This window comes from Phaseolus vulgaris, chromosome 4, assembly GCF_000499845.2.
Source record: "Phaseolus vulgaris cultivar G19833 chromosome 4, P. vulgaris v2.0, whole genome shotgun sequence".
NCBI classification, from domain to species: Eukaryota; Viridiplantae; Streptophyta; class Magnoliopsida; order Fabales; family Fabaceae; genus Phaseolus; species Phaseolus vulgaris.
Genome location: NC_023756.2, coordinates 46,368,563 through 46,440,651, shown reverse-complemented (window position 1 = coordinate 46,440,651; position 72,089 = coordinate 46,368,563). Strand labels below are relative to the sequence as shown.

Here is a 72,089-nt window from a genome sequence, read left to right as displayed (position 1 = left end):
CACAAAAAAAATTGTACACGAGAGTTTAATTTGACTGTAGGTAGTTGGTATCATTAATAATTCATTCATTATACTATAATTTTTAATAATAATTATCTTTATCATCCTGCCTAATAAACAATTGATTGTTTTCAGGGATAAATTTTGATTTTATCCTTCAAATTTTAAATTATTTTCACGTCTCTCTAATTAAAAATAACACTTACTTTAATATTTCTATTAATTTTTTTTATGTAAATTTTTGGTTTAATTACTTTTTTCGTCTCTATATTTATAGTCAATAGTCAATTTGGTACAGTGGTTTTTAAAAAATTCAATTTGGTCCCTAAATTTTTTAAAATGTATTCAAAATGGTCATTTCTGTTAAATATAACCAAACGGCGTTAAGTGGTGCTTATGTGACAGACACGTGTAAGTTACGTGGACGGTGTTTACATTACTTTATTGTATACTGAATTAGGGTTTAGGTTATTCAAATTGGGGATTTTGAATTTCTGATTTAGGATTTCTAATACGAGGATTGCTCCCCTGGTTGGATTTTGTGGTGCGCTTCCCTGCTTCGATTCCATTCGGAGGTGTGCTCCCCTCATTCAATTCTGTGGTGCGATCGTGAGTTACGATGGTTAGTTGCGTTCCCATGGTCGATTTGGAGGAGCGATTATGTGGTGTGGTCCAGAGGTGGTGAAGGGGCGGCGATTGCGATCCAAACCGTGGTGTCGTTTTGTGGTTGCTCCTTTATAAGGTTAGTAATTTTTGACTTAGTTTCAGAGTGGTTCTGTTTTTTATTACTTTTAGAGAACATATACAGAGTTGTTTATGACGTAGGGGATCACAGAATCGAATGAGGGGAGCACACCTCCGAATGGAATCAAAGCAGGGAAGCGCATCATAGAATCCAACCAGGGGAGCAATCCTCGTATCAGAAACCCTAAATCAGAAATTCGAAATCCCCAATTTGAATAACCTAAACCCTAATTCAGTATTCACCAAAGTAATGTAAGCACAATCCACATAACTTACACGTGTCTGCCACATAAGCACCATTTAACGCCGTTTGATGATATTTACCAGAAAAGACCATTTTGATTACATTTTAAAAAACTTAGGGATCAAATTGAATTTTTTAAAAACTACTGTACCAAATTGACTATTGACTATAAATATAGGGACGAAAAAGGTAATTAAACCTAAATTTTTTTCATAACAGATATTTTCAAAGAGAAACAAATATCTGTTCTACAATTTAAGAATAAAATGTAAAATTAAAATAAATTATAATTTATTAATCGAACAAGCAAAATTTCTAATATATTTTAAGCAAAGAGATTAAGACGTTTTTTTTTCAAACCCAAAAATATCATTTTTAAAATATAGAGGTGAAAAAAAAAATTACAAATCCAAAAACATGTTTAAGTAAAAATAAATAAATTTCAACTTTAAAAAAAAAAATATGAGAAGCAACCTTGAATTTTTTTTTTATTACTATAAATGACCTTAATATTCACCGCATTTAAATATTATCTATTTTAAAATTTAATATTTCTATCATTGTGTTTTTAAAAAAAAAATATTTTATCCTGACTTAGTCAAAATGTGGGAGAGACATGACTATTTATATGTGTTGAAAAAATCCATATAAAAATAAAACTCAAATTTAACTCATTATTCTAATAGGATAGAGACGGGAAGATTGATCTTTTGGAGACTTAATGGCTCGGTCACAGGAAGACTTAATACGGAGAGACTCAATAACTATTTTAGGAAATCCAACCGTTTGACCACTAGAAGATCCGACGACTTGATCACAGAAAGATTCGACGGATTGGTCACGGGAGACCCCACCCAATCTCAGCTATATTTGTGGAATAACAACCTACTTGTAGAAAAATTATAACAAAAAAAATCCACAACTAATCTCCAAATTATAACTAATCTATTTTATTTTTACATAAATTTTCAAATTTCATGGCATAAATAATCTATAATAGAAACATCAATAAAAGAAAAGAGGGATAGAAAAATTATTTTGACTAGTTCAAGAGAAAAAGAAATCACTCTAATAACCCAAAAAAAATTACTTTAAGCCAGAACAATAAATAATCTAAGTGTTAAAAGAGAAGAATTTAGAGGAGCATAAATGTTTTGGCATAGTGGAAGAAGACTCTTGATGACTAAAGTTGGAATCTTTTAGACTAAGTTAATATTTCAATCTTTAAATGTGCTAAAATAATATCATTATGCTTAAAATCTGATATTTTCCTAATTTTATTCTTAAAATAAGTTTTTGGTAGATTAAAAATGTATCATATCTATTTAAAAAAGTTTTTTTTTTCTAGTATACAATCAAGAATCACATCTCTAATAACATTAAAGAACCCAATTTTACGTTTTTTTTAATTTGTTCTTTTAATGTTGAAAAATGATAGTTCATGATTGATTGAAGTATTAGTCCAAAATTATTCTTATGATAAAGTGGTATTTAGGGTTTAAAAGTGAATTTTAAATTTAATTCAAATTGAAGGGACAATAAAATTGAATGAACTCAATAATAATAAAAAAGAAATATTAAATGCCTAAAATTTAACTCATTTTTCTAATTGGGTAGAGACGGGGATATTGACTCTGTGGAGACTCGACGACTCGGTCACAGGAAGACCCGATGGCTTGGCCACAGAGAGACTCAATAACTCGCCTTTTAAGAAATCCAACAGTTCGACCACTAGGAGTTCCGACCGATCACAGGGAGACTCCACTCAATCTCAACTATATTTGTGGAATAACAACCTAGTAGTACCAAAATTTAAAATTTAGAATTAAAATTTAAAACATTAAATTAAAAATAAAAATAAGTTGAAAAAAAATTAAAATATTAATTTTCCTTAGTAGGAAAAATGTTCCATCATGTGACGAACACTGAACAACTTTAATTAATTCCTACCCACAATCACAATCTTAAAGTTTAGTTCTATCAAACTCAGCCTCGTCTAATGTTAGATAAATTGAGATTTTGGATTGCGATTTTGCATCTAATCATAATTTATTTTCTGTAACTTTAAGCTTATTTTTATTATTTTATAGTCAAGCTTCTTAATAAATTTATTTTGCGTGTAAGATCATTTTTTTTAATTTAATTATCTTATATAAGTTAATACAACATTTTCAACATATTCTTTTTATCATAAGGACAAAATGTTATAGTATGAAAGAAAATGTTTTTAAAGAAGCAATTTACCTTATTATTTACGTATTAATTATTTTTATATAGATTTTTTAAATAAAAGATTAACCTTATCAATACTTTCTTTAAGATGTGAAAGAGAAAATGTTCAACTTGATTGATCAATATTGATAATTTATCATAGGAAAGTTTTGCCTACCTAAGTAATTGATTTTTATGGCAATACAAAGGATGTTTTATTTTTTTTTTTAAATAAAAATTTGTAGGTTAGATATCAATATACAACCTGACACCTCAAGTAACAATAATTATTTGTTATCGCATGAATGAAAAAAAATATGAATAATCTTAAATTTTATTTTTCCGAAATGCTTTATTAATAGTCTCACAACCCAACTTCTCCAAACCTGAGTAAATTCTTCAGCCATACAATTCAAGCTAACTTCAGCATTTTAGTTTGTGGCTTTAAGCAGTTTCGAACCTTTATTATCAACAACCTCAAAAATTGTCATCTACACGTGTCACACTATTAACGTGTAAAACCAAATTCAGTGTGCACCTTACAAAATTCTCTTTAGCAATTTTCTCTCTGCATCTCTTTCACCCACCCAAAAAAATCAGTGAGGTAACGACAAAGACAACAATGGATTAATTCTCTTGCATTATTGTTGCTACCCTGCATTGTTACAGGAGCTGTCTGCTAAGTGTCAACTACCACAACAAAGAGACTCAAACAGCAGCAATGGAAGCTGCATTAAGCACTGCACTTGCTCTTTCACCCAACCAAGTTTTCAATGCAGTAAATCCTGGTACTGTACCATGTCCACTTTCTAACTATGTTCTTCCCTTTTTTTCATTAGCATATTTTACTAATTGTTTATACTTGTGTTGTGACATATTTATATTTTCCTATATATTTCAATTCCATTACTTTATGTTGCTACTAGATAGTTTTCATTTAATATACACACCCTTAGAAAACAGAAGGGTTCTTGCTTTAATTGCTGTTACTTTTTGTTGCAGGAGATAAAAATTTTGGTTTGAAATATTGCAAAGATAGGACTGTTGTAGTGACAATGGCAGCCACTGGAATATTGGGAAAAGGTGGGGGATTGGCTGAGAGGCCAACCATAGAGAAAACAACACCTGGTCGGGAATCTGAATTTGACTTAAGGTAATACCAACATCAGGAACAGTAAGCACAATTGAGAGGTTCTTAACACTATGAATTGAAGAAAAGTCTTGAAAATCCATGTGTGTGTCAAGATAAATTTCTTAAAAACCAAAAGGGTGTCAGCTGAAAGTGTAAAATTCTTGCCTTTAGGTGAGTTTGGTTGGTTGCTCAACTTTGATAGTTGTGTTGTTATGTTGAAGTAGCTGTTATGATGCATTCAAATATATAATAAGAATAGAAAAAGAATTTTGGAGTAATCTAACATTAGGAAACTGTAACCCCTAGTTCAAAGGTTAGAAATTTCCCTTGTCAACAATCAACACAAATTAAAAACTATACTTTGGAATCAGTTCATCTAACTAGATGCCACAGAGAAAATGTGTCTTTTCCTCTGTTTGGGTTCAAGTCTTTTATATCAGTTCATCTAACCTTTTTCATTTGTAGTCTATCTTCATACCGATATAGTGTTTTCATTTTGATTTTGTTTCTTGAGTTTATATCACTTTCTAATAATATTTAAACTATTTGAAAAACTATAGTTGCTGCCTCTGAAGTAAGACTTGGACCCTTAAAGTCACACTGTCAATTTAAGATGTGTAGAGAGTAGATGCTTCTATTATTACTAAGATCATGGACTAGTTTTTAAATTCCACAATTATCTTTCAGTTGAACTAAACTGCTACTGCAAGAATTGAAAACCACTGATGAAATGAAAGCAACACGACATATCACATCAATACTACAATTGGAATTTTGGAACTGATCTTGGTGAAAGATGAAAAGCCAAAGTAGTGTCAATAGCAAATGTCCAAATTATGTTGTCATGTTTGTTCAAGGTTTCTTTAGTTGTCTGCCATATTAGTTATGTTATTTCAACTGATAACAATTCAACTTTCAATGGGTGGTTCAAATTAAACTGCTAGTGACAGCAAAACTGATTGAACTGTTTTCCTTCACTGGTTAATGGAAAAGAATTGTTGTAACTACGAAGCAGACAAGTCCATTTGTGGAAACATGATCCATCTTTCTGCTTGTGCTTACTCTTATCTTTGTTGTTTGTTCCTGTCTCATTTCATCACATGTTTGAAACCAAAGGGGAATGATCAAATCTTTGATCACATGTTTTGTACCAGGAAATCGAGGAAAACATCTCCACCATTCCGAGTTTTGCTGCACAATGACAACTTCAACAAGAGAGAATATGTTGTGCAAGTGTTGATGAAGGTGATACCTGGAATGACAATTGATAATGCAGTTAACATCATGCAGGAGGCACATCATAATGGACTAGCAGTGGTGATCATATGTGCTCAAGTGGATGCTGAAGACCACTGCATGCAGTTGAGAGGAAGTGGCCTTTTAAGTTCAATTGAACCAGCTGATGGTGGTGGTTGTTGATAGACAAATACACCATTGGCATGAGCTTGTTTTGGCCTAGTAGTTTCTTAGTTGGGTGACAAATCATATATATCACATCTTGCAAATTACACAGTTCCATAATGTGCTTCTTTCCAGTTCCAACCATTAAAGATGGTTGTATAGAAAAATAATGACTAGTTAAGGAAAGGGGTGGTGGCAGTGTCCTTTATAGCTTGGATTAAGATGGCTGGTTGATATACTGATGCAAAAATTCAAGCACCAATTGGTCATGTAGAATGCTTCATACCTAAAAGAATAAATATCACAGAGAATGACCTTTAACTAGCAGTGTTGGTGTCTTGAAAAGCATTTTAAATATTATAGTTTGCAGCATTAAAAACAAACAGATATGTAATATATGCATCAGTACAACATTAGTTGTTATTAAAAAACGGACTTTAAATCTAACTCAACATCATAAAACCGGTTTATAAAGTGAGTCTTGTATTCATTTATATAGTATGAAATATCTTAATCTCTAGTTGATGTGAATCTCCAACCCACACTCCTCACGTCGAGACTATCCACTCGTGCGTGGGATTATATATTATGAATGATCGTGAGTAGTCTGATAAACTTAACAAACAATAGTTAGGATAGATTCGAAATTAGTTTTAATACCATATTAAGAAGTGGACTTTAAGCGTAACTCAACTTCATAAAATCGGCTTAAAGTCTATTCTTAATGCTTATTACTACCAAAGTTAAATTCAGGTTGGTTGCAATCTATGCTCCAGTAAGCAATGAAAAGTGAAAAAATGAAAAGTGAAAATATGAAAAGTGAAAATATAATGAAAGCTAGATAAAAAGAAAATCTAGGAAACAAGAATGGCAATGACATTGACATGCTTTTATGGCCAATACAACAACCTCAACAACAAAGGTAAATTTGAGGAATACACAAATCTGATGTGTTCGATTCGAGATACTACAAGTTTTCTTTTCTTGGTGCATTGACATGACAACTTTACTTGGACCAAAGCTCTATTTACTGTTCAAGAACTAGTCTTAGAAATTTTGTATCTATGCAGTTTGACTTTGATCAACCTTGTTTGATTCATAAATTCATAATATAACTTGGGCTGGTAAGCTCTTTGGGCCAAAGTAACCCATTCAAGCATAGGCAACTTCTTCTGCACCATATTTATTAATTTTGACCCACACCCTATCATTTTTTAAAATTTCTAAAATTATTCTTGTTCTGGATTTAAAAATCCGGAATTTAAAAAAGTATAATTAAAAGTCAAAAAATACATTATGTAAAAAAAAATCCAGAACACAAAATTAAAAGTGCATTTGGATAAGAATTTATAGAATTTGTAAATGTGTTTTGGAAATTCAAATCTCAAATATTTCCAAAAAAAAAGTTTCGAAAGTAATTTTTTATCCACACTCTCTTTTTATTCAAGGTTATTTTCGTCATTTCATGAGGATATTTTCGTCATTTTAATAGTAAATTGGGTGCATATTGAAATTGATATGGTGCAGAAAATTTTTGCCTCAAGCATATTGGGCCTGAAACAATCTGAAACAAAATCAACAAGGGTGTTTCTTCCTGCACCTACCTGTCAAGAATTTTTCTGCAACCCACCAATTAGGTGAAATGACCAAAATATGCCATTTAATTCTCCATCACTCCTGAAAGCTCTTTCTAGTCTCAAGAATTTATTCTGAAAAACACGTTCCAAAACATATATAATAGTTCAAACAAAGTAAATTATGAAAATTCTATTCCAATTTTTTTTCTAGAAATATATTTTATGAATTCCACAGAGTATGTTCAGAAAACATTATGAAAAAAGTAATTTAAAAACCATTTTTAAAAGGGGTAAAACAGTCATTTCGATAATTAATGGAGTGTATGAAGAAATTTGTTGGGATGCTAGAAGAAACCCATGAAACAATCTCTCTTTTCTAAATTGCTTAGCCCAAATAGCTTTCCCAGGTTGTTGCTATGTGAACATTAAGGTGTTATGCAAGAAAACTCAGTATAGCCTACTATACTCTAAACAATTAAAAGCCTCTTCAATCGATTACCTAAGACATATATATCATGTAATCGATTATGTAAATACATAATTGATATATATATATATATATTATTATATTTACATATAATTGCTATATTAAATATATATTACATTTTTATATAATTATTTTTTACTATTAATTCCTTAATATTTATATTTATATTGTAATAGAATAAATTTGACTAATTGTATAATAAAACATAATAAATAAAATAAAATACAAAATAATAATATTATTAAAAATAAAAATACTAATAAATTTATAAAATAATAATAAAATAAAATATTAATAATAAATTTGTAAAATGATAATAATAGAATAATAAAATTAATTAATTAATTAAACCATAGTAAAAATAATAAAATTAAAGTTATTAATAGTAGAATTATAATATTTTTATTTAGTTAGAATTAATTATAGTAATAAGAATAAATTAAGTAATATATATTATTTTATATTTTTAAAATTTATTATATTTATCAAATTATACAACTTTCTCTACACTCTTCACTTTCTTTCTCTTAATCATGATAGTCTCGTTTTTCACTCATTTTTCTTTGTTTTCCATTTCCTCAAATTCATTTGAGTACAAATAAAACACAGTCACTCAAACCAAAACATAAATATTTTTATTTTGTGTTAGTTTAGAAGTTAACGTAAATGATAATTTAAATACACTTTTCTTTTTAATATTATGATGTATTTTTTAAAGACAAAATTATGATAAAACTTTGAGTTTCAAAATAAACAATACCTCATATACAATGATTGATTCTAATAATATTATTTCAGTAAATTTGAGGTCAAAATATCAACATAATTTATAATAAAAAATGAACCTCACTACCTTAATCCTCAATTGAAATTAAAGGAGTGATTTCTCTTAAACCATAATTAAGAGGTTTATTTTCTTAAATTTAATACTCACACATCATTTAAAAACACTAAAAAGAAATCTAAATACACATCTCACTATCTTTTCTTATGCATCCTTTAAAATTAAAAAGAAAGCCGGAATGAAGTTCCAAGTTTGAAGATTGACATTACCTTACATACAATTTATTAACTCCAAATTTGAAAAGTGAGAATACCTTAAATACAAGTATTAACTCCAACTACACTAATAACACATAATTAACTTGTTGACTTCACACTAATCAATCCTAATTAAGTGTTCCTTCATAATCTCTGATAAGTTACCCAGTACGGTTTAATTATTGATTGGAGCATGCATATATCCAAAATAACGAACATGCACATAAAAACAAAATCAGAGATTAGCCATCTATCTGTCTATTTACAATTTATAATAAATAATAATAATGCAGAAGATGCATTACCAAACTCTTTTCCCCAACTTTAATTTCTCCATCCACCAACCAACAAATCAATTAATCAATCAATGAAAAATGCAAGGACCTCTTTCTCTGTGCCTTCTCCTTCTCTCAATCCAATAAAGCCAATCCAATCACCCTCTCTTCTTCCTCACTCACTCACTCACTCTCACACCTTTTTTTCTTTGAACAACACACACAAAAATGGCACATTTCTCTCTTTCACTTTGCATCTTCTTCACAGTTCTATCCCTCACCTCCTCTTTCACCATCACCACTCCTTCACACACCACCATTCTCAACATCTCCTCTTCCCTTCACCAAGCCCGCCAAATCCTCTCCTTCAAACCCCAACAAGCTTTTCAACAAACTTTAACTCAAAAACAAACACCCACTTCACGTTCTTCCTCTTTCTTCTCCCTTCAACTCCACACAAGGGAAACCCTCTTCAATGCACAACACCCGGATTACAAAACCCTAGTTTTGTCCCGACTCGCTCGCGACTCGGCCCGGGTCAACTCGCTCGAGACTAAGCTACAGTTGGCACTGAATAGCGTCAAAAGATCGGAACTTTACCCGACCCAGACGGAGATCCGACCCGAAGACCTCTCCACGCCTGTCTCCTCCGGCACCTCCCAGGGAAGCGGTGAGTACTTCTCGCGCGTCGGCGTGGGCCAGCCCGCAAAGCCTTTCTTCATGGTCCTCGACACAGGCTCCGACGTGAACTGGCTCCAATGCAAACCCTGCTCTGATTGTTACCAGCAAACCGATCCGGTTTTCGACCCGACATCATCTTCCTCGTACTACCCGTTAACCTGCGACGCGCAGCAGTGTCAGGACCTTGAAATGTCGGCGTGCAGAAACGGGAGGTGCCTCTACCAAGTTGCATACGGTGACGGTTCGTTCACGGTGGGGGAGTACGTCACCGAAACGGTGTCGTTTGGCGGGTCTGGATCAGTTAATCGGGTCGCGATGGGGTGCGGGCACGATAATGAGGGGCTTTTCATTGGGGCCGCGGGGCTTCTTGGGCTTGGTGGTGGGCCCTTGTCGTTAACCTCGCAAATCAAAGCGGCGTCGTTTTCGTATTGTTTGGTGGACCGTGACTCGGGGAAATCGTCCACGCTCGAGTTCAACTCACCTCGACCAGGTGACTCGGTCACCGCGCCGTTGCTGAAGAACCAGAAGGTGAACACGTTCTACTACGTGGAGCTCACCGGATTCAGCGTCGGCGGTGACATTGTCTCCATCCCGCCGGAGACTTTCGCCGTCGACCAGTCCGGCGTCGGCGGGGTGATCGTCGATTCCGGCACCGCGATAACTCGGCTAAGGACTCAGGCCTACAACGCGGTGCGCGACGCGTTCAAGAGGATGACTCAGAACCTGCGTCCAGCGGACGGCGTTGCGCTGTTCGACACGTGCTACGACCTGTCGTCTCTGCAATCGGTGCGCGTTCCGACGGTGTCGTTTCACTTCGCCGGCGATAAGACGTGGGCGCTTCCGGCGAAGAATTATCTGATTCCGGTGGACAGCGCCGGAACTTACTGTTTCGCGTTCGCGCCAACGACGTCGTCTTTGTCGATCATAGGAAACGTGCAGCAACAGGGCACACGTGTGAGCTTCGATCTAGCGAACTCTGTAGTGGGATTCTCTCCCAACAAGTGCTAGGGCTTGTAATTTACCTCTTTACCCTTATTGTTATTAATGCTGTGAAAAAAAAATAACATGAATAATAGTAATTTATAATTATATATATATATATAGTTGGTAGGTTTGTATTATTAATTAATGTTGCCTTGGATTGTGATCCAAAATGAGCTCTTTTTAATTTAATGAAAAAAATGAATACTCCATTCCTTGGCATGGGTTGTGAAATTTGATTAAGGTCAATGCCCTTGCATGTAGGGCACATGGCACACAGTGTGAGAATTTATGAATTTCTTTTATTTGGATAATGAAGGAGATTTGAGGATGTTTGTCTCTTGATCCATTTTTTATTCTTTTAGTTGTGATTTGAGTAATTTCTGAATGAGGAGTAGAAATAAGGACAAGGGTCCTACAGCAAGAGAGGTGAAGGGTAGCATATGAATTTGCAAATGGTGAACATTAAAGAGTGGGGTAGAGTGTCCGTGATTGTAGGGCAAATAATGCATGGATTCGTGGATGGTAGCAGTAAATAGGTTTGGTTTGGTTCTGTCTACTTTGCTTCCTTTAATGTTGTCATGTTTTCAATAGCTGTAATCCACTTTCAATTTCTCTATTTTCTTTTTCTATCAAACTTTTTACCAATTTTACTCTTTCCTATTTTTTATTAATAAATTTCACAAAAATATTACATTCACTACTTTATAGTTAAAATCACGAGTTTATAATGGCTTATAAATACAATTCATTTAATTTCATAATTATTCTATCTCACTAAAAAATTATTTATTTTCTAATATATTCTGCTGTAAACTTCTCAGATTCCTTTTAAAATTGATCTATTTCAGAAAAAAAAAATATTTTTCTTTTCAATTTTATAACATTTTACACTTATACAAACAATTTTTTATGATGGTTTAACAGATTTTTTTATGACAGTTTTACTTATGACATAAATACAGATACAGATGACAAAATATGTATAAAAAAAATAAATTCCTTTTAGATTATAATTAAATTTATAAGAATTTTTTATTTTCAATTATAATTTTCTGATACGTTAAGTTTAATTCATTGTTTTTTTTAAAATAAAATCTCTCTTCTCATTATTATTAGTTAAAAGATGTCACCATTTTTATTTAAAACAATCTCTTGCAATCACACAAATTTATTTGATCCTTCTTTTATTTTATAGGATAATGAGACCAAGCTGGGAGTACTTTTAAGATTTTTTTTTAAGTTATAGGTTATTTACGTATGATATAAGGTTGTTGTCTTTTGTATTAAATTTAAATTTATTTTTAAAATGCAGATACATTATGCATTTTCTTTAAATTAGTATTTTTTTAAATCTTAAATTTGATTAAAGTAACATAAGTTTTTTTAACTATAGTTTTTCTTACGTGTTTTTAAGTTTAAAGTATTGTTTATTTTAACTAAGTTTTACTTTTAACAAATTAAAGTACCAATTAAACTAATATTTTACTTATTTTAATGTATTTTATATATGTTGAATTTCATTAAAAATATGATAAATGTATTATGTACGAAATCTTTATAAGTATTTATTGATATAGTGTTCCTCCTAAAAGTAGATGAAATAAATTAAGGCCTATAAAATAAAACCTCGAGTATCATTAAAGGGTCCCAGTTAACCATTATTAAGTAACTGTATAAATTAAAAAATCATAGTATTTTACATATTAATAAAATTCAAGATTGTTAATTAAAAAAATCAGTAATGATGATATGATTTTAACTTTTCAGTAGAAAATTATGGCATTAAACTATATATAAAGAACATCCACTGTTTCATTAGATGAACTTTTGATATGTTTTTTTTTTATTCATTCAAGTTTTATAATGTTAACTTAAGAAAATAAGAAATTAACATGTCTAACATAGAATCAAAAAATTATTTTTATATAAGAAAGCCTATTTCACGAAAAATACAATGGATGAGTTAACTTTTAAAAAGTATTATATCATTAATAATTTTATATTAAAATAATATTAATTCAAATTTTAAATCATAATTTCATATCATTATAATTATTTGTATTAAATATTTTTAAAATTATATAATAATAACGTGATCGTTATTCATATTTAACTATATTTTAAAGATGAAACATTAAGTTGATTTTAATTTATAAAAATTGGACATTATTTATAAAAATTGAAAGTGGTGGTTGGGATGTTGAAGCAGAGTGGAAGAAAAGAAGGAGTTTATGAAATGATGCATTGAAAAAATGGTTGAATGCAGGTTGGTCAACTACAAATGCTGCATAAAGTAAGTGCAATGCAAGTTCCAAAATCTCTTGGTTCACAGGTAAATATCTTGCACGTGTTGTGCCACTAATTAATTAATAAATAACCCTCAAATCATGCACCTTTTTCCTCATCCATTCTTTCCTCTACCATGCCTCCTGCTTTAAGGATTATGGTTGGAGACAAAATATCAAACAAAACTAAGAAAAAATTGTGTAAAGTTTTGTTTTAAAAAGTAGTGTTTTTGTCACGATTTTGTTATTAAAAAGCATTTTTATGAATAGAAGGAGAAACGAGTTTATAAGATGTCATTAATAATGCATACCAGAACAATGGTAAACATTTCATAAATTGAAACATAAAATGTTTGAGTTCAATTGAATTTAATTTAATCATTACTATGAATAGAGAACACTCTAAAATTATTATTAGATAATTTAATTTTGATTATGAACTATTTTACATGAATCAAATTGACTTAGAGTATAATTGAATGTATTTCTATAACAAGATTAGAAATTCGAACAGAATAAAGACCAAAAAAATCATAAACTCAAAAAAACTAAAGATTCGAAAAAGACCAAAGACCAAAAAAATCAAAGATCTCATATCTCGAATTTTGATCAAACTAAGGAAAAATTTAACCTGCAAGAATAATTGCTATTTGTTTAAAATTGTATTATTAATATAAAGCTTTTACACATTTCGTTGATAACAAACACAACTTTAAATGACTATTTTTAATGGAATCTTTTTTTTTTAATTATATTTTTCACCCACAAAACCATTCAAGACCTTACTGTTTGATACCATTTTTCAATTAATGATTTATAGTTCACTTTACGGTTTTATGATGCAAAAATCTATAAAGTGTTTAAGGCAGGAAAACTTTTGTATGTTGACCACTTGTTACACATTGGGATCATCCAAAGAGGTATGATGAAAAGAGTGTGAAAAAGGAGAGTAAGTCAAAGAGGAAAAAGTGGGGTTGATTAAAACTTGATTTCAAAATCAAGCACTTTATAAAGATAATTTGATTAATTTCCAACTACTATGAGACTATTGTTGAATAGTATATTACTTTCTGTGAACATAGTTGTTCTGTTCTGTTCCCCAAACTATTTTGGAGGTGACTTGATATGGCAACTGATTCAAGTCTAGATAAAGATAAAAGATTGAACCCTTTTACCCATCAACAAGTTTAAGAATGCATTTGGCAATTTTTTGCAAAAGAAATTAACCTAATGTATCAAACGTGCTTCTGAAGGAAGTTGACAATTTCCATTTTCAGACTGAAGGTGGGGTGTGCACATTATGAACATGACAACAAACCTTGCAAATATTTCTTTATTTTCTCTGATATGGTCAAAAAAGGAATTGTATAATCTCAATTGAAGAGTAGAACTGTCCAAAAATTCAATAGAACAGTTACCATGTCGCAGACTTTTTCATCAAATAACACAACAAACTTTCTTTGAAGTGTGGTGGCTTCCAGAGCTAACAATCAAAGATGGTTTATTTTATTCAAAACAAGAACAAAGAAGTTATTTGATCTTACCATAAAAAGAGGAAATGAAGTTTAGTTCTGAGGTAATTTTAGAAGACAACCTTGTTTGTTTCTGATTCAACAACTCTCCACTCATGCTATATATTTTTGGCAATCATAACAATACTTGTATTTGTCAAATCCCTGCAGAAAAATACTTGTATTTGTCAAATCCCTGTAAGAACACAACCTATTTTAATTCTTTTAGAATCAAAATCCATGTGTTTTGGGTCCTTTTGTCAAATCAGATATTTGAACAACAGGAAGAACAAAGATAATCATGCTTTAGTTCTTCATTTAACATGAAGACTAGTCAATAAAAGTGTATTATAATAGTATAAGATCAACACAAGAATCATGACACGCCTTAAGAAGAGAAACACTGCAAAATATGCATTATCAATTCAACCATTAAGTAACATTATTGCAATAAAAATGTATTAGAATTTTAAGCAACTTAGATATTCTCCAACACATAATTTTATGATACTAATAATATAAATGTTTTAATAGCATCATACAATACAACATGAATTAGTTTTAAAATTTAATTTATTTAATGATTTTTTAACAATTTAGTTGCTAAAATTTGTTTGTATAAGTCAATAAAAACAAAATTTTATCGAATTTATTAACTGATCCAATTAATCATATCCCATAAGAATAGTCTATAATTAGAGTACTCCAGAGGTATTTAGAATTAAACAAGGTTGTATAACAATGTTTTCAGCATGAGTTAATTGTTTCTATGAATAACAAAATACTATTTTTCACATACAAAATTTAAGGACTTAAGCAAACATAATTAAAGCGAGCTTTTATAGAAATTTCTTAAATCTATATACCAATTTAAGACACAAATTTAAGATAAGGAACTAATTCAAATGCATGTTCAAGTAACAAGACTGTGAGTTAAAATTTGTTAATTTTCAGTCCACACTTCTTTCATGGGCCCGTGAACAAGGACTTTATAGTGGTTTGCTATTGTCGTGTACAAGAAAAAAAAAATCCTCTATATTTCATTGCAACAGTGTATAGAGTAAAACAACAGCCATATGTACAATACATTTGATATTTGAATATTGACAATATGTAATCGTTTTGTCTGCAACAAAAAGACCACTGAAAAGAGGTTGCATTCCGACCACATGCACCATTCAATTTGAGAAATCGATCACTGGAAAAGGAAACTGAGATGCAGATCCACTACAGTCCACGTGGAAGATCCACGTTTTTATCTCCAACAAGGAATTCCTCTGGGCCATTGCTGCAGGAAAAGGGAAGGGTAAGAGTGGCTGAAATCCATCTATGATAGTTATAACAGTGAAATTAGTCATAAGATATTTTTACCTAAGATAACTGAGAGCAGACATTCGGTAGAGACAGGTGAAGACCAAGATATGCAATCCAATTGTATAAAAGAATGCGAAAGTTCGGGCATACCTGCAAGTGCATTCTTTATCAATTAACTTAAAGGACAACCAAGCCAAAGACTGGTAAAATAAACAACATTAAATCATTACAATTTTTCATTAATATTTTAATATAAAAAGTATAGGTATATACGTGGTTCTGAAAAGCTTGGGGGAGCCATGGCTCCTCTCTATCCACTCATAGCTTCACCCGTTTAGGGCAGTAGAAAGAGACATTGTTTTCGGCAGACAGAAGCAGCAAGAAATTGGAGATTCGAAAGCATGAAAGCTAACCTTTTTCAAAATTAATGGTTGGCGAAAAAATTAAGACTTAAATATGCTTCAAGTCCCCGTATATGACCGATTTTTATTTTGGGTACCCGATAAATTTTTCCTTTAAATTGGATTCTTAATAAATTAAGAATGTTTAAGTCTCTTAGATGAAATATTTATTTTGGTTCAATTCCTTGAAATATTTCTATTTTTTTAATTCCTCGGTATTTTATTTATCATAACAATTGATATATTTTTCATTATATGATGACGGAAAATGTTAATACAAGTAACAAAAGAAACTTAGTATACAAATCATTACTCAACACAACATATCTTGTGACATGTTTGACAACTTAACGGTCACGTGGACCATAGAACTGATGAAAGAAACGAAAGGGACTGAACCAAAAAATTTGATTAAGTATTCAATTTGAAAGAAAATTGTATTGGATATACTCAACACAAATCCTTTATATATTGAAGAGCTGAGACATATTTAAGCCAACAATTAATGATGAGTTATGAGCTTGCAAGTCAATGCATTAGAAGAATTGAGAATTTTTTTTCCCATTAATTTGATATCAAACGGGTTAACAAATAATTTAAGTAAAAGAACAGGAGCATTGGAGAATGTCAAAAATATTGTAGAAGCATTCAAACATACTTGTTACCAAGGAGAAAACGCCCACTGCTGAGTGTAATTCTGTCCCTGAATCCCAACTCCTTGTATCTTTGATCCCTTTCCTAATTAAATGAAAATAGATGAAACGTTCTTAATTAAAATTAAATAACATTGATAAGAGAACACAATAAAGATAACTTTTACATATTTCCAACTAAATCACTTCTTTCATCCAGTCCCAATCTGCCCTCCCTTTTCTAGGTGAGGTGCTAAATAGGAGACGGAAATCTATGCATAAAGAGAATCCAGTGTTTAATAGCAGCTCCAATAAGCAACAACAACTATTTAAATGCATGTTTAACCAACAAAATTTAGATTCTCAATCAAGGACATAACAGGTATCTTCCCTGTACCAAAGACTAGTCAGTCACGTACAATTTTTTAATACCAGTAATAGTACACCTGAAAACTCAAGTTATTTCACAAACACAAACATTTATAAGAAGTCAATTTTGACGGCAGCATCAACCTTAGATAGAATTCATTCAAAGATTGTATTGTATGGTTTTAGGCTTTTAGTTATCTTGGACAGAAAAACACCACAGCATAAAAATGTGTATTTCATTAAGGCAGTGACACCAATACAAATTATAATGTAAGAGCCATCTTTTAAAATGCCTGGTTTCATTACATTAGCAAGCTGGATCACCTTTTTCGAGAATGCAGCAAAAGGATTTATATCATCCTCATATATCTTCTTGTATTTAGATTCAACATCCGACGAGAAACCACTTTCAATATCTTCAGCATACTAAACAAAAATCACAAACAAATCTCAAGTTCAGGGTAAAAGGTAAAAAATGATCTTGTTGAAGAAAGAAACATAATGATGCAAGCACAATTTAAAAAACCTTTTTCGAACCCCTTGAAACCACTTTCTCAATATTATAATCTTGTACATAACGAATCTTCCCATATAGTTTGACATTATCAGCTTTACTCTTTTCCACTTCCACTGTTAATACCCCGATCTTCTCCTTCAACTGCCTTATTTCCTATTAAAAGCAAAAATTTCACCCAGGTCAACACTTGTTACACTGCCATATCCATAATCTAAAATTTGGTTTAAATAATATTAGATAGAAAGAAATAAAATAAATGAGGTAATGTTGATTATACATATACCTCTTCTGTCTCTCGCAAGCGGTTCCTAAATCGATCTCTTTGATTACAAATCACTTTAAGCATTGAGCTCTGATCTTGGTCCAAGGATACTTGCCTTTGGTCTGTATTCTGATGAAAAAGAGCCAATTTAAGAGTTCTTCAAATCTAATTTTAAAGAACTGCTACATACAGAAGAATATTTGGGTGTGTGCACTACTTAATTACCCAGTAAAATAATTTTTTCATTTTTCCCAAAATCTTAATCTTCTAATTGCAAAAATCAACTTTTGTACCTAAAGGCATCATTAAAAAAAATCAAAGAAAGTAGATTGTATCATTAAACCATCTGATCTAACTCAAATCTCAAGCTGTAAAGAAAAAGTTGAATAATGGTGTACATCTCTTCAAAGCATGTTAACTTGAAGCACGTCTAATGTTCATCTCAGTTTGAATGTGAGAATGCGAATCATAAGAACCAATCTATCAATTGTTTGGTCAAAGAAGCTTTCAACCACCCCATGAACTAGCTATCCCAAAAGCATAAGTTGGAACAGGCTTGTGATGAATTTTGCTTATATCTCTAAGAGATGCATCTGAAATTAGAATTATATTTCTCCATTGTTATGCACACTCAATTCAACTCCACCCAACAAATCACTGATTAAGTTCTTTTGTTAACCTAAAAGAAAACAACACTTGAGGCAGCATCTATTTCCAATTTCTGAATGCATGACATTAGTTTCTTTCAAGATTATTCTTTGAAAGAAATAAAATCCAGAAAGAATGGAAGCACGAGAGAGGAATCTACCTCAGAAGCTTCACCCCCTCCTGCTTCTGAAAGATCCCAATCATCAAGGAAGTTCCCTTTACGATCTTTTGAATTGGAACTATATCCCTGTATCAAAAGGATTTAAGTGCATTAAAATAATAATAAGCACAAAATTTCATCATAATTCACAAATACATAAACAGACTAACAGAGATTAGCAAAAGAGAGCAATTCATATTCTACTCAAAGTGGGGAAAATGAATGTAAAAGTGATGCCAGAGACAATTATTCAAAACCTTCAATATGTCATCTTCCAACTTCTGTATCAATTTTTGTTGTTCATTAACCTTTGTCGTAAGTTCTGCTATCTTTTCTTCAGCTGTTTCCAGTAAAGATGTTTTCTCAGAAAGTGTGACCTGAAAATGTAGAACTTCATCTGAATAATAAAAGTAAAGGTCTTTTGAAATGCACAGCAACAACACTTGTTATCATCTTAAAGAGCATCCTTCTACATGATATTGTCATTGAATCCACAACAGGAACAATGCTCAAATAAAGGAAGTACAGAGGATGCTTTTGAAATTGGTCTTGTTTTCTTCAAAAGAAGGCCGGTGCTATGTTTGTTGATAATTTATTTCAACCTATTTTTTTCAAATTTTTCTTTATTTATAGGGGCAGGAGGACTGGATGTCCCATTGCTTAATAAATCACATTCATACCTTCAACTGTGTTAGTTCATGTTCCATTTTACGGTTCTTATCAAGAAGAAGAAACTCCATCTTGCTCATCTCTTCCCCACTTGTAGCCACTTCCCAGTCTTCAGCCTCAATTGAATTATAACCCACTGCCTGTATGTATAGCTCACAAGGAGTTACATAAATAGTGAAATTACAAGAGGTGGCCAAAATAATAAATAAGAGAACGCAAAGAACAATAACAACACCTGCAAAATTTTCACTTTCTTTCGCAAATCATCTACTGTTTTTTCTGTAGGTCTTGCTTGAAGTTCTTTCTTCATCTCCTCAAGGGCAGCTTCCTACATCAAGAGAAGGCAATAAGATGTGTGTTAGCTCCCAAAATAATTTAGAGACTCAAATCAGCAGACATGTTCATACTATTAGCTTTTGATAGACAGAACAAATGCTTGTAAATCAGGGCATCATGCACAAAGTTTCACAAAGGAAAAGCACTATCAAGTTGCATTTTTATATCTCAAGTAATGGAAAAGAAATTTCCATCATTAAAGTAAAAGTTCACAGACCCACATGCCAAACCACAATTTGAATTGAGAATTTTGTGACGGGAATAGTTAAAAAATAGTTTCAAAGTTTCATGAACATGAAAGAACAAAATTATGTGCCATGTAATGATGCAGATGGAATATCAACTGAAATGCATCATTTACTGTGGGGCCTGTCCAGTTTGAAACCAAATATATTGGATCAAAATAAGTGCATATTCATAAATCACAAAAACTTGTAATGCATTAAAGTATCATTAAGGAGGTTGGCTGTAGACTTTGGCAAACCAAAATATTACCTTTTCATTGAGCATTGCAGTAAGTTTCTTGACATCATTAATGTGTTCATCTCTTTCATTTGATAAGGTTGTTTCAATATTGTGTAGTTCCAAGTTCAATTCAGAGATTTGCTTTTCTTTGGCATTTAAAGAATTCTCAAGTGCACTAGTTGAGTCTAAACTATCACTGCAAAAATAAAAACAAACAATAATCCGAAGACTGTGATCCAGTGTAAAAGATAGGAAATTAGAAGGATTTGAGCAGTATCAATGAGTAAGTATGCATATCCTATAGGATCAGATAGACAGAAAGCACAAACAAGTCAAGTTGCTCTCCCCACTGAAAAACTTTTTGGAAGACTAATAGGTTGAGAGGTCCAAAAATCACTTCTGTTAACAGAAAGAGATAAAACCAAAGGTGAAATGGATTTTGCTTCACAAACCATGCTCTGAATTTTATCAAGAGAGTTTTTTTACAAGCTTTTAAAGCTGAATAAAATAATTAAAATAGTAACACATAAAGCTAAAATTACCAAATTAGAATGATAAGACTAGCAGAAACAATGCTATATATCCAACAACTTCTGGTGTGTTGCTTAGCATATTCAGAGAATTGTTATAATTTCTTCAATAAGCACCTTACTCATTTTGGAACAAGAAGCTGCAACTTTCACTTTCTTCCAAGAAATAGCAAATTGATCATAAGAATAAAACTGGATTTCTTGATGAAAACATGAATTTGAACTGGGATCGTCTTTAATTATCATGATTGGAAGAAAGAAGACCAAAAGATCTTTAAAGGAAATGCAGAGCAGAAATACTACTCAACTTAAAAGGGATGCTAAAGATGGATAGTGTACTTACAACAAATTGCTCTGGTTTAAGGTAAAACTTACATACGGTTCAATAACTGCTGTTCTTCAATTAGAATAGGAGTTTCACCTTGTTAATATGTGGAGAAAGCTTTACATTAAAGAATTATACATATTACCAAGGTGAAACTCCAATTCTAATTAGAGATCAGTACAAATCACATCCATAGAAGCGTAAGTAAGTACTGCTTAGTTCAACTACCAATAAAAAATGTTTTTGTGGAATTTGGAAGTTAGAAACTTGAAATGCAGATAATATTGATTTTAGAAAAAAGAAGTTGACTAATGCTTTGTATGTCTCAGTAACAGAATAAGAATAATAACAATAACAATAATAGAAAACAAAGAGGACTGACATACCTATTCTTTGTTTCAGTATCTTCATTTGCTGTTTGTAACTGCGATCGGAGAACCCCCTGCATAGACACAGAAGTATCACAAGCATAAACAGTAAGTCTGATTGAATATGAAAAAGCATCAGCACTCAGCAGCTTGAGACAATGAGACTCATAAAATTCTCTTCCTCTCTACCCTTAATTGATACTAAACAACCAATCCTTTTGTTCCCCTGTTCCTTCCCCTCTAACCCAAAGTTTGCATACCAAACAGGGCCTTAGTTGTTTTAAGATTTGATCATGAGCTAGTAATAACTATCCCTACATTAAAGACCCAAGAAAGTCCAAACAGTTCCTTCAGCATAACAATTATAAAATATATTTAGCTTACAGTCAATGATAACCTTTGCATATAATAGCATATAATATAATCTAGTAATTCAATTCTTTATGCCTGGTGGGGAGAACACTGTTAGTGAGACCAGAACAGTAAAGAATATTGAGGGGTAGATTGTAAATAAAACTTTAAAGTTGATTATAACGGATATTAAATGAAATTTAAAAGAAAGGAATTTTCTTTTGAACTCCCAACAATTTAATAACTAACAAACCTTATAAGAGTTGGATCTGCCGTGAATGAAGAAGCCCAATCCAACAGGCCTAAAAGGATCGTCTAGCAGAAACGTGACTCTGAATGAGTTTATAATAGATAAAAGAGCAATAGTGGTTCTAGAATATAGTTCTGATATTACGCAGCTAGCTGACAATTTGTTAGGACAAATTCTGTTAGAATGAGGCATGGACTACTAAAAGATTCGGACCCGGGACATTCGCAGGTAAAATCTGTAATGGATACTCGTGGGTGGTGGATACGGATATTTTAATTACTTGCTTGTTAATGGGGTGGGTACGGTATTATTTTATTGGAATTGTACTTTTAAATTTTTTTTATCTGAGTGACTTGTTTTTAAATAATTTTATTTAGAACTAAAAAAATAAAAATAGAAAATATCTGCGGGTATAAAAAATATCCATGGGTATTTTCTCATGGATACCAAATGGGTAGCGGAACAGGTAATGGGGCAATTTTTTTTAGACGGGTGGGTAGCTAGCGGGTACCGTACCCGCCCTCTTGCCATCCCTGTATATAACCATGTACTCTAATATTATGAGATATGCTGAATATAATCTGAGAATTCCTTCAAATTCAGAGACCTTATTCCCATCAAGTTCACTACAAGAATCAATTAATAGTTGAATACTCAAACCCATGGAATAGTTAAAGAAGGATTTAATGTTAAAAAGCCTTCTCCCTTGGTTACCAACATATTTTTTCTTTTCCCACTTTTGAGTATAGAAGGAATCTGATGGGAATGGGATTCAGAGCAAAGTAGTCACAGCAGTCATCGAATTAGTTAGAGTTGTTAATAGTAGGATGGGAATGAAAGGAGAAAGCATTGAGAAGTGTTGGTATTGGAAAACAGAGAAGTAGCTCAGATGTGAAAGCATAAAAAGGGAACCCCTTTGTCAATGGGAAACCCTTAGAAGGAGATTTCTATCTTTCATTCTATTCTTAAATTCTAGATTGTAGGTTTGTAAAAGACTCCCAGCTATGTAATTAAGATGCATATGGAACATGAATTTATTGCAGCAGTGACAATTTTTTTAAATGATAAAAGCAACAAACAGTTACAACACAACAGAGCACCTAATATAGAACAAAAAAGAATACAAAAAAACTCAAGCCTTATCTCACTAGAAAATGTTCGCACCATGGATCCAACTCTGCCACTAGGCTCTATAAAATCTATTTTTTCAAAAGAGCAATTAGAGCAAAGTTTGTCTTAATAGTTTCTCCAGAAGTTTCCTCTTGGGTTAACCATCCTAACTCTTTTAAATCAATTTGAATTCTATCTGATTTCAATTTTAGAAACTGTTAATCAACTCATATCACCAAACCACCTTAGTTGAGGTTCTGTTCTGTCATCATCTCAAAATAGGTGCTATTCTAATTTATTTAAAATCATATTTCTGATCTGGTATGTTCATTCAACCACCTCAACATCAATCATCTTCACTACACTTAAATAGATCTAAAGACAGTGCACTATACTATTTCATAACTTCTAAAACAAATAGAGAGAAAACCGAAAAAATTGAAGAATTTGATCAAACAGGTAAACACAAATACAAACAATCACACTTCACAATCAAACTATTCAGATAAAAGTTTGTAAATTGCACCTTCTCTCTTTCTAAACTAAGAAGCATTGTTTGTGCACGTTCCACTTCATCCATCAGAAGTGTAACCTCAGATTGCTTAGATGCCCTCTCTTCCTCTGAAGTTTTCAAGAACACAGGAGAATCATGGTCTTAATTCTAGATAAAATCAGGAGAATCACGGTCTTAACTCTAAATATGCAGATTATAAAGTAATGAAAGAACCAATGTTACAGATTCAAGTGAAGTGTACAACTATAATTGCAATCAAAACTATTAGATTACCAGATTGGGCACGGAGTTCAAACAACTGGTTTTGTGCAATTTCGTGCAATTTCTGCATATTAGAAACACTGCCCTTGGCATGCTGCAACTGGTCTTGCAGTGCTTGTTCCCTGCATACATAAAGAGATCATCATACTAGGTAAGCAATGCCAAAGCAGAGGACAGTTCTGATGCAGTAATAGTCAGTCTGTATGTACAGAACAAGAGGGACAAACTAATGGGAACCTGGGTATTTCATATTTGAATGTAGAAAAAGAGGGATAATTCCAAATAGCATAAACAGAACTCACAAACATGGACTCTCCGTCACTCACGGCAAACAGAAAGCAAACGGAAAAACTTACACACAAAGGAATAAAAAAAAAAAGTCAAGGTCATTCAAGAGACCTTAACATCCATCCAATCTCACACTAGGTCCTTGTTTGCCCCTCCTTTCCCTGTCAGACCTTCTTATACTTCACATCATAAACAAATTTTGTTTCTTCCTCCCACCACCTTGCCATGTGTGCAGGTAATACTTGGAGCCAGTGTTTATTTGGCTCACACAGGATGCCGAAGCCATACTTCCCCTCCCTTCTTTCAATGGTTCACATTGGCAACAGTAAGAATACTACAAACATATACCTAATGCAGCTTTTGCATGTACTAAACTGAATAAACAAACATTAAAGGAAAAGAAAGAATAGGGTAAATCCCTTGTGTATATTGAACACATAGGGTTATGTTTATATAGGAAAAAGAAACATATGGGCTAAGCCCATTACATAAATATGAGATATCTAACAATATCTATAATATCTCATAATATCAAATAATATCTAATTATATCTAATAATATCTAACACTCCCCCTCAAGCTGGTGCATATAGATCATATGTACCCAGCTTGTTACAAATGTAATCAATCCTAGGTCCTCGTAAGGGTTTAGTAAAAATATCTGCTAATTGATTATTTGAATTAACAAACTCAGTCTTGATATCTCCTGATATAATCTTTTCTCGAATGAAATGACAATCAATCTCAATATGTTTTGTCCTTTCATGAAAAACTGGATTTGAGCTAATATGAAGAGCAGCCTGATTATCACATATCAGTGTCATTTGAGTAACCTCTCCAAATTGCAATTCTTTAAGTAACTGTTTAAGCCAAATAAGCTCACAAGTAGCCGAGGCCATAGCTCTATATTCTGCTTCTGCACTAGATCTTGCCACAACACTTTGTTTCTTGCTCTTCCAAGAGATCAAGTTATCACCAATGGAGACACAATAACCAGAAGTTGACCTTCTATCAGATGGAGATCCTGCCCAATCAGCATCTGAATAACAAACGACTTTAGTATGGTTATTATGACCATATAACAAACCTTTTCCAGGAGAGCCTTTAATGTACTTCACTATACGAATGACTGCATTCCAATGATCTTCACATGGAGAATTAAGAAATTGACTCACCACACTGACTGCAAAGGAAATATCAGGACGAGTAACAGTGAGATAGTTCAATCTTCCAACTAATCTCCTGTACTTCTCAGGATCTGAAAGAGGTTCCCCCTGATTGGGTAGAAGCTTGACGTTGGGATCCATGGGAGTATCAACAGATTTCGAATTCATCAACCCAATTTCCTCCAAAATATCTAATGCGTATTTTCTTTGAGAGATAACAATACCAGTATTGGATTGTGCTACCTCAATCCCCAAGAAATATCTGAGTTTGCCAAGATCTTTGGTCTGAAAGTGTTGACAAAGGTGTTGTTTTACTTGTGAGATGCCATGGTGATCACTGCCTGTAAGAACAATGTCATCAACATATACTACAAGATAGATACACCCAGCACTCGAGTGACGATAAAAAACTGAATGATCGCCTTCACTGCGAGTCATACCAAATTGTTGAACAACATTGCTAAATTTTCCAAACCAAGCCCTAGGAGACTGCTTGAGGCCATATAAGGATTTGCGAAGACGACATACCAATCCAGAAGACTCCCCCTGAGCAACAAAACCGGGAGGTTGCTCCATATAAATTTCTTCCTGCAAATCCCCATTAAGAAAAGCATTTTTAACATCCAGTTGATAAAGAGGCCATTGTTGAAGAGCAGCCATAGCTATGAATAAGCGAACAGAGGCCATCTTTGCTACTGGAGAAAAAGTATCACCATAGTCTAAACCAAAAATTTGGGTATAACCCTTAGCCACAAGACGAGCTTTGAGACGATCAATAGTACCATCAGGACCAACTTTGATAGCAAAAATCCACCTGCAACCAACAACAGATTTCCTAGATGGTAAAGGAACAAGTTCCCAAGTTCCATTATTCTGAAGCGCATTCATTTCATCAAGCATGGCCTGACGCCAACCAGGATGGGCTAAGGCATCACCTACAGATTTTGGAATTGATACAGAAGAAATAGACGAAAGGCAGGTATAAAAGGGGGAGTACGATCATTATGCTGAGATACTAAAGCAGAAGAGTCATCAACATGAGACGTTATATCAGCGGTGTGTTTACCTGGCACGCGCAAAAGGGTAGAACAAGTGGAAGTAAAATTGGGCACAATAGGAGATCCCAAAATTTGATCACGAACGTGAGAATAATCATCAGGAAGACCATGTAAACCCAATAACATGAAGAACTTGGATCTTTGTTCTAGTTCTTGAGAAGGAGTAGAAGCAGGAGGTAATAACTCATTAAAATCATGAAGAAGAGCATGAATTTTACCTAGATATTCTGCCATTGTACCATCAAGACGTTTGGGAGCAACAATTGTGAGAAGATTTTGACACACACCATAAAGACGTTGAGTATCATTGGTGTATAATAATTTTGCTTGTTCCCAAACTTCTGAACATGTTTCATAGGTACGAAAAATTTGTTTTAAAGATGAGTGAATGGTCGATTTGATAACAATGCATAATTGAGCATCAATTTTCGACCAACGAACAACCTCATTTTCAGCAAGAGTAGGATGAGTAAGATGATCAACATAACCTTGACTCTTAAGCCATAATTTAATATCTGATGCCCAAGTGTCATAATTGGTTCCATCCAATTTGTCAATGGAAAGATGAACATTGACGTAATTAGTATAAATAGATGAATCCGGCATAATGACTAAAGAAGAAGCCATAGTGGCAGCGGAAGCGGAAGAAGCCATAAAAGATAAGGACAAATCCAGTCACCGGTTAATTGGCGGGAGCAACAAAGATGAAGGCTCCGACAGCGATTCCGGCGAGATTCCGGCGAAGGTCCGGCGAAGGTCCGGCGAAGGTCCGGCGAGACAGTGGGGGTGGTGGCTGGAAAATTCCAGTGAATAGTGGATTCACCAATAAAAATTGAACCCTAAACCCTAAACTCTAACCTTATGCTCTGATACCACATTAAAGGAAAAGAAAGAATAGGGTAAATCCCTTGTGTATATTGAACACATAGGGTTATGTTTATATAGGAAAAAGAAACATATGGGCTAAGCCCATTACATAAATATGAGATATCTAACAATATCTATAATATCTCATAATATCAAATAATATCTAATTATATCTAATAATATCTAACAATTCTCCATAGCAGACAACATTGCAGGATACCTTTCTTTCAGAACTTCCAATGTTTTCTGGTTCTCTTCTGCCAGACTGCGTTGTTTAATCTCCACAATTTCTTTCACTTTCTCTTCCATCTAATTCACATAAATTCAAGTGAAAAATTAAAAATCATGAAAGAAAACTAGGTCTAATTTGTAATTGAATTTAAAGATATTGGGGATCTAGAGCACTCGAATAACTGCAAATGTCATAAAATAACAAAATATCAACATACAGATTGCAAGGAACTTTATCAATTTGACAGTAGGGAGTTGAATTCAGTTATGCTAAGATAATAAACCGGCATAAAACATGGAAATGCATCCCATATTCACCCGCCTGCACCATATATGCATAAAACAGGCATGAAACATGGAAATGCAACTCAAATTGACAAATTAGCAATTCATGAGAATTTTTTTTACTTAAAAATAGGGTACAAAATGAGCAACTTGGTAAGTCCTACTTTGCCCCTTTTTGAATAGATTTGGGAAAGTTGTAGGATACAGTATTAGATAAAACACATGTAAAGCAACCTTTAGTCAATAATACTATACTTGTAGTTACAGTACTCCTAAGTTTATTCATCCTTAAATTATTAAGAAATTAAATTAGAGAAGAAACATGATAAAGGATTAGGATTTAGAGATTTAATATATTAAAAACCATTGTTGTGCTTTCACCTAAAAGCTTAAGCTTTTGGGAAAGTGGTTTCAAAACAGAAATGAAAAACAGGTGGTCAAAATAGGATCCCGATCCCGACAATAGACCAGTGCATATAAGATTGAAAACAGGAAGCAACATATAAAGACATCAACGGGTATTGTCCTCAAGAAATGAAAGAAATCGTGACATTATGTAACTATATACAACAATATCAGAAGCATTAATAACCTGTTGCTCTAATTGCCTATTTCTTTCCTCAAGCCTTCGTATTGTAGCCTGCTGATTTTTCAAGTGAGTAGCCTCTGTTCTGAACTCCTCAAGCTCAACTTTCATTTTCCGGTTTTCAGATTCAAGCTCAGATAACTTGAGATCTTGCTCCTGTACAACGAAAACATATCAGAAATATGAACAAGCATCTGTAAACATGCACATGGTTTTCCCATCGTACATAAAACATATGTGCCAATGCACAAAAGCATTGTACGTACAAATTAGCAAGCAACAAAAATGGAACTGTTTAGTTGCATAATAAATTAATGATGGAGGCCTAAGTTGATAATCTTTAAATATACAAACTAAGAAAGTATGGTTGTCAAACTCTCTGAAAGTCAAGATGAAAAGGCGTTAATTAAAGCAATAATGGGCAGAACACAAAAGAGATAATAGAAACAGAATATTGTCTCAACATAGATTTGATGGCTCGGAAACACATTAAAGTTGCATGTATTTCAAGATGGAAGGACTGCCCAGTGCTCATTACTAAAAAAAAGCATTATTACATCGGTATATCTAGATCAGAGAATCATGCATTCATTATACATAACCAACTCGTGCATGTATATGTAATTCATCCAAAAACATTGCATGAGTTCTTTCACGTACGAACAAAAAACTGAAAATAAAAAGAACAGGGAACGTAAGCTAAATCCTAGAACTCACAGCAATCGATGCAAGAGCTGGATAAGGGTCGGGAGCTTCATAGAGCTTTTGATAGATGTTGAGAAAAGCATTTTCTCCAAACTTGGCTCTCTTAGTAAGATTATCAACCTCTTCCTGGTAGCCCTTAAGCAAGGAACTGAACAAACTTAACTTATCCTCCGGGGAAGCCTTTCTGAAATCTGTAAGAAGCATAATGTGTAATTTCTCAGATACGTCCATTTAAAACACCAAACAATAAATAAACACTAACTACGCATACCTCTAGTGTTCTCTGCAAGCTTGCGTCGATTTTTCTGACTGTTCTCCTGATTCTCAGCAATTCGAAGCCCTTGCTCATCCAATACAGATTTCTCCTTCTCCAACTCAAAATCTGAAAATACAAAAGAAAAAAAATAAAGTCCCGAAACAATCGTAATTGAAGCAATGCGGCAACGCATCATGGATTAGAGATAACAAAGTCAATTGCCGCACACAGAAACACAAACTAAGAAGAAAGCTGCGAATAATATTAATGGAAAATTGGAAAGGGCGAAATGGAAGAATTAGCGAGACGTGGAAGTGAAGTTTCGATGATACCTTTCCAGAAGGCGGAGACGACGGAGATCGGAGAAGAGGATGGAGGAGCGGTGGATTTGTCCCTCTCGGGTCCGGATCCGGATCCACCTAACTGAGCCTCCATTTTGTTGTGCAGTGTCTGAATTGGTTGAAGAAATTGTATTGTATTTTGTTCTTCTCTTTTTTTTTTTGTCTCGGTTTCGGGTTTTGTATTCACCTAACCGGAAAACTCTTCAATGTGGGATCAGAAAAACGGATCTGAATGTGTTGCAGAGTTAATTAAATTAAGTAGTATTGGTTTAGCTGGGTTGATAACTTATCTATCTCATTATTATCAATTTTTTTCATTATCCATGAGTAATTTTTACATTTACAGGTGAGGTTTTGAAGGAGACAGGTTCTTGCTTGTAATAATTGGGCAGAGTTGGTCCTCTGGGCTTTGGGCTTTGGGCCCACGCACTTTGAGCAATGTTGGCCCATTACCTTCAATCTTATCGGGCTTTTTCACTGCACCCCATAATTTCTAGGCTGATTCTCCCTGCACCATATCAATTCAGATCTCCACTCAACGCACTCACGTGAAATGTCAATTTTATCTTTAATGATTTTAAATTTTTGTCTTTCGGATATTCATATCCATAAGTTCAATTACAAAGTTTTGGATATACAAATCCGGAACTAATATGTCACTTCTGGATTTCACCATCTGGAAGCTTATTTGGACAGCATAAATTACCTTATGGATGTCAAAATCCGTAAGCAAATAAAAATAAGTTTCGGATCTCAATCTTCAGTACCATTTACAACACACCATTCCGGATATGAAAATCCAGAACTCATAATTCACTTCCGGATATAACCATCCAAAAGCTTAAATGAAATATGAAAATGACCTTCCAGATTTTGAAATCCAGAATGTATAAAAATGACTTCCAGATATTGAAATTCGTAAGCAAATGTGTGAAAATGACAGAATGGATTTTTAAAATTTTTGTTGGATGCGAATCAAAATTGATTGGGTGCAGGAACAATTACCCTAAACCCTAAACCCTAAACAATTACCTAATTTCTAACTGAATCGCCATAACTTTTAACTTCCATAATGTTTAAAATGACCATTTTACCTTTTTTAGTGACTTCCGAAATATCTCTTCTAGAAATCTCCTAGAACAAGTTTTTCCAAAAAAATTGAAATATGATTTTCTCAATAAAATTTTAGACACATATGAAATGCAATCTAAAATGAGCTTTTCAAAACAAGATTTTCATGATAAACTTTCCAAAATATGAGATATTTTTCAAAAACAAAATTTTCAGTAGAAGTGCGCTTAGTAATTATAGGATGGAGAAAGCAAAAGCATCTTGACACCTTGAAAGTCATGGGTATTTGTTAATTTTGTCCTTTTATTTATCTTAGAACAAACTTTTATAACTTAAGAATTAAATTTTTAATTCCTAATATTTGAGGTGAACTTAAAAAAAATTAAAATACATTTTAGTTACAAGTACAATATTTGAGATTAGAATAAATTTTTCAAAATTGTTTCATTTTTTAAAAATGCATTTGAGATATTAATTTTTTTTAAATTTGAAAATTTGGGAACCAAGCTAAAATATATTTGTAGTTTTGAAGAGTAAACTATTATTACTTTTATTGATTGTATTGGGAAATAAAAATAATAATTTCCAAGAGAATTTTACACAAAATTATATTAATATTTAATTGATAATTTAATTATATGTTATAAACCTATTTAAATAAATACAAAAAACATTTTAATAATATTGTTGTTGTTAATTTTATTAATTTCTTAATTATATACATTTTAAACAAACAAACAGATTTTTACACTCTAAAAGAAATTGAAACCACAAAAAGTACATATTTAGATTGAAGTCCAAAACACTTAAAAAGTACTTTTACATGAAAAGTAACCACTTTTGACTTTTCAATTCATTTTCTTTTCTTTGTAGTAGTGCATGTCAAGAGACAAAACATTGTTGGAACAAAAATGGACTGAAGTGAAAAAAACAAGGTTTTCTTCTACCTATCAGAAACTTAAAAGGGTATCTCAAAGCTCAGATGCATATATGTGATTTCTCAAAGGATATAGCTTGCTAGGTTTCTGTTGGATGTGCAATCTTATTAAATGTTTTCTATATGAACAGTAGACTGAAAGGTCGAATGACTTTTAGAACAACCTTAAAAACAAAACTGATTTAAGGTTAGGAGAATTTCTACAGATACCTCAACCCTCTTATATCGAAAAGTGGACAATCTATTCAGTGTTGCAGAGAAGGTAGATCAGAACTAAAGAAAGTTACTAAACTGAAGAACAAGTTACTAGGAGGAGATCCAATAATCAAAGATACTCTTCCCTACATTTTGTGCAAGAACACTGTACTTTTTAATGTTAAGAAAAAAAAGTTTCACTCTTATTTAATCTAAATATCTAGATGTGCCAATAAATAAATAAACACAATACCCAGCTTTAAACAATCAAACTTTCTGTTTTCTAAATAAAAATTACACCAATGTATATATGCTGCCATGTAGCACATAACATTCCACATCAATGTTTCAGAAATACTTGTTCAAAACATAAAACATCACCTCCTCAAATTACAGTGGCTTTTTCTTTTTCTTTTCTCCTTGACAAGTGTAGTTCAAGAGAATCAATTCACATAAATCTTACAACAATCCTATCCCAAACACCCCTAAGAGTCAAATGTCTGTCTCAATGAACTTTAGGCCTTTTTGTCTGGCCTCCTTGAAGCCGAAATGCTGTACAGATCTTCTTCCAAGAGCGGATGGCAATGATAGAGGGTATTACAATCCAAGAGGCATTGGCTCCAATGAAGTATGAATAATAGTAGAATGTGTTACTAGAAAAATTATCACCTTCCAAAATTGCTGTGATAAAATAAACAGCAGTTCCATATAGTTGACCCAAAGAAATGGAAAACTGAAGTATGTGGCTATATGACTTTCCAGTAGCAATTGCATATCTGTCATCCACAAGGGCAACACAAACAGTAAGGAGTAATGAAAAACAAGACAACATAAACCATAGAATTTTATGTAAAATTACTGCAACAACAAGAGTCTTGTCTTATGAGATTGGAAAACATAAATCAGTCACATTACTAAAGCAGTGTCACACTATAGTTATCTTAGTCATGTCTTTTGTTCTTTAAGTTCAACTTACACTGCTAAAAGGCTAGCTGGACCCTCCAAAACAGCTGTTATTCCTTCAACAGTGACCACCCCTGCATCCCTTCCTGCATACCTTGAGTCCCCTTTGCTATATTCCTTCCCTGTTCATTAAAAACTTCCATCAACTAAAACAATGCAAATACCTTAAAGGGAAATCCAAATTTCAATTTCTATACATTTCTGCTAAATGCTAAAGAAACTTACAAACTTCAGCCAGGTAGAAGCCACTCTTATCCTTGAAAAACTCAGGTGAGAAAACAAAATAGCCCTCAAGAATCATGTGTGTAAGGCCTGTGAAGGCCCACCAGCACATCAGCAGTCTGTCAACTTTGCTTTTCTTAAGACCTCCTGAGAAAATACAAAATCATCTAAACACAATCAGAAAAGAAAACCTACCATCATTCCCACTAATCAGCTCACAGAAATTCAAATAACAATCATAGTGAAAAGCCATAACGGATAACCTAAACCTTGAACTTCACAACAAATGATATAGCATATTAGCATATAGAGTAAATGATACAGGATACCACTCATTGGACTTCCACTCTCCAATACATTATACGTTGGTCAACTGATGAAATGTGGACAAAACTTAGATGCAAAAGTGCATTTCGTACTGTTCTCCAATTATAGGACAAATCTTTATTATTTAGATTACCAAGATAAAACTTCTACAGCAAATCTTCATTGAAAGCACATATTGTATATAATTCTGTTCTATTACACAATTAGTCACTATGCAGGTGGGTTTGACAGTCACTGTGCAGGACTAAATCATAGTTAAACAGTAAATCACATGCATAGCAAATGCAATTCAAGACTAGATGACAAAAAGATGACAAAAAAAGAAAACAGATCTATTCAAATGTTTGACAGATGCAAATCAAAAAGAGGATAAAAAAGCCGTCTTTTCATTTCAATCACCCAAATGGTCGCACCTGAAAATGCTCTCTCAGTAACATTAAAAATCAAATTTTGAAAGTAACCCATCACTCAATACTCCAGCTTTAGCTGAAAAATGAAACGTTTCAAACAAAGGGTTTTTAATTGTGACCAATCATGGTCACAAAAAACCTCCCCAAACACACACCCAATACGCAGCTTTATAATCTGTTACGGAAAACAATTGAAATGAGAAGGGTTTGGATTAAGGTTGGGAAGAAAGTGCTGGAACCTGAGAAAAACCAGATGAGTGAGACTATGAGCAATGAGGAGAAGGCGAAGACGAAGAGAATGTTGGACATGGAAAGTGAGCAGGGAGAGTAATCGGGTAGGTGCAAATCCAGTGGGACATAAGGGTGACCCTGCGAGACTTGGGATGGAGCCATCGTCGTCGTCTTCTTCTTCTTCTTTTCGGCGTCCGCAATGGCTATAGAGAGTGCCCACTGTTGACTGATGAGTTTGAGAGAGAGAGAGAGAGAGAGAGAGTGTGAAAGGAGATTTGCTATTTGATTGGTTAATGTATGACAGAATCATTCATTCATGTTACCTTCGTTGTTTCTGTTTTTTTAATTAATTAATTAATTATGGTGAATAGATATTTTATTAACAATATTTTTATAAATATTTAGAGTTTAAGGTATTGGTGTTTCTCTCTATTCACATGGACCAACTACTTCCTTTTATTAGGGAGTTTTTTCCTCCACCACAACATTACCCTTTCACAATTTTCACAATTTTGGTGATTTCGAAATAGAAGTTTTATAAGAAAGAAGTGTTTTTAAATAGGGATTCTATAAATAAGGGGTATTTTTGGAATAAGAAATATCGAAAACAAAAAATTATTTTGAAATATCTTTTATCGAACATAATTTTTTATTATTTCTAAATTGATAAATTAATAAAATATGTTTCAGAAAATATGTTTTGAAAATATTTTGGAAAGAACAATACATAAGTCGTTTTTAAAAGAGGTAAAACAATTCAAGTGTATTTTAGGGTTTTAAAAATATAAGAGGGATATTTTGGTCTTTGCATAATATTTTGGGGTGCAGGAAGAAAAATGTAGGGGTGCAGGAAAAGAAAATCCAAAAAATATGGGATGCAAGGAAGAAACAACCCTCTTATTATTAGGTCAATATTAAGGAAATTACTTCATGCACCCCAAAAATGTTGAACCTCACCCTATGCTAAAAATGCCCTGCGCTAATGTGAAATGATAAAACTACCCTTAAATAAGAGAGGGTGTTAGTGCTCATGCATTTCAAATTTCATTTTTTTCTTGAATACGATTCTTATAACACTTTTCTGATTTTTCAGAATTTGTTTTTCATAATATATTTTTGAATTTGTTTTTCAAAATTTATTTTTTTATTGGGTTTTTTTAATGAGATTTTGATTTTTTAATTTGATTCTAAAATTTCATTTTCATAATATAAAAATCTATTCTAGATTTGTTTTTCAAATATATATTTTTTAATTTTAGATTTTCAATCCTCAAATAAAAGACAATTTTGGAAATTTTAAAGTGAATCGGTTGAAGGCCACATTTTATAAGTTGCATTAAGAAGCAACCGAATCACTCAAACTATAAAATAAAATAAAATCAAACAGATCTACAAGATAATTTAATTAATTTGAAAATTGATTAAAATTGATCTTTTATATTTTTTTAATATACTTTTCTTTTTCATTAATTTGATACGGATTTTGGTTTAAAAATCAATAATTAAATCAAACTCTTAATTTAATTTCAACATAATGCATATATATTTAAAGTTAATTAACAACTAATAAATGTTTTAAAAGTTATTTTACGGTTTATTATATTTCACTCACAATATATTTATCAAAATATAATAGTATTTTTTTGTATAATTTATAACAATAAAATTATGTCATTTGTTTATCAATTGATCAAATTAAAATCATGAATATAATAATATTGAGAAAAAATATCGCAACATATATTTTTATTTAACAATATTTTTTGTCAAAAAATGTTTCATAATTTTATAACTAATCCGAATTGAATGGAATATTACAAGACCTAAATTTTATTTAAGATAATTTTTAAAGAATAATAATTTAATGTTTACTAACAGAAAAACAAGCGTTTCTTGCATATATCTGTGTTTTATATTTTATATTTTTATTATAAACTTATGTATATTTATATTTTTAAATATTATTATAAATTTATATTATAATATTTTAATTTACTAAAAATTTATGTATTTTTATTTTTTTAATATATTATTATAAACTTATAATATAATATTCTAATTAATTATAAACTTATGTATTGTATTTTTTAATTTTTTTAAAATATTATTATAAACTTTATGTTTGTTATAAAACTTATATTGATCAAAAACATAGCTAATACAGTAATAATAGTTATAGATGGTAAATCTTATAAGTTTTTATTCTTCTACATAGTTCATTTATTTTTTTTAATGATCATTATTCGTCCTTTTATTTACAGTATTTAGTCTCTATGTTTGTTTTAGTGTTTATCTTTTATCAGTTATATTTTTTATTTTGTTATGAAATCTATTAAACTGTAAAAAAATATAAACATTAGAAATAAGATATAATTACCTTTTTAATCCTTACATTTGTGGTCAATATCTAATTTAATATAGTTTTAAAAAAAATCATTTTGGTCTCAAGATTTTTTAAAAAGGTTGTTAAGTTTCCACCAACGATGTTAACGATTGATGATGTGTCATGATCATAGTACACATGGACATTGGAATTGAAATTTTAAGGTTTAAAAATTGAAAAAATAAAATTCCACGGAAAAAAATTGAAGTGGGTATGTTTTGACTTTTTTGAGGAGGAGTGATACTTTCACCATAAAGTAAACTACATCTACTACTCAACTCGAAATGTTAATATTTTATTTTTAATTTAAAATACTATTTTTTGTTATATTATTAAAATAATTGTCAAGTGAATCAAAGCAATCAAATATTAAAAACATGAAGAAGAAAAAAAACTAGAAGTTTTAATTGTTTAAACTTTCTCCACAAGGAAATATTTGTAAATAAATTCTGGATTATATAATTACTATTATACTAAAAAATCATTAATTAAAAATTAATTTTAAAAAAATATTAGTTTTTATATTAAATAAATTAAATATTTTTTTATAGATTAAAAAAATTAGTGATTATTAAATTAATTTCTATTATTGATAAATATTTTTTAAATTAATATTTAATTAATTACTTAAGTTTCAATTATTAGTTATTTAGATTTTAAAATTAACATTTAAAACTTTGGTATTTAATTATATATTGATTTAAAAATTGTTTATCAATAATATAAATTAATTTAAATACTAAGAATTTTTTTTAAATATAGTAGTTCATTATATTTTATTTTTAAGATTAATTTTTATTTAATAATTTTTTTTTGAAATGAATGAAATGTAAGTGAGTTTTAAAAGAATTTTTTGTGTAAGAAAGATGAGAATGGATTTGTGTAAGAAATTTTTCAACATTGCATACACAAGCATAATTGAAAGAAATGGATTTGTGAAACCAATTCACCACATACAACACACATAAATTATGATTTAATATCACAAACATGAAATAGAAACCAATTTTAATGACAAAAAAAATAGTTGCTATAGTAATTAAATTAGAGACCATTTTAGAAACTAAAAAAAAATGGTTTTAAATTAATATCTAATTAGAAACCAAGGTTTTAACTACCAACTATTTAGTTTCTAAATTTGGTAGCAAAAACCTTGGTTGCTAATTAAATACCATTTTTAGAAACCATTCAACAATAATAGAAACTAAATTAGAAACCAAAATTTTTTTAGTCTCTAAAATAGTCTAATTTAGTTACTATAACAACTAATTATTTTTTCTCACTAAAAATTAGATTCTATTTCATTATTTTCAAGTAGTGTATATATAATATTTAGGATTTGTTTATTAATTTTTAATATTTTTCTATTATAAGAAAACGAATAATTAAAATAATGTAATTTAAATTTTGATATTTTATAAAAAAAAATTATTTTATTATTTTAAATATAATTTTTATTAGTATTTTTTAATTATTTTTAATTATTTTATTTTATCACATCAATAAAAAACACTCACTTTTCATACATGTTAAATAATTTAAAAAATTATTATTTTTCTCTATTTTTTCTTGCCTTCGTGTTCTCCTTCTCATCCTCACAAACCTCAAAGACAAAGATAAGATAGTAAAAAAAAAGCTTACCTAGTGGTTGCCAGCTGTTATCCTTATTCCAATCTATAATAAAGGTATACCGAAGTTATTGTATCTTACGAAACAAACAGAAACTTATGTCAGAAAACAAAATAACCATTTTACCTTATCTATGTGAAACTATGTATCTAGTCTATGAAACTGAACCAAACACAAAACATGTGAAATATTAACAATAGTACGAAACTATTATGATGTGTGACAACAAAAATTATTATTCATACAAACATTTGTTTTTCTTAGAAAAAAATAATTATCATTGCATGTGATTCTTATATTTTTTAATTATCTTTGTTTACATAAACATTTATTTATGAAAAAAATATTTTAATTAAATTTGAAGTTACTTGTAAGTTTAATATATTTAATTATTTTTTTATTATTAATCAGCAAAAAATTTATATTTTTTAATTTAAGTTTTTATTGTTAATTGGAGTGGCATAATAATTTAATTTTATAAGTTATTTTATCATACTATGATGACATTATATATTTATAAGAAAACTACTTTATTAATTATTTAAACATAATAGAGTTACGTATATAAATCTATAAATAATACTAATGTAACTTATTTTCAAGGTATCTATATACATTGACAATTAATGATGAAATATTTTTAGTTGTTTTATTATATTGTATTTTTTAATTATTGTTACTTATATGTTTAGCTTTTTTGAAACTGAGAATTGTGTGTTTGTGCAATGTTCATTTACTAAGTTAACGTAAGGTAGTTTATTTTTTTTTTATAATTGAGATTTGATTCAATATTTGAATTTCAAAAATAATATATTTGTTTTAAAATATTTTATATCAATTATCTACTTCTCACAGTATTAAATTGTTTTTGTTCTATAATGTTTTTTAATAATTGTTTTTACTCATTTACTAATTATATTTTTGATTTTACTGAAAACTTATTAAAAGTTGTGTATAGTGTTAAATGATAATTTATTAATTATTAAAATAATAAATCTCTTCACTCTTTTGTAAGAGTTGAGATATTTTATAATATTTAAATTTAAAAAACAATAAATTTGTTTTTAATATTTAGAACTCATTATGCTTTTATAATATTTAATTGTTTTACTTTATCGTGTTTTTTTAATTATTATTAATATTTCATTATTCATTTACGAAATATTTGCTTGGTTTTATTAGAAATAAAAAAATTACTATAATATTAAATTATAATTTATTGAGTTACGAAAAATTAAAATTTATTTACTTCTTTTAATTATTAGGATTTGTTTCAATATTTAAATTAAAAAATAATAATTTTTTTTCTGAATATTCTGCCTCCATTATTATTTTATAATATTTAATTATTTTATTGTAACATGTTTTTTTAATTATTATTTTATGTTTAGTTTTATTAAAAATTAATTTTTTTTCTTTTAAATAAAAACTTTCATCTGAAATTAAAAAATTTATTAAAGTATTAAATAATAATATGTTGAGTCACCAAAAACATGTTTTTTATTTGTTCTTATCTTTTTCAATTATTGAGGTTTGATCTAATATTTAAATTTTAAAAAATAATAAATTCTATTTCTAAAGATTTTTACATCAATTATCTCTTTATAATATTTAATTATTTTATTTATCATGTTTTTGTTAATTATTATTGTGCGTATAGTATTATTATAAAATTGATTTTCTTTTAAATATTAAATAATAATTAGTTGAATTATCAAAGTGTGATATCAATTATTCTTTTTAAATCAGTTAAATATGTTTCAATATTTTAATTTAAAAAATATGTAAATCCATTTAATACTCAACAATCAATAGAGAGTAAATAGTTGCTTGCGAGAGTTTCTTAATCCTTAATTGTTCTTAATTACAAAACTTAACAAATGAGATTACCGAAAGGTTCCAAGTTTATTACTTAAAAATAAAAATATGAAATTACTGAATAATTTATTCTAAATTATTTAATTCTTACTCAAATAAAAATCTAAAATAAATAAAATTTTTAAATTATTCAAAATTTCAAATCAATAAAATTTTAAATTACTTAATGTCTTACTTAAATAAAAATTGAAAGTAAATAAATTTCTAAATTATTCAAAATTTTAATAAATAAATTTTTAAATTATTTAAGGTCTTTTTAAATGAAAGTGTGAGATAAATAAAAAATTTAAATTATTTAAAATTATAAATAAACATAAATTTTAAATTATTTTATGTCCTACTCAAATAAAAGTTTAAAATAAATATTTTTTTTTTAAATAAATAAATTTTATAATAAACTTTAATAGGAATCATTTGATAAAAAAAAACATTATACACGAGTTTGTTGATAATGTTATATTAAAGGTGGATGTGAAGGACACGTGGTACTCAAATTCACATCACAAACAGTAAAATTTGGTACCATTCATTCATGTCCTCTCAAAAATTCTTTTTACAGTAAATTATTAGTTTCATTTTTCTATTTAAAATTAATATCCTTGTAAAATATTATTCTTCATCATTATGTCTCTTATACTATTTTGATTTTCCTCTGACATTTTTCATTCAATGTGAGTCACATCTCATCCACATTGTGATGAAAAAAATTCTAATAAAGTTATTTCATCTCTTTAGTAAGATAACTTTTTATTTATTTTAAAAAACTATTTATATTGAAATTTATATTTTACTATGCTTTTATTTATTATTTTGAAATAAATTAATTTTACCAGAAACTTTTAATTATTTTTTTTCGATTTTTTCCTATTTTTTAAACTTTCATACAACTTTACCCATAGATTCTCTCGATACTGTATCAATCGGCGATAAAGATTAACAACAAAATCTTAAAATTCAAATCTCACGCTATAAAAATCACTAAATAAAAATTAATTTTTGAAATAAAAAACAATTAATTAGCATATTGAATAAATTATATATTACTTTATAAATTAAAAAATTATTAATATTTAAAATATTTTTTTTAATATTAATATAAATAATAAACTAATTTTTAAACTGAGTAGTGTCATTATTTTAATTAATTAAATATTAATTTAAAAACTAGTTTATAAATTTGTATTAATAATCTATATTATTTTAGATATTAATAATTTTTTAGTTTATAAAATAATATTTAATTTAGTCAAAATTATTATTTTTTATTTTAAAACTAAATATTTTTTTTGGCATAATAAATTGTACTTGTTTGGATAATAATTTAAATTTATTTATTTGCTATAACAGAGATAGTAAATGCATATAAAATTATCATAACTAAGTTAAAACCTAAGAATAATCCAAATAACAGGGGAAATTTAGTTTAGTTTGAATTTAGCAATAAGAATTAAGAATATTCAAATTATTGTTTGGTTTCAGATAAATTTGAGGCCAATCAATGCAAAGCATTGGACCCACCTCAGATGTAGTTCCCCACTCCTTGCAGACCAATCATAATGGCAACTATCTCAGAGCCACAAAAATAGAAGGAAAAATAAATAAATATACAATTAAAGTAACTTTTATTAAATACTGTATACAATTTCAGGAAAGTAGCTGGCCACTTTACTGTATTAAGAAATTTGAAAACGACAATTGTTTTTTATAAAATTTCTCCTGTTTGTTTTTTTGTTAAATCAGAATAAAAAATGAAATATTTTAATATCATAATTTAAATTATTCATTATAAATTTAAAATACAATTTATACTTTTAAAGGTATTAATCTATCTGGAATTTTAACTATAACATTTTATATATATAAAAATATTTATTATTACACTTTATTTATATAAAAAATATTTTTCCTCCAGTTATTATTTACCTTTTATTAAAATCTATATATATATATAATTTTATTTTCACATCTTGTTGTGTATAAATACCCTAAACTCATCTCTTATTTTTCATCAAGCAAAGAAACAAGTAAACAATGTTGCTTCAAGAAGTAGCTATCCCTACAATATTTCTTGTGACCATATTCTCTCATTCATTGTTTTTTTTTTCCAAAAGAAAAATGATAGAAAAACTGCACCAGGTCCCAAACCCTTGCCAATTATAGGTAACCTTCACATGCTAGGAAAACTCCCACATCGAAACCTTCAATCCCTTGCCACAAAATATGGTCCTATAATGTCCTTAAAGCTGGGGCAGGTCCCAGCCATAGTGGTCTCTTCCCCAGAAACTGCAGAACCGTTCCTCAAAACCCATGACACTGTTTTTGCCAGCAGACCCAAGATCCAAGCCTCTGAATTCCTTTCACATGGCAGCAAGGGTTTGGCTTTTTCTGAGTACAGTGCATACTGGCGCAACATGAGAAAAGTGTGCACTGTGCAGCTTCTGAGTGTCTCAAGGGTTGAGATGTTTGCTCCTATGAGGAGAGAGGAGTTGGGAGTGTTGGTGAAGTCTCTGAAACGTTCTGCTGCATCTGGTGAGGTGGTGGATCTGAGTGAGTTGGTGGCGGAGGTGGTGGAGAAGATGGTGTTTAGAATGATGTTGGGGCGTGTGAAAGATGATAGATTGGACTTGAAAAAGCTTATTCAAGAGGTGATGAACTTGGTTGGAGCTTTTAATCTTGCAGATTACATGCCTTGGCTAGGGTTTTTTGATCCTCAGGTATCAAATTCAATTCAATTATATATGTTATATACTCTTTAGTGTTTAGTGTTACAAACTAATTTAGAATTAAAATATTAGTAATTAAAATTTTAATATTAATTTAAAAATTATTTTAAATATTAATAATTATGAGTAAATTCTACTCATAATTCTTTTGAAATTTATCTATATGCAAAAATTGAAAAAAAATGTACCATTATAATAAATTGATATGAATATTTGGTATAAACAATTTTCTGTGAACTACTTTTACATAATGCTGCTAAAGAATATAGAAAAATTTAGAACAGTATACGCAAATCATAATATTTTCTATTCGAATTAAAACACAATTAGTGATTATAGTAACTAATATAAATGATAAATATGATAAATAAAAAAAGTTTAGAAAATTTGGATTAAAGTGAACAAAAAACTGTCTTCATTAGATAAATATATTCCAGTAATAGTTGCAACTTTAAGCCATCATCGATCATAGATTGAAAAATATAAAGTTGCGTGGCTCTTAAGAATGGTTAAAAACTGTCGTCTTTTTGGTTAAAAAGTATTATTTTTTAGGGTTTTTGTAATAATTTTTTTTTCAAGTTTTAATAATATATTTTTTATGTTTATTGTGATTTTTTGTTTTACTTTGGTTGGGCATGATTTTTTCAATTTTAATTATTTAATTCTTTTAAAAAGTTCTTGAATATAATTTTGTAATTTTAGATAATTTAATCAATTAATGAAATACAGTAATTAATGGAATGCAATTTGGAAAATTTGAAACACTAGTAATAATATAAAGCCTTTATTGTAATAAAATAAATTCAATTAATGGAGAAAATAGATTTTATGAAAAATATTTTTCGTTGTCCGAGAATTTTTTGCTATTATCACCTTCATTCCAACAATAAAATTTGAATTTTTTTTTACTTATTTTAAGTTAAATAATTCATTTAGTTATTTTTATCAGTAAAAATAATAAATAAATAAGGTATTTCAGACATATCTCAACCTTATACAAAATTCACTAAACCAATCTACAAGCTTCTAACACAAGTCAAACATATACTATCTATCATTTCTCAACCGAACTTATACAAATTCATTTAATTAGTATTTGATCTTATTCAATGTTTAAAATTAATGTGAGAGAGACATAATTAGATCAATAATCCTGATTTTTTCCCTAGATTATAATCTATTAATTTTATTGCATTTCATTACTTAATTAAATTATTCAAAAAATAAAAATTATGAAATTATATTAAATATTTTTTTTAAGTTAAAAAACACACCCAACCTCAACCAAAAACATCACAATTTTATAACTTGAAAATGACAAAAAAAAATTATTGAAAAAACCCGAAAAACTGCAAAACCATTTAAAATAAATAAAAAATCATAAAAAAGCACAAAACGTGCCTAGACACACGATTTTACTTTTTTTTAAAAAAAAGAGAAAACTGCCTAGTGGTACGATAACAAATAAAAACTTTTAATAAACTAAAAAACGTCACACTAGGCACGAATTTAGAAAAATAATTAAAAAAAGTTTAACCTAAAAGAAGTGTCATTAGGCATAATTTGATTTAAACAAAAATCTTGAAAACAAGTAAACACAACTTCAGAAAATATAAAAAAAAATTGAAGTAAAATTGTGCTAAAAAAATTGTACTAGTAAGTTTGTCACTTATTTATATTAGTGTTTATCTAAATTTTACATTTTTTTATTAAATAAAATTTGCATGCGACTCCATAAATAAATAAACCAAAATATATAAACCAAAATGTTTGTTATCACATTTGTACGAAATAATATAAATGAATTATATGTGCTATTTTATTTTATGAATATGGAATATTTATACATATGTAACTATTGTTTAGGGAATAACAAAAAGATTAAAGAAAGCAAGTAAATTATTTGACGAAGTATTGGAGCAAATAATCCAAGATCACGAGAGAAATTCATATGACAAAGATAATAAACGTAATATGGACTTTGTGGAGATTTTGGTGTCACTCATGCACCAATCCAATGATGTTCACAACAACGAAAACATCATTGATAGGACAAATGTCAAAGCTATCATATTAGACATAATCACTGCAGCATTGGACACATCTTACACAACGATAGAATGGGCCATGTCAGAACTTTTGAGGCACCCAAGTGTGATGAAGAGACTTCAACACGAGCTAGAACATGTGGTTGGAATGAATAGACACGTGGAGGAAAATGATTTAGAAAATTTGTCTTATTTGAACATGGTGGTAAAGGAAACACTAAGGTTGCACCCGGTTGCACCTTTGTTAGTACCTCGTGAGTGTAGAGAAGATGTTATCATTGATGGTTATTTCATAAAGAAAAAATCAAGGATTATAGTAAATGCATGGGCTATAGGACGGGATCCTAAAGTTTGGAACAATGCTGCGATTTTCAATCCTACAAGGTTTGAGAATGACAACATAGATATTCGTGGAAAGGACTTTCGCATTTTACCATTTGGGTCTGGTCGAAGAGGGTGTCCCGGGATTCATTTGGGTTTAACCACGTTTAGCCTTATTTTGGCTCAATTGGTGCATTGTTTTGATTGGGTGCTTCCATTGGGCATGTCTTGTGATGAGTTAGACATGCAAGAGATATTTGGACTCACCACACCAAGAAAGAAGCATTTGTTAGTTAGACCGGTTTATCGACTAACTGGTTAGGTTAAGATAGAGGATAATAATGGAAAGCAAGGTCAATCTAGATATGTTTGTGGTTGATTTCAATTCCAATTTCAATTTGAGACATATTACACATTTAGCCATATGATAAAATAATTTGAATAATGATTTTGTTTTTCGATGTAAGTTATCAAGAGTTTTATCAGTTCAATGGTTTAAGTATAACTATTTTTGTTTGTGACACAACTCGTGACGGGTGAGAGTTTATCTATTTTTACAATTGTTGTATCCATATTTTCCATCGATGTCATTGCATTTTATGTTGGACGAGTGAAGAGCCAACACAATTGTCTTTTATTTAGCTTTTGTCTCATACTATCACCAACGAATAGTTCTTAAAATAAGAGCTAGTTCAATTGATAATTTACTAATGAAGACAATTTTCAGTTTAAGATTCCCTAATTTAACTATCTTGATTTCATTTACACAATGATTCCTTCTTTAGTATAGTAGTTAAAATCAATAAATTTAAAAAGCTCTGGGTAACTGACAAAATTCATATAATTGTTATAAAATGCATAAATATCATTGTTGTCAAAATGTAATTAATTTTGTTGTTGTTTGATACTACTCAGGGGTAAAACCAATCTGTCGAGACTACACTTTTGTCTTTGAACTTTCATGATTTTGCTCTTCATTATTAGAATATTGTTTGTAAGAAGAAATCATCTCTTGACAATAAGAAATATAAATCATGTCTCCTTATGAGAACCTTTCCTTTAAATCATTCCCATATGTCAAAGGTATCATCCATACAAATGATACTCTGTACAATGGATGAACAAACAACATTGAGCATCCAGGAAACAACCAACATATTGGCTCTCTGCCATGCTAAAAATAATAAGCTAATATGAGTGGGAGTATCTATGGTTCCATCAATAAAACCTATCTTATTTTTTTAAATAAAAATCATTTAAAATAAACGAGATCAATTATGATAGTTTGGTTACTCAATAATAATGAAGTCAATGAAAAAAGAAGAATTATAAGATGAATTAACGTAATAACATAATAAATAGAACAAAATTTGTAAGATTCACATAAATATGAAATTTAATATTTACTCAAAAAGAAATAGAATGTGGTGTTAAAACATTTAGGCTTCTGTAAATAGAATGCATTCGACCCATCTACACAAGGTCAGGTTTGGTCCAGTGACAGGTAGTACTAAATAAATAAAGTTGATTAAAACAAATAATAAGGGTTGAATTTGGATCATAGATTAGAATTTATGAGTATCTAAACTAATCTTAAAAAGAATATTTTAATATTTATAAATTTGTAAGTATATTTTAAATTTTAAAATTTATTTTTGGTTAATACTTTTTAAAATTTAATAATAAACTATATAAAATTAAATAATCATTAAAATCACACATATGATTTTTTTTAAAGATTTGGTGTATTTATTTCATTTATTTAAAATAAAATATTTTATTAAAAAAATAACTTGATATGAATTCATAATCTGAATAATTTGTTCAAATTAACTTGTAATTTATATTTGACTAACTCAATAAATTAAATGACCGGATATAAAATTTAAAATATTCAATTTAGATAATATTAGATTGATCAAATTGGATCTGAATTCGACCAAATTCGATCCAATCCATGATAAATAAAGTGTTGATAAATAAGATAATTTTTTTATAAACAATCAATTTCTTACCTTTCATATTATATATGTAATTTTTATATAAGCTTTAAGTAATGAAACATTAGTTATTTCTTTTATAGTATTTTTTTTTTAATTTAAAGTACATACAAAAATTAAAGAATACAAATATTAATTAATAATTAACGATAATGAATTTTTTTTATAAAATTAAATAATTAATAATAGATAAAAAATTAAAGATACTGACCAAATATATTGAAATATAAAAAGAATGAACTACAAACTATAAATTAACAGCTAATTTATTAATCTTACCGTATACATTAAAAATCAAACTCTAACATATTTAATTAATATTAATAACTATTTAAACCCTTGCAGGTATATAGTAAAATATGTATGTTCATCATTTGTAAGTATCCACATATTCTGGTTTTATTTTATTTAGTGTAGATTTGATATGCATATATTTGAGGAAAAACGGAATTTTCTTCTGACGTAAATGAGAAGATTTTTACCACCTCTTAAGTATACTAATGCATAATAAACTATTTATTTTAAAATTTTAATAATTTCGTTTTGATTTCTGTTGAGATAAAATAATTAGGAATAATCACTCATTCAAAATATTGCTTACTTTTTTTATTAAATAAAAATTTTCATATTAGACATCATTATATAACTTAAAATATCAGATGTTGATACTTCAAGTAACAACAATCATTTGTCATCACATAAAAAAATATTTTATTAAGGAGACTAGACAAAAACTCACATGTTAACAAAAAAGATACATATGTAGACTATACATATTCATAAAGAATTCCAAGAACAGACTAGATGGAAACCTATTATACCAATGAAAAGATTTTCTATGAATAAATCATAAATTAGCTAACTTATCAATTACTGCATCCAAAATATTGTCCACTTTGGAGCTCAAAGTTTCATTACGTTTTGAAGGATTATAAGAGTAATGTGTAATTAAATTATCCATGATCTCGACTCATAAGCAATGTGAGACGGCTGGATGTTACTGAACAAGCCCATAGTCAAGGACTAAAGATAATGAGAGTTGTCTTTTAATATAAAATAGAACAAAGATGAACAAAAGAGAAAAATGAAGGCAAGAGACGCGCACTGCTTTGGTTTCCTTTTCCAGTTGGTGTTTGAAACCTTTGGAATATATGCGTTTGGTTATTTGATGTTTTTTAGGTTTTTAGGTTCTTAGTGTGGACTTGCCTGTTTGGTTTGGAGGGTCGTGTTAGACGTTGGATTATGTATTTCTTGTATAAGGGTTGATCCACCCCTGAAGTGGTTCACTTTTATTTAGTTGTTGTTGTTGATAAAAAAAAGAGATGTGAGAAGGAATAATTCTTCTATTTTTCTATTGAAATCAAAACAAATAGTCTGAATATATACAATTATTATACTCATCTAGGTCTAGCTAAGGAGAGAAAATGGAAAATAAAAAGTCAATCAATAAAGACTAAAATCTGAAAAGACAAAATAAAGGTTATACACCTTTACATAGACAAACAAATAAGAATTAGAAAAAACACAATTGATATTGATTTTTTTATAGAAATCTTGTATCCATATCATTTAATATATTTGAAATCATTTTTCAATTGTCATAGATTACACCCATATTTCAACCTCAAATATTTTGAGATAACATCAGTCAATCACGTCAAAAAGTTTTGTTACGATTTTATCCTTACAAAATGTTTTAAAGTACTAAGAAAGAAATATGTATTAAAATTATACTTGATCTCATCTCCTAGATAATGTGAGACTATTTGACTCAATTGAAAATATTCATACTTATAAATGACTTAAAATTTAACTGTATCGACTAGTCCTCGGTCATCGACTCCAGAGAGGACCTCAGACATCAGACATCGGTGTCAAATAGTAAAGATGGACCACGTAAGGTGGGCCCTAGAAATCATATTAGTTATTAGATAAAACACTCAGATATCAGAAAGCCTAAGTCACAAGGGATCCATGCATGTGGGGTGTATGACACATTTGTGCACAACACAAGTAAATAACTCTTAGAGGCGCTAAGGCCCATTAGAGTTAGGGTTTCCAAGGGTAGGCTGCATGCATGGCACACGAATACTTGGGGCACCCATAGAACAGATGACCCCGCCGCATTGGTGCATGAGTTGGTACCTTGGCGACCATTCTGTTAGTCGTTGCACTCCAGTAAAGGGAAGTCCTATGTGCCAGATTATGCTAAGATTGTGTAATAGCGGCGCATGAACATTCTCCAAGGAACCCTAGATGTGGGTAACAGAACAGAAGTAAACCCTAGTTACAACCTATATAAAGGGTGGTAAGAACCCTAGCAATGTACACAGTTTCTAAGACTGAAAATACTTTATACACTTATTGTTTTTTGCTCCAGTACTGACTTGAGTGTGAGAGTGCAAACGGCCGCCAAGACGCCCTTTGTCTTTGCAGGTAAAATGTTCTTCAACCCTAGGAAGCATGATTCACAGGCGGAGACAGACGGGGCATAGACTGCCGTTCGAGTCAACCGACAAGCGAGTCAACCGACGAGAACATTAACTAAGTATTTATTTTTGTAATTCTTATTATATGTAATTTTATATAAGTTTAAGTAGTGAAACATTAGTTATTTCTTTTATAATATTATTATTTTTAATTTAAAGTGATAAAGAAACTAGAGAGTACATATATTAATAATAATACAATAATTAATTGTTCTTATAAAATTAAAGTAATGGGTAAAAGATAATTTTTTTTAAAGATACTAACCACATATATTAAAATATAAAAGATAGTAATATATATTTAAAATATAAAAATGATAGCTAATTTATTAATTTTACCATATATAGTTAAAATATTTTGATATCATTTTTTGGTTACATTATAGTAAAAAGAGGAAATATTGTAACATCCATTTTCGCTACTCTAACTACTCACAATATTACATTAAAAATTATTTTCCCTTTTTATAGAGATTTAAAAATGTATATACATCAAAAGATTCAAATTTTTAAAAAAATCTCTATTAACTCTCCGGCTCCTCAATAATAAGATCCATTACTTATAATCTCTACTCTTTTTGTAAAGCACGATCATCTTCGGTTTTAAAAAATAATAATAACCATAGACAAAAGAAAATGGGTAAACTAGTATTTCATTATAACATCTGAAACATCACACTTCATTTAATCCAATGAATGCAATCACAATTTTTTATGTACTACACAATCAAGTGTCTACATTTTTTCACATGTTCGACATAACTCATGCTAGAAATCTACTGACATCCACACATAGACATTTGACTCTACTTTTGGAAGAACCATTTATTGAAATTATAGCACTTAGAGACTTGCACTTGTCATGTTATCATGTTCTCATCACAACATATAGTCTTCCCTTCAGGAAATCCATCACATATGATACGGGTAATTCCATATAATTTGCTTTGATAAGTTCTTTCAAACTGCATACTCAGTCATATGAACCTCTCTCGATACTCGCCACCTGATACCTGTCATCTACATGATTCCAAAATATCACTAGAGTCAGGATCGTCCCTTTCACATAGTACTCACAAATAAATACACTCTCCTAACAATATCAACACGGTGTTTGCTTTCCTAAAAATACTATGTCTTGGTTACATTTTCACATAAATCATATTCCATACCATACATCAATACACCATTAAAACATACAAAGTTTAGAATTTTAAAAATCCAAAAATATTCAAGAAATTACATAAACATATAATCAAATGCTTTTTCAATTACATATATGACTAAAATTTCAAATAAATTTAATAAAGTAATAGACAATAATAAAACAGTGTTTTAGAAGCAATTTTTCAAAATTGAAGTTTTTTTTAGCTTGAGCATAAATGAGTCTCACCTTAGTAAAAATCTCGTCGTTTGAGTGAAAATAAATCCAAGAGCACCCCAAACTTTAGCCCCATTTTTTCTTGAGCAAGATTTGCTCTCGCTTGAGCGAAAATGAATACGAGAGACTCTATTTTTTAACTTGAGTTAAAAAACTTCACTTTAGTGAAAATAAGTTTAGGAACAACCCAAAATTCACTGTCTACTTTTAGCTTGAGTGAGGATATTTCACTTAAGAAAAATTATCTCACTTAATCAAAAAAAATTACTGATTTAACTTTCATAAAAACTTATATTTTTTGAAGCCTTCTTTCGAGAATTCAATTCCGAATCTATATTTTTACAAAATCTAACAGCCAAAATAGATACCACCTTGCTTATGATTAGACAAATACTCTCTCAATGAGCTTATATACTAAACTATATATCTATATATTCATATTCAAACACCCAATAATCCCAAATCTTACATTTCAAATAAATCATAATATAATTAGAATAAATTCATACACTTTCCATCACAAGACTTAAAAAAGCAAAACTCACAAAATTATTCCAACACATAATAAAAGGTGAAGTTTAGTTGAGTTTGAATTTCGTAATAACAATTAAGAATAATCAAATTATTGTTAGGTTTCACATAAATTTGATGCCAATTAAGGCAAAGCACTTGGACCCAGCTGAGATGTAGTTTCCCATTCCTTGCTGACCAATCATAATGGCAACTATCTTAGGGTTCAGGACCACCAAAGACAGAAGGAAAACAATTGGTCTATGTTACTTAATAAATAAATAAATATACAATTTCTAATTATATTAACCTAATTTTTATTAAATTACTATATACAATTCAAGGACTTATGGAAAGGAGTACTGAATTAAGAAATTTGCAGCTACCATTTGAAAACGACATTTTTTAAAATTTCTCCTGATCAATTTTTGGTCACAAAAAGATTTATATAAAATACAAATTGTTTTCCTGCGCAATCTAAAATATCTTCTATTATTATTATTTTTTATAACAGATTTCCAACGTTAAATTTTAGAGATTTATTTTAAAATTTTATAACGATTTTTTAAATTTTTTTATAAAAATTAAATAAAATAAAGAAGATTTTTTAACTTTAGTTAAATTTTAAAAGTTTATTTTAAAATCTGAATAAAATAAAGAAGTTTTTTTCTAAAATTTCAAATGTTTATTCTAAAATTTCTAACAAAATGTTTGTTCTAAAATTCTTACAAAATCACTTATTCTAATACATTTGAAAGTCTCTCTCTATGTACAGTATGTTATATATTAAGGTCTATAAATACCCTAAACTCATCTCTTAATTCTCATCAAGCAAATAAACAATTTAGAAATGTTGTTTCAAGCACTAGCTATCCCTATAATACTTCTCTTAATCTCATTCATTGTTTTTCTGTTCCAAAAGAAACATGATGGAAAAACTGCACCAGGTCCCAAACCCTTGCCAATAATTGGTAACCTTCACATGCTAGGAAAACTCCCACATCGAACCCTTCAATCCCTTGCCACAAAATATGGTCCCATAATGTCCTTAAAGCTAGGGCAGATCCCAGCCATAGTGGTTTCTTCCCCAGAAACTGCAGAACTGTTCCTCAAAACCCATGACACTGTTTTTGCCAGCAGACCCAAAATCCAAGCCTCTGACTTCCTTTCACATGGCAGCAAGGGTTTGGCTTTTTCTGAGTACAGTGCATACTGGCGCAACATGAGAAAAGTGTGCACTGTGCAGCTTCTGAGTGCCTCAAGGGTTGAGATGTTTGCTCCTATGAGGAGAGAGGAGTTGGGAGTGTTGGTGAAGTCTCTGAAACATTCTGCAGCATCTGGTGAGGTTGTTGATCTGAGTGAGTTGCTGGGGGAGCTGATGGAGAAGATGGTGTTTAAAATGGTGTTGGGGTGTGCAAAAGATGATAGATTGGACCTGAAAAACCTTATTCAAGAGGCTCTCAACTTGATTGGAGCTTTTAATCTTGCAGATTACATTCCCTGGCTAAGAGTGTTTGATCTTCAGGTATCAATTTAATTATATATATGTTGCAACTAAAACTTGTTATAGTATATATGCATGCATTATAATATATAATATATATAAAAATTTATAAAATGACAAATTTAATATTTCTTTTATAAATATTTAAAAAGTCTAAAATTTGGATAAATTATGAAAACTAATTTTGTTTATATGAAAATATATTTAATTCTTCTTTTATATTAATACTAAAATGATAGTAATTGAGGTTCTTATTAACTGCTTATTGAACAACCATTACATCTTGGCTGTGCTGAGGGTTCCGGCACTTGCTCAAGTTATATCTCATAATACGAATTTTAAGTTTTTTTTTAATAAAATAATATTTGGAAACACGTTTTCTAGATTATTTTTTTAAATATTATTTTATTAAAGATGTATTAAGTGGTATGTTATAAAGTTTTAGTTTTCCTTTTTTTTAATGTGAAGTTATGACACTAGACACATTTTTACTATTTATTTTGGTTTTTTAAATCATGCCTCTTGGCTAGTTTTTGTGTTTTATTTTATTTTTAATGTGATTTGTATTTATTTTAAATGGGTTAGAATTATTTAGGGTTTTTTGCAATAATTTTATTTAATTTTAATATTTTAATAATATTTTTTATGTTTATTTCTGATTTTTTTTTTTACTTTGGTTGCATGTGATTTTTTCAATTTTAATTATTGCAATTAAAAAAAATAAATATAACTTTTTAATTTCACATAATTTAATTAATTAATGAAATGCAATTTGGAATAAAATAAATTCAATTAACTCGAGAAATAAATTGGTGTAAATTGAAACTAAATTCGTCTTTATTCATACTAGTGTTTATCTAACTTTTGACATATTTATTATTATTGAATAAAAATTACTTGTGACTCCATAAATAAATAAATCCAAATGTTTGTTGTCATATCTGTACCAAAGAATATGTTATAATTATATTATTTTTTTCATATTTATCCATGAAAACGTTGTTCAGGGACTAACAAAAAGATTAAAGAAAGCAAGCAAGTCACTTGATAAAGGCTTTGAGCAAATAATCCAAGACAAAAAGAGTAATCCATATGACAAAGATAAAAAATGCAACATGGACTTTGTGGAGGTTTTGCTCTCACTCATCCACCAACCAAATGAAGTTCACAACAACCAAAACGTCATTGATAGGACAAACATCAAAGCTATCATATTAGACATAATTGCTGGAGCATTAGAAACGTCTTCCACAATGTTAGAATGGGCCATGTCAGAACTCTTGAGGCACCCAAGTGTGATGAAGAGACTTCAACACGAGCTAGAACATGTGGTTGGAATGAATAGACACGTGGAGGAAAATGACTTAGAAAATTTGTCTTATTTGAACATGGTGGTAAAGGAAACACTAAGGTTGCACCCGGTTGCACCTTTGTTAGTACCTCGTGAGTGTAGAGAAGATGTTATCATTGATGGTTATTTCATAAAGAAAAAATCAAGGATTATAGTAAATGCATGGGCTATAGGACGGGATCCTAAAGTTTGGAACAATGCTGCGATTTTCGATCCTACAAGGTTTGAGAATGACAACATAGATATTCGTGGAAAGGACTTTCGCATTTTACCATTTGGGTCTGGTCGAAGAGGGTGTCCCGGGATTCATTTGGGTTTAACCACGCTTAGCCTTGTTTTGGCTCAATTGGTGCATTGTTTTGATTGGGTGCTTCCATTAGGCATGTCTTCTCATGAATTAGACATGCAAGAGATATTTGGACTTAGCATACCAAGAAAGAATCATTTGTTAACTAGACCAGTTTACCGACTAGCTAGTTAGGTTAAAAGAGAGGATAATAATGCAAAGTTTGTGGTTGATTTTAATTCTAGTTTGAGACATGTGACACATTTAATCATGTGTTCAAATAATTTGAATAAGCGATCAAGTGTTTTTATCAATTTAATGGTTTGAGTATAACTATTTTTGTGTGTGTCATAAACTATGACAAGTGGGAGATTCTTTGATTTTGCAATTGTGGTACCCATATTTTGCATTGTTATCATTGCATTTTATTTTGAGTGACTGAGGAGTACACATGATTGTCTTTTATTAAGCTTTTTTCTTATACCACCACCAATGAATGGTTGTTAAAATGAGAACTAATTCTATAATTTAATAATAAAGACTATTTTCAGTTTAAGATTCTGACGTTGAAATATCTTGATTCCATTCGCATACTATTTTTTTTTCACACAAATGGAGGAAAAAAAAAAAGAAAAAACTATAAGAAAAATGAAAAAATTATCTCATTTAGTAGAATAGTCAAAATAAATAGATTTAGAATATCTCGTGTAACTCGAAAAATTCATATAATCATTATAAAAGAATAAATATCATGCTTGTCAAAATGAAATTTATTTTTTTAAAACATAGAAAAATAAGTAATTATTCCAATAATACATTATTTATTTATTTAATTGAGTAACACATTTTATTATTCCTAGTGACCTCGACCATTTATGTATGACCTCCCTAACCACGACATTAAAAAAGCCAGGTAAATTTTTTGAAGTGTTTTACATCGGATCATATAGGGTCTGACTTTCATCATATTTTCCACAATATTCACCATCTGTATCCAACCTGACAATTTTCACATTTCTGCCTAATTGTCTTTCCACTTCATTTATATAAATTTCTAGGACATTCACTGCTTGAGATTTCTCATGTAGTAAATAGACATATCCATAACATGAAACCTATAAGAGTATCCAACAACATCAAGTTTAGACAAAGAACTAAATTCCTAGAAATGTTAGGTACATAAAAAATATCAAACAAATATAAATAAAATCCAGTGTTAATGATTAAACGATAAGTCCTATAGCTTTACATGCAACCTTCACTCTATTTCCATGAAGACAAATTTCTCATTTGTGTTTATGGTTTGGATTAAAAGGAATTCATACATCATATTAGAAACATCAGTTGTACATCCATAATAAATCCACCAAATTTTATAGCGAACTTCAGTTAAGTTTGATTCAAAACATACATAAGCATTATGCTCACCTTTATTTTAAACCAAGCTTTACGTTTGGGGCAATTCTTTTGCAAATGTCCAAACTTCCCACATAGCAGAGAACACACTAATCTTTAATGGTTATTTGCCATTTTCATGTTGTTTATCAACTTTATATCCAGCTCTTAACTATTCACATAATGAATAAAATGGTACCTTGATTCTTAAGTTTGGTTTCCTCATGAACTTGTGCAATTCAAGCATATTCTATTTCTCTTTCATGGTATTATAGTTCATTTAGAAATGACTTTACTCAGATTTAAAATCATAATGATGAAATGAGAAAGGAAAAAAAATACACTTCTCATAAAATAAACAATTTAGTAGGGTAATGTTTTTATTAAAATCGTTACTCTATAAATCGTCTAGGAAACTTGGGTTCAGTTGCAGGAGGAGTTTCAAAAAAGTGATACATCCAAGAAGATGTATGTTCAAAATTTGATAAGAGAATTTGAAATTGTTAGAATGAAGGACAATGAATATATGAAAGAGTTCATTCACCATGTAAGACTTGAATATCAAAATAGTAGAGAAAATTTTAATTTATCTTCTAACAAAGATTGAATAGAAAATTTTCTCTCATGAAAAAAAATAAGGAATTTTCTGTGATAATATTAATAAAACTGATAGATGTTCTTACAAGCCACTAACTACAAATGACCTCTCGCAATAGAAAAGAGTAGCAAATATTTTAGTATCACAAACTAAAGTTAAGATCTAATAATGGAAAAAAATGTTGGTAATATATAAATTCTTTGAAGTGGGAGACTTTTGTTTTTTAATACACGAAAACTACATCAATAAAAATATGAAAGTATTTGTCTACACTGTAAACTTTGTTTTCTGACTTTTTTGGGTTAGTTAAACTCAAAAATAATATTAGGTATGACATTTATGCAATTTTTAGTTGTTTACACCTTTTCATCTTTTATAATATATTTATTGTTGAACCAAGTGGTGTTCAATGTTTTGAAGAATCCAAATCCTTTGAAGGATGATGAAGCCTCTGCTTTGCTTGATGCTGCTGTGCTGGTTTAAGCCTTGTTCTGGGGTAGTTTAATGTTGTAATCAATCCTTAGATTAAATCTCAAAGCAATTAGCATCTCAATTTTAACAAAGCAAAATGTTTTAAAAACTAAGTTGAAACAACCGATTGTTGTGTCGAAACAATCGATTGTTTACACTTAGGTGTTTTGAGAAAGTTTGAAAACTGTTTTTGAATGATGTATTTTGTTAAGTAACAAAACAACCGATTGATTCGAGGAAACAATCGATTGTTTGTTTTAAAACCATAATAGAAAAACTGTTTTCTTTGACTGAGCTTTAAATGCTTTAACTGAATACGCTCCAGTCATTAAATGCTTTGACCAATCTATTTTAAATGCAATTAAGAGTTTGTTAAGATTTGATAACAAACTATATTCTTAGATATATTCTGAAAAACTGTTTTGATGTATTAAGAATCTTGAAACAAAGTTTTTCATCTAAGAGTTTTTCAAAAGAGTTCTGAGATTGCTAAAGAGTTGAGAGATTGATCAAGGTGTTGAATAGGATTCTACTTGTATTGATTTCAGATTTCCATATGTAACAAGTGTAATCTTTGTAATCTGCTGAACAATTCGTGTGTGTGTTGTGCTGAGATTGGCTGTGTGTTCTTGAGGTGTTCAAGATCAGCAATCTTAGTGTTGGCCAAGGAGAGTGTGTTTCTTGAGGTGTTCAAGGTCATTCTCTTGGTTGTGGTGTAAGTGATCAAGGTGTGGTTGCTTAGTGGATATCCTCAGGGTTTCTGAGAAGACTGGATGTAGCTCTAGTTTGGAGTGAACCGGTATAAACAACTGTGTACAATCTTTCTATCCCTAACTCTTTAATTTCAGTTTGTTTGTTGTTTGCTGGTATAAACAACCGATTGTTTCGAAGAAACAACCGATTGTTTTTTCTGGTATTACAGTTTTGCTTGCTGTTTTGGCTAACTGAATTGCTGAATCAATTGGTTTCTGAAATAAGTTCATTCTAGCTTTGAAAAGTTTGCGAAAACCCCTTTAAACAATTCACCCCCCTCTAGTTTAAAACCATCTTTTCTAACATTTATCACATTTGATAAGTAAACAAATTATTAAAATATTATATATAATCTCAAGTGTATCTAGTTCAGTAATATATTTTGTCATTGTTAATTATCATTATTTATAAAATTGTAAGTATTAAAAAGTGTGTTGTACACTATGTAGCACTGATATTGACACGAACACTGATACGATACGGACACAAACACGGAGATACGTAAAATCTCTAAAATGTAGGACACGGGGACACGAATTTATATATTATATAATTATGAATTATATAAATTGACAATAAAGATTTATGTGCACAAGTATGTTCCAAATTATTTTTTGGAGCAGAAAGATGTTTTTTATGATTGATTTACAAGGATTTTTATTTTTATTTTTATAATCATAATAATAATTTATACAATAAAATTTGATTTTTTAAAAAATTAATGTATTTTTCTTTTTAGAATTGTGTTAGAACCGTACTAGAATTATTAGAAATCTAACAAATACTTTTTGAATTGGACACTTCACAAATACATATCCTACCGGTATCATACGAGTATCGGACACCGACACACCATTTTAGAGTAGTGTGCAGGCATCATAAATTATCCATTATCAACACGTCCATGGAACCAACGATTGAGAATTATTCAGTAATTATAGTCGAGCATATCATGGGAACCTGCCTCAACATACTCCTAAAAAAGTTAAATTAATATAATCAGGTACGGAAGGTTTAACTAATAATTAACTAATAATTAAGGTACGAAAGGTTTAACTAATAATTAACTAATAATGAAGGTATGAAAGGTTTAACTAATACGAGATTAACTCAATTTATATGTATTAATCTAAGTCTTCATTTCAAAGACCTATATGATTCTATAAACAGGTGGAATGAAATAACTAAATTGACATTTAATAATTTTAAGTATCAAATATTAAAATACTAATTTGAAAATAATCTTTTATATATATATTTTTATATTTTTATAAAAATCCAAAAATTAAAATTTCTTTAATTTTATGAGTCCAAGGCCTACTAGAGCATGAGAGAGGGCATTTCCAATCCACACAAGAACAAAAAGATTACATATAAAATAGTATAGGGTACATACTCAGGAAACACGATATGCATATTCTGATTTTTGAATTTTGGGTCTGGCAAAAGACAATGTTAAGGGTCTTAACTTGATGGAAACCATAATGGCTGGGATGTGTCCTAAGGATAGATTTTATATGATATTGGAATTATTATATTTTCTATATAAATGTATATGAAAAAGTGTATTAACGTGTAATATACGTGATTAAAATAAAATAATAATTTAGTGTAATTGTTTTTAATATATGTAATAAGGAATTATATGATGTAAACACATGGAAAAAAAATGTATGGTTTCTCTCTCTTTTCTTTTTTCTCTTTTAATTTTTCTCTCGTACCTTATTTATTCTAAAATTTGATCACGCCATGCTGAGGAGTTAGGATACATTTTTATCCTATTTTTCAAACAGAGTAAGTTCATTTTTACCCTAAAGATCTCTTATTCTTTGTTTTTCTCTATGATTTAGTCATTAATCTTTATGGGTACAGTTGAGAAAAATGTTCATTTCAACTTGTTTTACTTTAGCGAAAATAGGTCTGGAAGCAACACAAAATTCACTGTCCTCGGATCGACTCGGCTTGACTCAACATGGGCTCGAATCGACTCGGCTCGAAAAGAGTCAGGATCGAATCGACTCGAAATGAGATCGGATCGACTCGGCTCAACATGGGTTCAGGTTAACTCGGCTCGACATGAACCCGAGTTGACTCAGCTCGACACGGGCTCGGGTCGACTCTACTCGACATGGGTCGGGGCTGACTCGACTTGATATGGACCCGAACTGACTCGACATGGGATTAGGCACACTCGGTTCAACATAGGCCCAGGTCGACTCGAGTCAACATGGGCTCGGTTCGACTCGGCTCGACGTGGTCCTGGTCAACTCAGCTCGACATGGGCCCGGGTTGACTTGGTTCGACATGGGCCTTGTTCTACTCGGCTTGACATGGGCTTGAATCAACTTGTGTGGATCTGGACTCGAGTCGACTTAGCTCAACTTGAGTTCTATCCAGGCCCAAGTCGACTCAACCCAACTAGAGCTCTGATCATTTTGGCTGGACTTAGTCTCGTGTCATCTTTGCTCGACCTCGACTGGACTGATTTGACTCGATCTAGACTTGGGTTGATTCGGGTGGACCTTGGTTTGGGCCGACTTAGCTTGACCTGACCCGAGCCAACTCAAAATCTAACCCCAATTTTTTTTTCTCTCTTTAACTAATATTCAAATTATTGTTTGGTTTCAGAAATTTTGATGCCAATTAATGCAGTTGGACCAGCAAAGATTTGTATAAGGATAAATTTACTAAAATTAGTGTTTATCTAACTTTTCACATATTTTTATCATGGAATGAAATTTAGGGTTTTACATGTAACTCCATAGATAAATAAATTGAAATGTTTGTTGGCATATCTATGTCTATATGAAAGAATATGTATAATTATGTTTTGTTACTTTTTTGGTATTTATTCATGCAACTATTGCTTAGGGAATAACAACAAGATTAAAGAAAGCAAGCAAGTCACTTGACAAAGGCTTTGAGCAAATAATCCAAGACAAAGAGAGTAATTCAAATGACAAAGATAAAAAAAGGCAACATGGACTTTGTGGAGGTTTTGCTCTCACTCATGCACCAACCAAATGATGTTCACAACAACCAAAACGTTATTGATAGGACAAACATCAAAGCTATCATATTAGACATGATCGGTGGAGCATTAGAAACATCTTCCACAACATTAGAATGGGCCATGTCAGAACTCTTGAGGCACCCAAGTGTGATGAAGAGACTTCAACACGAGCTAAAACATGTGGTTGGAATGAACAAATACGGGGAGGAAAGTGACTTAGACAAGTTATCTTTTTTGAATATGGTGGTGAAGGAAACACTAAGGTTGCACCCGGTTGTACCTTTGGTAGTACCTCGTGAGTGCAAAGAAGATGTTATCATTGATGGTTATTTTATAAAGAAAAAATCAAGGATTATAGTAAATGCATGGGCTATAGGGCGAGATCCTAATGTTTGGGACAATGCCGAGATTTTCGATCCTACAAGGTTTGAGAATAACAATGTAGACATTCGTGGAAAGGACTTTCGAATTTTACCATTTGGGTCGAGTCGAAGAGGGTGCCCCGGGATTCATTTGGGTTTAACAACGGTTAGTCTTGTTTTGGCACAATTGGTGCATTGTTTTGATTGGATGCTTCCATTGGGCATGTCTTGTGATGAGTTAGACATGCAAGAGATATTTGGACTCAGCATACCCAGAAAGAATAATTTGTTAACTAGACCAGTTTATCGACTAGGTAGTTAGGTTAAGAGAGAGGATAATAATACAAAGCAAGGTCAATCTAGATATGTTTGTGGTTGATTTCAATTCTAGTTTGAGACATATTACACATTTAATCATGTATCAAATAATTTGAATAAGTGATCAAGTATTTTTATTAATTCAATGGTTTAAGTATAACTATTTTTGTTTGTGTCATAACCCGTGACAAGTGAGAGATTCTTTGTTTTTACAATTGTGGTACAATATTTTGCATCATTGTCATTACATTTTATGTTGGATGAATAAGGAGCACACATGATTGTCTTTTATTCAACTTTTGTCTTATACCATCACCAATGAATGATTATTAAAATAATAACTAGTTTGATTGATAATTTATTAATAAATACTATTTTCAGTTTAAGATTCTCACGTTCAACTCTCTTGATTTCATTCATGCACTAATTCTGTTTGCACTCAAATAGAGAGAGAAAAAAAGAAAGAGCAAAACTATATAAAAAATTAAAAATATTCTCTCGTTTAATATAATAGTCAAAATCAATAAATTTAAAAGCTCTTGTGTAACTTTGAACATTCATATAATCATTATAAAAGGAATAAATATTATGCTCGTCAAAATGAAACTCATTTTTTATAATAGAAAAATAAGTAATCATTCCAATCACACATGATTGATATATTTAGCTGAATAACACATTTTACTGTTCCTGGTGAGAAATGGGTTAAGAAACCTACACTAGTGGAGAAAATGTCACTTACGTTTGACCTCCCTAACCATAACATTAAAAAAGCTCGATGACAATTTTGAAAATAGATCAAAGTATTTTATGGCCGATCACATAGGGTCCAACTTTCATCATCCACAATATTGACCCTCTCTATCTAATCTCACAATTTTCACCTCTCTGTCTAAATGTCTTCCTAGTTTATTTATATAAATTTCTAAGGCATGGAATGCTTGAAATTTCTCATGTAGTAAATAGACATACCCATATCGTGAAAAATTATTATTAAAGGTGATAAAATACATTTCTTTATTAAAAGAATTTCAAGAAGTTGAATGCTTCATGTGGCAACTTTCTTTGTGTGTTTTGTTGGTTTTCCTTTAGTACAATCTACACCAATATTCAAATAAGTAAAATCCAAATTCAAAATGATTTCATTCTTTACTAATCTTTGCATAATTTCTTTGGAAATATATTTCAAACACTTATGCCACAATTAAGCAGAACATTCATTTCACTAAACTACTTTTAGTGATAACATTATGACGTGAGGTCATAAGAGTTTTAACATATAAATCATCATAAAGTGTACTAGATCCTATCATACAAGTACACTTATACAAACTTAAACAACCCTTCCCAAACCTATAAGAGTATCCAACAACATCAATTTTAGACAAAGAAACTAAGTTCCAAGAAATGCTAGGTACATAAAAAGTATAAAACAAATCTATATAAAATACAATGTTAAGGATTAAACGATAAGTCCTGATAGCTTCAACTAGAACTTTCACTCTATTTCCCATGAAGACAAACTTCTCATTTGGGTTTATGGTTCGGATTCAAAGTAATTCATGCATCATATTAGAAAGATGAGCTATACATATCCATAATCAATCCACCAAATATTATAGCAAACTTTAGTTAACTTTGATTCAAAATATACATAAACATTATGCTCACCTTTATTTTTGAATCAAACTTTACATTTGGGGCAAACCATTTGGAAATGTCTAGACTCCCCACAAAAATGAAATTTGTCATTCCTTAATTGGAATTCAAAAGCAATAAGATGCTCCAACTGAAGAAGGAGGTCACAAAATTCAAAGCAACATCAGATCGGTCGGGATTTGACTTCTTTCCTTGGAATGAGTAAAAGCACAAAATTGCAAGGTGAGATTTGGGTGTTAGCATTTCAATTTAATTAAAGCATTAAAAAATGCAAAATAAATGTAGAAAAGTCCTCGAGTCCTTTCTGCAAAAATGCAGGCACTGTAAAGGGCCACTTTGAATTGGAATTTGTCTTATATCTTTAGAGGGTTGAAAGACTGATACATGTGTAAAACCAATGCAATTCCTACCAAAGAAACGTTTATGCAGAAATGTAGGCCCTGTAAAGGGTCACTTTGAATTGAAATTTGTTTTATATTTTTAGATGACCGAGAGGCTATACATGTGTAGAGCTAATGCAATTCTTACCAAAGAAATTAGTTGATTACTCACACAGATTCACATGATCATTCAACTAACAGAATGAGACTTGTGCACTCGTGCTCCTTGAGGTGCCATAAAATTTATGGTAATTTAATTATAAAAAATTCTTCTTTTCACAAATTCATATTTTTTTTAAAAATTATGGTAAAAAAACATTATCCATGGATAATCATAAATTTGGACATCCTGATTCCCACACTACATGTAGATTCTGATGTATATTATAAGAATCTTAGAGTCTATGATTATCACATACATTATAATAGTGATAAACATTTATCTTGATTAATCCATAAGAGACTTACTCTGAGTAATTTCTTTAATCATATTTTCTTAATCTGTCTTTTTGTAATTTATTTTCTCATTACACTCTTTCTTGATGATCAATGGTAAACAACCTTTGTTACATAAGGAAAAACTCTTTTTTTTTTTCTTTCTCAACTCCCATCAAATTGTTATCATCTACTTTTCAAAATGAAAAAAAAAATGTTAGTAATAGTGATATTAGACTTTTGTCTTTTAAATACACAAAAACTACATCAATAGAAATATGAAAGTATTTGTCAACACTATAAACTTTGTTTTCTGATTATTTTTTTTAGGCTACCAATTTGCTTTTATATTTGGTTATCTAAGTACTTGGGTTAGTTAAACTCAAATAATATTAGGTATGATATTAATGCACTCTTTTAGTTGTAAAAAGGTTTTGGCACGCATTTCCATCTTTTATAATATAATATCATAAGTAAAGAAAAATCGTCTGACTTTGATTTTAAGTCATATATATTAAAAAACTATTTAAAATTAAAATAGTTTCGTATCATGTATTAAAAGATATATTGTCTGCATAGATCCATGTGCCTCTAATCTAGAAGACAAGGTCTTCGTCGTTATTGGCTTATTATTTTATTGAAGATCACAATACGAATAAACTCTACCCCATGTCTATATATTATTGATTTTGGTCGAGTTTATCATTGAATTACCATAAATAAATAAAGACTAAAATAGAATAAATTCATATATATTAAAAAATATTTTTAAAAATGATTTGATATAAAAATTTAATTTTTAAAAATAAAAATTAGAATTAAACTAAGATATAATGAACAGTCTAAATAACAAGACAAAAAAAGAGGTAGCAAACAAGGAGGTACCAACCATGACAGTGTGTAAGGGAAAAAGCACTGCGACCAAAACATTTTTAAATGCTCTCTTTAACTTATTTCTATTATAAATTACAATATGTAATATATAATTCAGAAATATTCTTCCTCTTTTAACTTTTCTTTAAATATTCTCAATACTCTCTTTTTTGTCTTTCTTTCAAATATACATTTTATTTACATTTAAAAAACTGATTTTCTTCTTTCAATCATATCAAGATACTTTCCTTTTATCTGTTCATATATTAATTTATTGAAACATTAAATTTATCATGTCTTATATGTATTCCAAAGTAAGTTTTAATAAGTTTGGAATTATCTATAGTTAAAATATTCTGATACCATATTTTTTAGTTACATCAGAGTAAAAAGAGGAAATATTCTAATATCATAATTTACATTATTCATTATAAATTAAAAATAATATTTATGCTTTTAAAGTAATTAATCTATCTGTAACTTTAACTATAACATTTTATATATAAAAAGTTATTTATTATTGCTCTTTATTTATATAAAAACAAATATCTTCCTACAAAATCTAAAATACCTGCCATTATTAATATTATTACGATTTTGCCTTGACAATCATAGCAAGTTATTTCTTGATTACTCAATTTTATTATTTAATTTATTAAAATCCTCCAAAATCACAAGACATATTCTAATACATTTGAAAGTCTATATATATATATGTTCTGTACGAAGCCAGCACCATATATATATATATATCTGTTGGGTACGAAGCCAGGACCAATTGGGTTGGGCTGACAAGACACATGTTTAGTGAGTGAGCTTAATTGTTATGTCCCTTTATTATCTCTATTTATCTCTATTTAAAGAGATTATTGTACTTGTAATTGGTGTGTAACAGGATATAATGTAAACCTAATAGTTGTCCGGGTGGATGTAGGTTGCAGTTGGCGACCGAACCACGTTAAATCTTGTGTCGTTTATTTTTCTGCAGTTGATTTCGTGATTATGTGTGTTGTTTTCGCGCGCGTTTTTCCCATCAATATCTACCTATATATCTATATACACACAGTATACTATATATTAAGGTCTATAAATAACCTAAACTCACCTCTTAATTCTCACAAAGCAAATAAACAATTTAGAAATGTTGTTTCAAGCACTAGCTATCCCTATAACACTTCTCTTAATATCATTCATTGTTTTTTTGTTCCAAAAGAAACATGATTGGAAAACTGCACCAGGTCCCAAACCCTTGCCAATTATTGGAAACCTTCACATGTTAGGAAAACTCCCACATCGAACCCTTCAATCCCTTGCCACAAAATATGGTCCCATAATGTCCTTAAATCTGGGGCAGGTCCCAGCCATAGTGGTCTCTTCCCCAGAAACTGCAGAACTGTTCCTCAAAACCCATGACACTGTTTTTGCCAGCAGACCCAAAATCCAAGTCTCTGAAACCCTTTCACATGGCAGCAAGGGTTTGGTTTTTTCTGAGTACAGTGCATACTGGCGCAACGTGAGAAAAGTGTGCACTGTGCAGCTTCTGAGTGCCTCAAAGGTTGAGATGTTTGGTCCTCTGAGGAGAGAGGAGTTGGGAGTGTTGGTGGAGTCTCTGAAAAATTCTGCTGCGTCAGGTGAGGTTGTGGATCTGAGTGAGTTGGTGGCAGAGGTGGTGGAGAAGATGGTGTTTAGAATGGTGTTGGGGCGTGTGAAAGATGATAAATTGGAGCTGAAAAGGCTTATTCAAGAAGCGTTGAACTTGGTTGGAGCTTTTAATCTTGCAGATTACATGCCCTGGCTAGGGCTGTTTGATTTTCAGGTATTGTATATGTTGCCACTAAAACTTGTTAGCATATGCACTTAAAAATGACTAAGAAACAATATTTTAGAAAAATATATATATAAAAAATAATGATAGAAGGAAAGTAGAAGTCTTGATTCACATAATTTTTTTTATCAAAAATAAAATGAAACTAAATTCAGAGCAATACAAAAAGTTATCTCAACCCTTTAATACTTGTTCACATGATTTATCTAATTTTTTTTTAACATTTATCTATTTTTTATCAATAATAAATAATATATATATCTGAACCATTTTTAGATGATTCAACTCATAAAAAAAGAATAGTGATAATTTGACACCTAGGCTCCAAATTACACCCACCTTATGTTTATTATTTTACAAAAATACCCCTATCACATAAGTAATTCAAATGTGTAATTTGGAGCAAAAGAAAAATGGGGTGTCAAAAAATCATTTTTCTAAAAAAAAAAAAAAAGTGTAACAACACTAAACTTTCCCGACAAACTACTAAAAACAAACCCTACCAATTTCCATATATTGCAAAAAAATCCAGATAACTTGTGAACCATTTAAAAAAAAAAAAAAAAAACACAAAACATGCCAAGAGGTACATTTTACACACCAAAGTATAAAAGATATTAAAAGCATGCCTATTGTAATGGCACGATTTTATTGAAAATAAAAATGTGCCATTAAACACAATTTTAACAAAAAAAGTTAAACAATTAAAATAAACGTACCAGCATGAATTTATTAAAATATGTTATAAAGTGCGACTGTAGAAATATATAAAAAAATTATTTTAAAATAAAAATCGTACTCTTAAACATGATTTTTATATTTTTAAAATCGTGCATCCAAATATAATATATTGGTACTTATATATTTTTTTTAAATCTATGTATTTGCATGAATAGAGTTTTTTAGTATATTTTATTTTATTTTTAATGTCATTTTTACGTATTCTAAACGATTTAGATTTCTTTTGTTTCTTTATACTTTTATTTAATTTTCAAGTTTTAATAATACCTTTATGTGTATTTGTTATTTTTTGACTTTGATTGGATATGATTTTTCAATTTTAATTATTTAAATTTCTTATAAAAATTATTGAATATAATATTGTAAATTTAGAAAATTTAATTAGTTAATGAAATGCAGTACATTTAATGGAATGCAATTTGAAAAAAAAATAAATAAAGCACCAATAGTCAAATATAAAATAAATTCAATTAATTATGGCAAAATATTTTAATAAATTGTACAATTTTTAGTAAATTGGTCACTTATTAATGCTAGTGTTTATCAATGTTTGTTGTTATATACATATGAAAGAATATGATGGAATTATAAGTGATGTTATTTTTTAATACATGAAGAATTTATGCATGCAACCATTGTAGGGAATAACAAAAAGATTAAAGAAAACAAGCAAGTCAATTGACGAAAGGTTAGAGCAGATAATCCAAGACCACGAAAATAATTCATATGAGAAAGAGAAAAAATACAACATAGATTTTGTGGAGATTTTGCTCTCACTCATGCATCAACCAGATGATGTTCACAACCACCAAAATGTCATTGATAGGACAAACATCAAAGCTATCATATTAGACATGATCGCTGGAGCATTAGAAACGTCTTCCACAACGTTAGAATGGGCCATGTCAGAACTCTTGAGGCACCCAAGTGTGATGAAAAGACTTCAACACGAGCTAGAACATGTGGTTGGAATGAACAAACACGTGGAGGAAAATGACTTACAAAAGTTATCTTATTTGAACATGGTGGTGAAGGAAACACTAAGGTTGCACCCAGTTGGACCTTTACTAGTACCTCGCGAGTGTAGAGAAGATGTTATCATTGATGGTTATTTAATAAAGAAAAAATCAAGAATTATAGTAAATGCATGGGCTATAGGGCGAGATCCTAATGTTTGGGACAATGCCGAGATTTTTGATCCTACAAGGTTTGAGAATGACAATGTAGACATTCGTGGAAAGGACTTTCGAATTTTACCATTTGGTTCGGGTCGAAGAGGGTGCCCCGGGATTCATTTGGGTCTAACCACAGTTAGTCTTGTTTTGGCTCAATTGGTGCATTGTTTTGATTGGATGCTTCCATTGGGCATGTCTTGTGATGAGTTAGACATGCAAGAGATATTTGGACTTAGCATACCTAGAAAGAATCATTTGTTAACTAGACCAGTTTACCGACTAGCTAGTTAGGTTAAGAGAGAGGATAATAATATAAAGCAAGGTCGATCTAGATATGTTTGTGGTTGATTTCAATTCCAGTTTGAGAAATGTGTCACATTTACACATGTGATCAAATAATTTGAATAAGTGATCAAGTGTTTTTATCAATTCAATGTTTAAGTATAACTATTTTTTTTTATCATAACCTGTGCCAAGTGAGAGAGTCTTTGTTTTTCAATTGTGGTACCATATTTTGCTTCGTTGTCATTACATTTTATGTTGGATGAGTGAAGAGCACTCATGATTGTTTGTTATTCAACTTTTGTCTTATACCATCACTAATGAATAGTTCTTAAAATAATAACTAGTTTTATTGATAATTTATTAATAAAGACTATTTTCGATTTAAGATTCTCACGTTCAACTATATTATTTGATTTCAGTCAGATTTGTTTGCACACAAATAGAGGGAAAAAAAGAAATAGCAAAACAATATGTTAGAGATCCCACATCGACTAGAGATGAGAATATTTCATTGTATATAAGTGGGTGCAAACCTCACCCCATGAGCCGGTTTTATGAGGTTGAGTTAGGCTTAAAATCCACTTCTTAATACTATAAAAAAAACATTCCCTCGTTTAGTGTAATAGTCAAAATCAATAAATTTAAAAGCTCTTATGTAAATCAAAAAAGTCATATAATCGTTATAAAAGGAATAAATATCATGCTTGTCAAAATTTTTATAATAGAAAAGTAAGTAATTATTCCAATAACACGTGATTGATTTATTTAGCCGAGTAACACATTTTACTATTTCTGGTGAGAAATGAGTTGAGAAACCTACACTAGTGGAGAAAATGTCATTGACGCCTGGGTTCCCTAACCACAACAATAAAAAAACTTAGTGACAATTTTGAAAATAAAACAAAGTATTTTATGGACAGTTTTCATCATATTTTCCACAATATTCATCATTTCTATCTAACCTGACAGTTTTCACCTCTATATCTAATTGTCTTTCTAGTTCATTTATATAATTTCTAAGACATGAATGCTTGATATTTCTCATGTAGTAAATAGGCATACCCATATTGTGAGAAATCATTAAAAATGTGATAGAGCACATTTTTTATTGAAAGAATTTCAAGAAGTTGAATGTTTCATGTGGCTTTTTCTTTGTGTGTTTTGTTGGTTTTCCTTTTGTATGATCTACACATACATTTAAATCACTAAAATCTAAATTCAGAAAGATTTCATTATTTACCAATATTTGCATAATTTCTTTGGAAATATATCCCAAACACTTATGCCACAATTAAGCTAAACATTCATTAACTAAACTATTTTTAGTGTCAACATTATGATGTGAGGTCATAAGAGTTTTAACATATAAATCATCATAAAGTGCACTAGATCCTATACAAGTATGCTTATACAAACTGAAACAACCCTTCCCAAACCTATAAGAGTATCAACAACATCAATTTTAGACAAAGAAACTAAATTCAAAAAATGCTAGGTACATAAAAAGTATAAAACAATTCTAAATAAAATACAGTGTTAAAGATTAAACGATAAGTCCTGATAGCTTCAACTAAAACATTCACTCTATTTCCCATGAAGACAAACTTCTCATTTGGGTTTGTGGTTCGAGTTCAAAGGAATTCATGCATCATATTAGAAAGATGAGCTATACATCCATAATCAATCCACCAATACATAAACATTATGCTCACCTTTATTTAGGTCAATTTTTCTCAGGAAATGTCAAGACTTCCTGCAAAAATGAATTTTTTCATTTCTTAATTATAATTCAAAATCAATAAGATGCTCCCACTGAAGGAGGGGGACACACGATTCAAAGCAACATCAAATTGGTCGTGAATTGGCTTAAAAGCACAAAATTGCATGGTGGGATTTGGGTGTTAGCATTTCAATTCAAAGCATTCAAAAATGCAGAATAAATGTAGGAAAGTCCCCGAGCTCTTTCTGCAGAAATACGGGTCCTATAAAGGGTCACTATGAATTGGAATTTATCTTACATTTTTAGAGGACCGTGAGGTTGTTACACGTGTAGAGCCAATGCAATTCTTAACAAAGAAACATTTCTACATAAATGCAGGCCCAATAAATGGTCACTTTGAATTGGAATGTCTTATATCTTTAGAGGACCGAAAGGCTATACATATGTAGAGCCAATGCAATTCCTACCAAAGAATTTGGCTAATAACTCACAATTATTCACATGGTCATTCAACTGACAGAACATGACTTACACTCTCGTGCTCTTATGGTGCGATAAAATTTTATGGTAGTTTAATTATCACAAATTCATATTTTTTTTTTAAAAATTAAGGTGAAAAATATTTGTCCATGGATAATCATAAATTTTGAACATCCTGACTCTCACACTACATGTAGATTCAGATACATTTTATAAAAATCTTACAATCTATGATTCTCATAGGCATTATAATAGTGAGAAACACTTATCTTGATCCATAAGAGACTTACTGTGAATAATTTCTTCAATCTCACTTTCTTAATCTGTATTTTTGTAGTTTCTTTCTTATCACACTCTTTATTGATGATCAATAGTGAATCACTTTTCTTAATGATCAATAGTTACTAAAAAAATCATTAAATAAAAACTAATTTTAAAAATCAAAATAATTAGTTACTATTTGATGAAATTAGAGATCATTTTATAAACTAAAAAACTATAGTATCTAAAGTAGTTTTTATTATTAAATAATTTTTAAATTTGTATCTGACCATTAGCTACCAAGATTTTAGCTACGTACTACTTTATATTATAAATTAGTCTCTATTATTTTAAATTAGTCTTTTAAAGACTAATTTATAATCTAAAATATTAATCGCTAAAGTTAGATAACTAATTTAGATACAAATTTAAAAATTATTTTATAAATTTTTATTAATAATAAAAATAATTTTAAATATAAATAATTATTTAATTTTTAAATTAGTATCCAATTTAACTAACTAATTTAATTTAAGTAACGTGTTTAAATACATAATCAAAACTCCTATTAAAAAATTGTCATGACTTTGATTTTAAGTTATATATATTAAAAAACTATTTAAAATGAAAATATTTTCTTATGTATTA

At 30.0% G+C, this 72,089-nt stretch overlaps 6 protein-coding genes and 1 pseudogene across 6 annotated transcripts; 5 read left to right on the top strand and 2 right to left on the bottom strand.

Moving 5' to 3' along the window:
* The first annotated feature begins 3,743 nt into the window (after positions 1 to 3,743).
* LOC137838048 (ATP-dependent Clp protease adapter protein CLPS1, chloroplastic-like) lies at positions 3,744 to 6,059 on the top strand. The gene is made up of 3 exons (XM_068647261.1): positions 3,744 to 3,987; positions 4,202 to 4,352; positions 5,486 to 6,059. The coding sequence occupies exons 1-3, from the start codon at positions 3,921 to 3,923 to the stop codon at positions 5,748 to 5,750; spliced, it is 483 nt and encodes a 160-aa protein (XP_068503362.1). The 5' UTR covers positions 3,744 to 3,920; the 3' UTR covers positions 5,751 to 6,059.
* Positions 6,060 to 9,085: 3,026 nt separating this feature from the next.
* On the top strand, positions 9,086 to 11,105 carry LOC137838047 (protein ASPARTIC PROTEASE IN GUARD CELL 1-like). The gene has a single exon (XM_068647259.1). The coding sequence runs from the start codon at positions 9,341 to 9,343 to the stop codon at positions 10,799 to 10,801; it is 1,461 nt and encodes a 486-aa protein (XP_068503360.1). The 5' UTR covers positions 9,086 to 9,340; the 3' UTR covers positions 10,802 to 11,105.
* A 4,401-nt stretch (positions 11,106 to 15,506) lies between these two features.
* LOC137838046 (protein CASP) lies at positions 15,507 to 30,187 on the bottom strand. Its single transcript, XM_068647258.1, has 19 exons — positions 29,830 to 30,187; positions 29,513 to 29,623; positions 29,254 to 29,432; positions 28,543 to 28,692; positions 27,655 to 27,743; positions 24,068 to 24,177; positions 23,807 to 23,901; positions 21,588 to 21,643; positions 20,377 to 20,542; positions 19,781 to 19,873; positions 19,557 to 19,685; positions 19,134 to 19,253; positions 18,877 to 18,963; positions 18,090 to 18,197; positions 17,816 to 17,959; positions 17,614 to 17,715; positions 16,947 to 17,026; positions 15,945 to 16,037; positions 15,507 to 15,861 (listed from the first exon to the last, which is right to left on the bottom strand). Exons 1-19 carry the CDS (start codon positions 29,930 to 29,932, stop codon positions 15,801 to 15,803), a joined length of 2,076 nt encoding a protein of 691 aa, XP_068503359.1. The 5' UTR covers positions 29,933 to 30,187; the 3' UTR covers positions 15,507 to 15,800.
* Positions 30,188 to 32,299: 2,112 nt separating this feature from the next.
* LOC137838045 (probable 3-beta-hydroxysteroid-Delta(8),Delta(7)-isomerase) lies at positions 32,300 to 34,503 on the bottom strand. The gene is made up of 4 exons (XM_068647257.1): positions 34,203 to 34,503; positions 33,230 to 33,373; positions 33,018 to 33,126; positions 32,300 to 32,817 (listed from the first exon to the last, which is right to left on the bottom strand). The coding sequence occupies exons 1-4, from the start codon at positions 34,354 to 34,356 to the stop codon at positions 32,547 to 32,549; spliced, it is 678 nt and encodes a 225-aa protein (XP_068503358.1). The 5' UTR covers positions 34,357 to 34,503; the 3' UTR covers positions 32,300 to 32,546.
* A 7,597-nt stretch (positions 34,504 to 42,100) lies between these two features.
* LOC137838043 (cytochrome P450 CYP736A12-like) lies at positions 42,101 to 55,011 on the top strand (annotated as a pseudogene).
* Positions 55,012 to 60,729: 5,718 nt separating this feature from the next.
* On the top strand, positions 60,730 to 61,674 carry LOC137838042 (cytochrome P450 71AU50-like). The gene has a single exon (XM_068647256.1). The coding sequence runs from the start codon at positions 60,871 to 60,873 to the stop codon at positions 61,609 to 61,611; it is 741 nt and encodes a 246-aa protein (XP_068503357.1). The 5' UTR covers positions 60,730 to 60,870; the 3' UTR covers positions 61,612 to 61,674.
* A 4,403-nt stretch (positions 61,675 to 66,077) lies between these two features.
* LOC137838041 (cytochrome P450 CYP736A12-like) lies at positions 66,078 to 69,124 on the top strand. Its single transcript, XM_068647255.1, has 2 exons — positions 66,078 to 66,770; positions 68,162 to 69,124. Exons 1-2 carry the CDS (start codon positions 66,096 to 66,098, stop codon positions 68,984 to 68,986), a joined length of 1,500 nt encoding a protein of 499 aa, XP_068503356.1. The 5' UTR covers positions 66,078 to 66,095; the 3' UTR covers positions 68,987 to 69,124.
* The last annotated feature ends 2,965 nt before the right edge of the window (positions 69,125 to 72,089 follow it).

What these genes read in the sequence shown, in the direction of transcription:
- LOC137838048 (XM_068647261.1), top strand. Translation starts at nt 3,921, where the DNA reads ATGGAAGCTGCATTAAGCACTGCACTTGCTCTTTCACCCAACCAAGTT. An exon ending in TTTCAATGCAGTAAATCCTG is followed by an intron (nt 3,988 to 4,201) that starts GTACTGTACCAT and finishes TTTTTGTTGCAG; the next exon opens with GAGATAAAAATTTTGGTTTG. An exon ending in GAATCTGAATTTGACTTAAG is followed by an intron (nt 4,353 to 5,485) that starts GTAATACCAACA and finishes GTTTTGTACCAG; the next exon opens with GAAATCGAGGAAAACATCTC.
- LOC137838047 (XM_068647259.1), top strand. Translation starts at nt 9,341, where the DNA reads ATGGCACATTTCTCTCTTTCACTTTGCATCTTCTTCACAGTTCTATCC.
- LOC137838046 (XM_068647258.1), bottom strand. Translation starts at nt 29,932, where the DNA reads ATGGAGGCTCAGTTAGGTGGATCCGGATCCGGACCCGAGAGGGACAAA. An exon ending in GCTTGCAGAGAACACTAGAG is followed by an intron (nt 29,433 to 29,512) that starts GTATGCGTAGTT and finishes TGCTTCTTACAG; the next exon opens with ATTTCAGAAAGGCTTCCCCG. An exon ending in TTAGTTTAGAAAGAGAGAAG is followed by an intron (nt 21,644 to 23,806) that starts GTGCAATTTACA and finishes GTGTCTATGCAG; the next exon opens with GGGGTTCTCCGATCGCAGTT.
- LOC137838045 (XM_068647257.1), bottom strand. Translation starts at nt 34,356, where the DNA reads ATGGCTCCATCCCAAGTCTCGCAGGGTCACCCTTATGTCCCACTGGAT. An exon ending in CTTCTACCTGGCTGAAGTTT is followed by an intron (nt 33,127 to 33,229) that starts GTAAGTTTCTTT and finishes TTTAATGAACAG; the next exon opens with GGAAGGAATATAGCAAAGGG. An exon ending in CCAGCTAGCCTTTTAGCAGT is followed by an intron (nt 32,818 to 33,017) that starts GTAAGTTGAACT and finishes TGTGGATGACAG; the next exon opens with ATATGCAATTGCTACTGGAA.
- LOC137838042 (XM_068647256.1), top strand. Translation starts at nt 60,871, where the DNA reads ATGACAAAGATAAAAAAAGGCAACATGGACTTTGTGGAGGTTTTGCTC.
- LOC137838041 (XM_068647255.1), top strand. Translation starts at nt 66,096, where the DNA reads ATGTTGTTTCAAGCACTAGCTATCCCTATAACACTTCTCTTAATATCA. An exon ending in TAGGGCTGTTTGATTTTCAG is followed by an intron (nt 66,771 to 68,161) that starts GTATTGTATATG and finishes CAACCATTGTAG; the next exon opens with GGAATAACAAAAAGATTAAA.